The 60,948-nt window shown below is 44.6% G+C and overlaps 1 protein-coding gene across 1 annotated transcript; it reads left to right on the forward strand.

The window, feature by feature from the left end:
• Positions 1-28,840: 28,840 nt before the first annotated feature.
• LOC137362774 (probable G-protein coupled receptor 142) lies at positions 28,841-48,615 on the forward strand. Its single transcript, XM_068027019.1, has 5 exons — positions 28,841-29,041; positions 31,901-32,083; positions 32,417-32,595; positions 34,102-34,361; positions 47,717-48,615. The coding sequence occupies exons 1-5, from the start codon at positions 28,841-28,843 to the stop codon at positions 48,613-48,615; spliced, it is 1,722 nt and encodes a 573-aa protein (XP_067883120.1).
• Positions 48,616-60,948: the final 12,333 nt, after the last annotated feature.

A 60,948-nucleotide genomic window follows, 5' to 3' on the forward strand; every position in this document is an offset into this window, starting at 1 on the left:
GCAGGTGGCAGAAAGCGTCAAAAACAGGATTTGGAGGAAAGTATAGGTGGTCTGATTAGCAAGTTTGCAGCCGACACTAAGATTGGTGGAGTAGCTGATAGTGAAGGGGACTCTCAGAGAATACAGCAGAATATAGATAGATTGGAGAGTTAGAACATAGAACATAGAACATTACAGCGCAGTGCAGGCCCTTCGGCCCTCGATGTTGCGCCGACCTGTGAAACCATCTGACCTGCACTATTCCATTTTCATCCATATGTCTATCCAATGACCACTTAAATACCCTTAAATTTGGCGCGTCTACTACTGTTGCAAGCAGGGCGTTCCACGCCCCGACTACTCTCTGAGTAAAGAAACTACCTCTGACATCTGTCCTATATCTAAGACCCCTCAACTTAAAGCTATGTCCCCTCGTGTTTGTCATCACCATCCGGGGAAATAGACTCTCACTATCCACCCTATCTAACCCTCTGATTATCTTATATGTCTCTATTAAATCACCTCTCCTTCTCCTTCTCTCTCACGAAAACAACCTCAAGTCCCTCAGCCTTTCCTCGAAAGGCCTTCCCTCCATACCAGGCAACATCCTGAAAAATCTCCTCTGCACCCTTTCCAAAGCTTCCAAATCCTTCCTATAATGCGGTGACCAGAACTGCACGCAATACTCCAGGTGCGGCCACACCAGGGTTTTGTGCAGCTGCAGCATGACCTCGTGGCTCCGAAACTCGATCCCCCTACTAATAAAAGCTAACACACCATATGCCTTCTTAACAGCCCTATTTACCTGGGTAGCAACCTTCAGGGATTTATGTACCTGGACACCAAGATCTCTCTGCTCATCTACACTACCAAGAATCTTCCCATTAGCCCAGTACTCTGCATTCCTGTTACTCCTTCCAAAGTGAATCACCTCACACGCATTAAACTCCATCTGCCATCTTTCAGCCCAGCTCTGCAGCCTATCTATGTCCCTTTATAATCTGCAACATCCTTCGGCACTGTCCACAACTCCACCGACCTTAGTGTCATCTGCAAATTTACTAACCCACCCTTTTACACCCTCATCCAGGTCATTTATAAAAATGACAAACAGCAGTGGCCCCAAAACAGATCCTTGCGGTGCACCACAAGTAACTAAACTCCAGGATGAACATTTGCCATCAACCACCACCCTCTGTCTTCTTTCAGCTAGCCAATTTTTGATCTAAAGCACTAAGTTGGGCAGAGAAATGGCAGATGGAGTTCAATTAGGGTAAATGCTAGGTGTTGCAGTTTGGAAGATCCAATTCAAGAGTGAACTATACAGTAAATGGAAAAGTCCTGGGGAAAATTGAGGTCCAGAGAGATTTGGGTGTTCAGGTCCATTGTTCTCTGAAGGTGGCAACGCAGGTGAATAGAGTGGTCAAGAAGGCATACGGCATGCTTTCCTTCATCGGACGGGGCATTGAGTACAAGAGTTGGCAGGTCATGTTACAGTTGTATAAGACTTTGGTTCGGCCACATTTGGAATACTGCGTGCAGTTCTGGTCGCCACATTACCAAAAGGATGTGGATGCTTTGGAGAGGGTGCAGAGGAGGTTCACCAGGATGTTGCCTGGTATGGAGGGCGCTAGCTATGAAGAGAGGTTGAGTAGATCAGAAGTATTTTCATTGGAAATGCGGAGGTTGAGGGGGGACCTGATTGAGGTGTACAAAATCATGAGAGGTATAGACAGGGTGGATCGAAAGAAGCTTTTTCCCAGAGTGGGGAATTCAAATACTAGGGGTCACAAGTTCAAAGTGAGAGGGGAAAGGTTTAGGGGGGAAATGCGTGGAACGTTCTTTATGCAAAGGGTGGTGGGTGCCTGGACCGCGTTGCCAGCGGAGGTGGTAGATGCGAACACGATAGCGTTTTTTAAAATGTATCTGGACAGATACATGAATGGGCAGGAAGCAAAGAGATACAGACCCTTCGAAAATAGGCGACCGTTTTGGTAGAGGATCTGGATCGGCGCAGGCTTGGAGGGCCGAAGGGCCTGTTCCTGTGCTGTAATTTGGGATACTGTTGGGGTGGATGGTCCATCAGGCGAAAACACAGCATCCAGAGCTGTGGCACCACGGCTGGCACTGTTGTTTAGCAGGGAGGGGCAAAGCGCGGATCAGCAATAGTTATAGGGGACTCTATAGTCAGGGTCACAGATAGGCTCTTCTGTGGACGTGAAAGAGACTCCAGGATAGTTAAAAGACAGGACCTCTAAGGTTGTAATCTCGTGATTCCTCCCTGTGCCACGTGCCAGTGAGGCTCGAAATAGGATGATAGTGCAGCTAAACACGTGGCTAAACAGCTGGTGTAGAAGGGAGGATTTCTGATATCTGAACAATTGAGATCTCTTCAGGGACAGATGGGACCTGTACAAGAAGGACGGGTTGCATCTAAACTGGAGGGGGACAAATATCCTGGCTACGAGGTATGCTTGCGTCACTCGGGAGGGTTTACACTAGTGTGGCAGGGGGTTGGGAACCAGAGCAGTGGGACAGCAAGTGAAAGAAATGAGGGGGAACTAGTAAATAAGGCCAGTAAGACTAAGAGGAAGAGCAGGCAGAGAGATGTTGCGGAGCACAGCGGGACTGATGGTCTGAAGTGCATTTGTTTGAATGCCAGAATTAAACAGGTAAGGCAGATGAACTTAGAGCGTGGATTCGTACTTAGAACTATGGTGTTGTTGCTATTACAGAGATTGGTTGAGGGAAGGACAGGATTGGCAGCTAAATGTTCCACGATTTAGAAGCTTCAGGAAGGATAGAGGGGGAGGTAAAAGGGATCGGGGAGTTGCATTACTGGTTAAGAAGAATATCACAGCTGTACTGCGGGAGGACACCTCGGAGGGGTCGTGCAGCGAGGCAATATGGGTGGAGCTCAGTAACAGAAAGGGTGCTGTCACGATGTTGGGGGCTTTCCACAGGCCTCCCAACAGCCAGCGGGAGGTAGAGAAGCAGATATATAGACAGATTTTGGGAAGATGTAAAGGTAACAGTGTTGTAGTGTTGGGTGATTTTAACTTCCCCGACATTGACTGGGACTCACCGAGTGTTGGGGGCTTGGATGGGGCAGAATTTGTCAGGAGCATCCAGGAGGGCTGCTTGAAACAATATGTAGATAGTCCAACGAGGGATGGGGCCGTACTGTACTTGGTATTGGGGAATAAGCCCGGCCAGGTGATCGACGTTTCAGTCGGGGAGTATTTCGGGAACACTGACCATAATTCCATAAGTTTTAAGATACTTGTGGATAAGGATCAGAGTAATCCTCGGCTGAAGGTGGTAAATTAGGGGAAGGCTAATCATAACAATATTAGGCAGGAACTGAAGAATTTAGATTGGGGACGGCTGTTTGAGGCAAAATCAACATCTGCCATGTGGGAATCTTTCAAACGTTAGTTGATTAGAATCCAGGACCAGCATGTTCCTGTGAGGATGAAGGATACGTTTGGCAAGGTTCGGTAACCTTGGATAACGCGGGACATTGTGAGCCTGGTAAAAAAGAAGAAGGAAGCATTTGTAAGGGCTGGAAGGCTAGAAGCTGACGAATCCCTTGAGGAACATCAAGACAGTAGGAGGAACTTAAGCAAGGAGTCAGGAGGGTTAAAAGGGGTCATGCAGTCCTTGCCAAACAGGATTAAGGAAAATCCCAAGGCTTTTCATATGTATATAAAGAGCAAGAGGGTAACCAGGGAAAGGGTAGGCCCACACAAGGACAGAGAAGGGAATCTATGTGTGGAGCCAGAGGAAATAGGCGAGGTACTAAATGAGTGCTGTGCATCAGTATTAACCAAAGAGGAGGACTTGGTGGATGATGAGCCTAGGGAAGGGAGTGTAGATAGTCTCAGTCATCTCATTATCAAAAAGGAGGAAGTGCTGGGTGTCTTGCAAAGCATTAAGGTAGATACGTCTCCAGGGTCTGATGGGATCTACCCCAGAATACTGAGGGAGGCAAGAGAAGAAATTGCTGGGGCCTTGACAGAAATCTTTGCATCCTCATTGGCTACAGGTGTGGTCCCAGAGGACTGGATAATAGCCAATGTTGTTCCTTTGTTTAAGAAGTGTAGCAAGGATAATCCAGGAAATTATAGGCTGGTGAGCCTTGCGTCAGTGGTGGGGAAAATATTCGAGAGGATTCTTCGGGACAGGATTGACTCCCATTTGGAAACAAATGAACCTATTAGCGAGAGGCAGCATGGTTTTGTGAATGGGAGGTCGTGTCTTACTAATTTGATTGAGTTTTTTGAGGAAGTGACGAAGATGATTGATGAAGGAAGGGCAATGGATGTTATCCGTATGGACTTCAGTAAAGCCTTTGACAAGGTCCCTCATGGCAGACTGGTACAAAAGGTGAAGTCACACGGGATCAGAGGTGAACCGGCAAGATGGATACAGAACTGGCTTGGTCAAAGAAGACAGAGGGTAGCAGAGAAAGGGTGCTTTTCCGAATGGGGGGATGTGACTAGTGGTGTTCCGCATGGATCGGTGCTGGGACATTTGCTGTTTGTACTATATATGGATGATTTGGAGGACAATGTTTAGTCTGATTAGTCAGTTTGCGGATGACACAAAGGTTGGTGGAGTCGCGGATAGTGATGAGGATTGTCAGAGGATACAGCAGGATATAGATCGGTTGGAGACTTGGGCAGAGAAATGGCAGATGAAGCATAATCCGGACAAATGTGAGGCAATGCATTTTGGAAGCTCTAATGCAGGTGGGAAGTATACAGTAAATGGCAGAACCCTTCGGTGTATTGACAGGCAGAGAGATCTGGGCGTACACAGGTCACTGAAAGTGGCAACGCAGGTGGATAAGGTAGTTAAGAAGGCATGCAGCATGCTTGTCGTCATCGGTCGGGGCAGAGAGTATATAAATTGACAAGTCATGCTGCAGTTTTACAGAACTTTAGTTAGGCCACACTTAGAATATTGTGTGCAATCCTGGTCGCCACACTACCAGAAGGACGTGGAGGCTTTGGAGAGGGCACAGAAGAGGTTTACCAGGATGTTGCCTGATCTGGAGGGCATTAGTTATGAAGAGAGGTTGAATAAACTCGGATTGTTTTCACTGGAATGACGGAGGTGGAGGGGCGACATGATAGAGGTTTACAAAGTTATAAGCGGCATGGACAGAGTGGATAGTCAGAAGCTTTTTCCCAGGGTGGAAGCGTCAGTTACGAGGGGACATAGATTTAAGGTGAGAGGGACAAAGTTTACAGGGGATGTGCGAGGCAAGTTCTTTACACAGAGGGTGGTGAGTGAATGGAACATACTGCCGGGGGAGGTGGAAGCAGGTACGATAATGACGTTTGAGAGACATCTTGACAAATGCATGAATAGGATGGGAATAGAGGGTTACGGTCACTGGAAGTGCAGAAGGTTTTCGTTTAGGCAGGCATCTAGATCGGAACAGGCTTGGAGGGCAGAATGGCCTGTTCCTGTGCTGTTCTGTTCTTTGTTCTTTGGTCTGAAGACAGCATCCAAAGTATAGACGAACATCCCTGAGATGCTTCTCTGACGTTAGGAGTTTAATTTCCGAATAGTGATGCAGAGTGAAGGTCATCATTGAAACAACATGAAATCTGCAGATGGGACTCGTGATTTTTCTTGGACTTCCTTGATTTCAGTTTAATACAGCTTCTAGTTATGATTAGTTGCACATTGTGATCAGATTTGTCCAGTCTTGGGGGTGGTTTGGGTCCAATTCAATTTTAGTGGAAAATATATTCCATCAACAGGGAATTAAAACAGCTGTCGTAATCTGTTTGTTCAAAGATTAAGAAAAAAATGTTTGAACAATTTTGCAACCTCACTATCCCCAATGAGATTCGGGAGGGTATAAAGTTAATGCACTGGGAATGTGTCACCACAGAATTTACTTCAGAGATATTACCTGCAGCACGAACAGATCGATCACTCCAAGCAGAGAATGCACCAACAAATTCAATGGGTGAGGAAAATATTCTATGTGATCCTGGTTACAGTTGGTGTTCCTGGTAAGTATCTCTAACCAATGAGGTTTTGTAAATCTGTGTATGAACTGGTTTCTTCCATTACCATGGGAATAATAATATTACATGTGATCGAATGGTTACAGTTACATAGACACACATTCAATAATATAATTGCATTAATTTCCTGAATTATCTGTGCAGTTTTAATCTGTTGTCTCAATTGTTTCTAGTTCAAGACACTCTGCATTGTAAAGTTATTGAATTATGTGGAATGTTCTGTAGAATCATGGCTCAAAGCAGGGAAATCTCAGAGGGGAAGGATCACTGGAATTATCTTTTAATGTAGAATTATACTGTGTGTGCACTAACTGGAGTGGAGCACCTGACCCCAGCCATCATGTATAACTGGGATCATGGCTGACCCCAGCCATCATGTATAACTGGGATCATGGAATTCCTGGAATATCTGTCATTGTATTCAATGCGGGTCCCCATCTTACTCTTACTCTAAGTAGAGTTGTTGATGGCACCATCAGGTATTGATCAATTTCCTTCCTGAGCACGGTCTTGAGCATCGTTTGGTCATAAGTGCACTGAATATGAAAGGATCCTCTTCAATATTACGAAAAACACTGATGACTATGACTTGTTAATAGACAAGTTACTGATTCTACAGCACAGAAACTGGGCATTCGGTACAACTAGATCACGACTGTCTTCCTGCTCTGCACGAGCCTCTCTTCATTCCAGCTCATCTAATGCTATCCGTATATCCTTCCAATCCTGTCTACCTCATGTACTAACGTCGCTTCTTCTTATTTTTTCCCCATTGCAAGAGGTCTCAATTCCAAGTTCTCAGCTCTCCGAGTAAATAGGTCTCTCGTGAATACAATCGTGCATTTATTGATGACCATCTTATTTTCAGGAAATGCAGAACTGGTCACCAGCGAAGGTGGAAATCTCGTGTCCACGTTATCCCTCTCTAACCCTTATATAATTTTAAAGGCCTCTATTCGTTCAACACCTATCCTTCCCTTATCGACAGAATAGAGCCACAACATATCCCAATAATTATAATCTCCCAGTTATGGTATTATTTTTGTGAAGATTACGTTAACCTGCTGGTTACCCTGGATATTTTTATCATGTGTAGTCCAGAAGAGTACACATTATTTACGTGTTCAATAAACACCTTTCTAATAGGTTGAGGGGGGACCTGATTGAGGTGTACAAAATCATGAGAGGTATAGACACGTTGGAAAGCAAGAAGCTTTTTCCCAGAGTGGGGGATTCAATTACTATGGGTCACGAGTTCAAAGTGAAAGGGGAAAAGGTTTAGGGGGATATGCGTGGAAAGTTCTTTGCACAGAGGGTGGTGGGTGCCTGGAACGCGTTGCCAGCGGAGGTGGTAGACGTGGGCACGATAGCGTCTTTTAAGATGTATCTAGACAGATACATGAATGGGCAGGAAGTAAAGAGATACTGACCCTTAGAAAATAGGCATCATGTTGAGATAGAGGAGCTGGATCGGCGCAGGCTTGGAGGGCCGAAGGGCCTGTTCCTTTGTTCTTTGTTGTTATTATAACACTTTTATTTTAATGATATTCCTGTAGAAATCAAAGCCCGTGCTGTGATCACATTTGCATTGACTCAGTAAATTCCCTTTTCAATTGAACTCGTTTATACATCAGAGGAGTGGTCCAAGATGTACGAGTACAATCCGAGGGACTGGTTCGACCCCATGGAGAGATTCGAGTCCAGGATGGGTCCCTACAGTGGGAATGGTTATGGACCGGGTGCAGTTCTTCAATCTACCCGTTTTTTGGCTCCCCATTGCTATATTTAGCAGGCTGACTAGCGTCTGGTGAGCGGATTTCTGGACCTCGCCGTCCAGGATTTGTTAAATCTGGAAGTGCTGGGGTTGGAGGCAGCTTGGGCTCATGGACCCGATCTGACCCGATCCCAGACCACATGGTATTTGGTGCTAAAATCCTTCCTGCTTGGGTTGAGAAGCGGAGAATGTTTTTCAGTAATTTACAACCATTCTCCCTTTTGTACTTGGCAGTTAATTTAGTGTCAATTGTGATCCTGTCCAAGGGAAATTGCGGACTGTCCAGCTGCACCACCCGTTACCTGGTGGCCATGTCAACAGCGGATCTACTGGTCATTATCACTGAGATCGTACTCGGGAGAATCAATGATTATTATTTCCCATTTAATTTCCTGGACCTCACCTCTGTGTGTCGCTCTGTCTCTGTCCTGACCCGGGCAGCGATCGACTGTTCTGTCTGGTTCACCATCACATTCACACTTGATCGATTTGTCGCAATTTGTTGCCCGAAGCTGAAATCAAAATATTGTACAAGGAAAACTGTGGCTGTGGTTCTATCAACAACCAGCATTCTATTATTACTAAAAAATATTCCCATCTACTTGAGATTTCAACCTAGTTGGGTAATCGATAATGTAGAATGGAGCTGCTCTAATAAGCCAAGCTATTATACTGACCCTCGATGGATTGGATTTACAATGTTTGAAAAAGCTTTAACACCATTATTGCCATTCATTTTAATTCTGTTGCTGAATGCTCTGACGGTCAGACACATTTTAGTGACAGGACGAGTTCGTCAGAGACTGAGGGGTCAGAGCAAGAAAGATAATGACAGTGACTCTGAAATGGAGAGGAGGAGGAATTCTATGATTTTACTCTTCACCATATCTGGCAGTTTCATATTTCTGTGGCTGGTTTATATGTTGTACATTTTTGGTGTTGGTTACTTCTTAGATGATAATTCTTTTGATATCTTTGAAGCTGTCACATATATGCTGCGGAATTTAAGTTGCTGTACGAACACATTTATTTATGTGGCCACTCAGTGCGAGTTCAGAGAGCAGTTAAAGAGCGCACTGAAATATGCAGTTACATCAATTATTAAATCAATAAAGAAACAAAACTACTGAGACCAGCTGAAAGATCCAGTGGTTAATGGACAAGAGGTGACCGCTGCAGGTCCAGAAGAAAATGGCCTGTGGGAGTAAAGACAAACACTAGAGCTGTTAGCGACGGGGAGAGGGGGGTCGAGAGCAGGAGGATGGGAAACAAATTAGCAGCAGCTATCTGATACACCAAAGACCAGTGAATAAAGAACAGAGAGTGACATTCAGAGGACCTGAAGTAAATGAGCAGGAGTAGTCGGGCACGCCAAGCAGTATTAGGACAAGCACAAGAGTTTCCTTTCAAAGGACCATTAACAAATATGCAGGAGGAGTCAGACACAGAATGGATCAGCGGGACATTGGAGGGGGGCGGTGGGGAGGGGGGAAGTGGGGGTGGTGGGGGTCAGGGGGTTGGCACAGGAGACACTGGGAGGACCGGATGAACATTATCAAGAATCAAAAAAGATAATGGGCAGTGAGCAAAGGGAAACAGATGACTTTCATACAGGGGTCAGTAGGAGAGTTATTGCGCTCCCCAAAGGAACTGATGTGAAAGAAGCTTGAACTGGATATGTCACCTATCATTAAACAAGAACAATGCAGTTTAATAAGTATGCTAACTGACTTGATCAATTAAATATATCTGTAGAAGAAAACATTTATATTTAAAAAGAACATCAATTATTCTGAATTGCTTTGGCACCATGGGAATGTTGAGGTGAATTATTTAGGACAGTTGACATTGTGATAAGAACATGAAACATTGATTGTCCAACTGCTTTGTAACTACAAGGATGTAATATTTGTTCACACCATGAAATGTTAACTCTTAGAGCCTAGGAAATAAGCAATGGACATGCTTTCAGCGTACTCACTCCAATTACAGAAGTGCGGTGACAGCAGATGAACCTCACGTTAAACTGATGAAAAGAGGTAATTCAATGCATTTCATAATAAGGAATCGGAAGCCCAAAAGATGGAAACTCAGAGTCTTTGCTGGTACATTTTACAATGGTGTCTGTGATGTAATTATTCTGAAACACAGTTCAACGTAATGTCAATTCAGAGACAGGAGAACAAAGGCATCGCCTGTGCTGGCAACATTCAAAGAATACTCGGCTTGAAGGATATGAAACTTCCACATTGTCTTCAGTATTTTTTGTTAAGTATTTATTACATCTTGTTTAATAAATTATTCTGGATTCAGAAGTAGTCGTTGTTTGTACATTGTTAGGTCAGGCACAACTGAGGACCTCATTGTAAGAAATTGAAAATTCAGAACTGAGAATTTTTAAATAAAAGTGTTTTAAGCCTCAACATCTCAAATATGCAATGGTGCAACTTGGGGCCAGACGTTGAAAAAGGCTAAAACGAAATGACTGGTTGTGACATTGAGTGGAATCTTGCTCTGATTACTCTGACAAACTTTTTTCATTCAAGGAAGGGAATCCTTAAGGGGAACAACCAGACATTGATCCGCAAGACCTGTGAATAAGATGTCATTTGAATTACGAGGTAAAAGATTGGTAAAAGGCATAGAACAAAGATCAGCGGAAAAGAGGAATAATTTAGTATTTTAAGCATCCAAGAACCATAGAATCATCGAAACATAAAATATTTAAGGCACAGAAAGAGGGCACTTTGACACATCGTGTCTGTGCCAGCGGAAAACGGATCGACCTATTCCAATCCCACATGCCAGCATTTGATTCTTAGCCCTGCAGATTATGGTAGCTGAGGTGCATATCCAGACATCTTTTTAATGAGCTGGGAGTCTCTGCCTCAACCCTCCTTTCAGCCAGTGAGGTCCAGAGACGACCAACCTCTGGGTAAAATAAAAACGTTTTTCCTCATGTTGCCTTTATTTTTCTCGCAATCAGTTTAAAGCTATGCCCCCTCATCACTGACCTCTCTGCTAAAGCGAATAGATCCTTCACCTCCACTCTATCCAGGCCCTTCAAGATTTAGTACATTTCAATCAGATCTCCTTTCTGCCTTCTCTGTTCCAAGGAGAATAACCACAGCCTATTCAATCTTTCCTCCTACCTGCATTTTTACAGTCCTGGCAACATCCTTGTAAATCTCCGCTGTAACCTCTCGAGTGCAATTACATCCTTTCTGCAATGAGATGACCAGAACTGTACACAGTACTCAAGTTTAGGCCTAACCAATGAGTTATACAGTTCCAGCATAACCTCACCTGTTCTTATATACTGTACCACTGCTAATAAAGGAAAGGATTCCATATACCTTCTGAACCACCTTATCGACCTGTCCTGCTACCTTCAAGTATCTGTAGAAATTGATTCCAAGGTCCCTCACTTCCTTTACACTTCTAAGTATTTTTTTTCATTTATCATCTATTCCTTTGCCTTGTTTGAACTCCCAAAATGCATCACCTCGCACTTCCCTGGCTGGAATTCCATTTGGCAAATTTGTGCCCATCTGAACAGACCATCAATATCTTCCTGCAGCCTACAGCTATCATCTTTGCATCTTCCAAATAGCCAGTCTTCGTCTTGTCTGCAAGCTTCTTGATCATGCCTTCTGCATTTACGTCCAAATCGTTTAGATATAGCACAAAAAGCAGGGGACCCAGTACTGAGCCCCTGCAGAATACCACTGGAAACAACCCTCCAGTCATTAAAACACCTGCCAACAATTACCCTTTGTTTCCTGTCACTAAGCCAATTTTGTATCTACCTTGCTGCATTTCCCTGAATCCCATGGGGATTTTTTTTAACCAGTCTGCCATGTGGGACTTGTCAAAAGCCTTGCTGAATTCTATGTTGACCATGTCAGCTGCACTACCCTTATCTATCTTCCTTGTTTCTGCTTCAAAAATGTGGTCAAGTTGGTCAAACAAGATCTTCCCTTAACAAATCCATACTGACTATCCTTGATTAACCTGTGCCTTTCTAAGTGACAGTTTATCCTGTCTCTCTGAATAGATTCCAATAATGTGCCCAGTACTGATGTTAGGCTGACTGCCCTGAATTATTCAGTCTATCCTTCGCACCCTTTTAATCAGAGGTAAAACGTTAGCAATTCTCCAATCCTTAAGCACCGCAACTGTATCCAGTGAGGACCACAGTGCTGAGGACGCCGTGGATAGATTGTTTAGTGATGTTGTCACACTGCAGGTCATGGCTGGACAGGTAGAAAAGTAATGGCTGTCCACCAGGAGGAGTAGTAGGCGCAGCTAGGTCGTGCAGGAGTCCCCTGTGGCCATTGCCCTCTCTAACAGATATACCCCCTTGGATACTGTTGGGGGAAGGGTAGGGATGCCTCTCAGGGGAAAGCAGCAACAGCCAAGTTCGTGGTGCCACGGATGGCTCTGCTGTACAGCAGGTCAGGAAAAACACGTGGAGATCCATGGTGATAGGAGATTCAATTGTAAGGGGAGCAGACAGGCGTTTCTGTGCCCACAAACAAGACTGCAGGATTATGTGTTGCCTCCCTGTTGCGAGGATGAATAATGTCTGAGAGTGGCTTGTTCAAGGAAAAGCATGTTGTCCCTTATGTATTCTTTTTCGTTAAAAAGTGGTTCGAATTGGTTGAACATGGGTTTCTTTGTCCTTTGCCTTTAAAAAGAGAGGTGAGATGTCATTACATCCAGGGAACTTTTGCTTCACCACCTTAAAACTAGTAGAGTTAACCCTTTCAGCTAGCAGCTCATCTGGCTCCAAGCCGAATGGACCTTGTGTTCTTTGTTTCTCTAAATAGGTGGACGATCTGATCACAGAGATCAATCAACTCCAGCACCTTAAGATATTTGCAATATTTATGACAGCGTGGTAATATTTTGATCTGAAGGCTTCGCCTTCTTTATTAAAAAAGTCAGGAATTGTCATTAATTCATTCATGCATTTGTTTCGATTTGTTATCTTTCCACAGAAAGTCTTTGTAATTATTTGCAGTCAGCTTCCATAACAACTGTAGACATTACTGTCTCTGATAAATTCATCTGAAACCACGAAACATGGAAATAATTGTTTATGACTTTTAAATCAATAATAAATAAATTAACATGAGTTGCTATTCTAAGCAATCAAAAGGAAATCTACTTGAGTTTAAAGGGATATAAACATACATAATTTTCATAAAAGTTAATGGGAATGCCATTGAATACAGAATATTGAGGAAATTTTTTTTAAAGATATATAAATGAAAGATATTGTCAACTGACAGCACCATTAGTTGAACTTGGGAAACTTAGATTTTAAAAAAAATCAGTATAATTTGGTGCATTTCCTGTCGACAGGAACGGGGTATCTGAGGTAAATAATAAACCAGCGTGCGTAATCTCTTGTTTTTATTGTATGTACTTACATGTTAACAGTTTAGGAATTAACAGGGCAGCAGGGCAAGAGTTATAGCTTGGGGAAAGGAAATTATGATGCGATTAGGCAAGATTTAGGATGCGTTGGATGAGGAAGGAAACTGCAGGGGATCGGAACAATCGAAATGTGGAGCTTATTCAAGGAGCAGCTACTGCGTGTCCTTAATAAGTATGTACCTGTCAGACAGGGAGGAAGTTGTCGAGCGAGGGAGCCGTGGTTTACGAAAGAAGTTGAAGCGCTTGTCAAGAGGAAGAAGAAGGCTTATGTTAGGATGAGACGTGAAGGCTCAGTTAGGGCGCTTGAGAGTTACAAGCTAGCCAGGAAGGATCTAAAGGGAGAGCTAAGAAGAGCAAGGAGAGGACACGAGAAGTCATTGGCGGATAGGATCAAGGAAAACCCTAAGGCTTTCTATAGGTATATCAGGAATAAAAGAATGACTAGAGTTAGATTAGGGCCAATCAAGGATAGTAGTGGGAAGTTGTGTGTGGAATCAGAGGAGATAGGGGAAGCGTTAAATCAATACTTTGCATCAGTATTTACAGTAGAGAAAGAAAATGTTGTCGAGGAGAATACTGAGATTCAGACTACTAGGCTAGATGGGATTGAGGTTCACAAGGAGGAGGTGTTAGCAATTTTGCAAAGTGCGAAAATAGATAAGTCCCCTGGGCCAGATGGGATTTATCGTAGGATTCTCTGGGAAGCGAGGGAGGAGATTGCAGAGCCTTAGTCCTTGATTTTTATGTCGTCATTGTCGACAGGAATAGTGCCGGAAGACTGGAGGATAGCAAATGCTGTCCCCTTGTTCAAGAAGTGGAGTAGAGACAGCCCTGGTAATTATAGACCTGTGAGCCTTACTTCGGTTGTGGGTAAAATGTTGGAAAAGGTTATAAGAGACAGGATTTATAATCATCTTGAAAAGAATAAGTTCATTAAAGATAGTCAGCACGGTTTTGTGAAGGGAAGGTCGTGCCTCACAAACCTTGTTGAGTTTTTCGAGAATGTGACCAAACAGGTGGATGGAGGTAAAGCAGTGGATGTGGTGTATATGGATTTCAGTAAGGCGTTTGATAAGGTTCCCCACGGTAGGCTATTGCAGAAAATACTGAAGTATGTGGTTGTAGGTGATTTAGAGCTTTGGATCAGACATTGGCTCGCTGAAAGAAGACAGAGGGTGGTGGTTGATGGCAAATGTTCATCCTGGAGTTTAGTTGCTAGTGGTGTACCGCAAGGATCTGTTTTCAGGCCACTGCTGTTTGTCATTTTTATAAATGACCTGGAAGAGGGTGCAGAAGTGTGGGTCAGTAAATTTGTGGGTGACGCTAAGGTCGGTGGAGTTGTGGACAGTGCCGAAGGATGTTGTATGGTACAGAGGGACATAGATAGGCTGCAGAGCTGGGCTGAGAGATGGCAAATGGAGTTTAATGCGGAAATGTGTGAGGTGATTCACTTTGGAAGGAGTAACAGGAATGCAGAGTACTGGGCTAATGGGAAGATTCTTGGTAGTGTAGATGAGCAGAGAGATCTTGGTGTCCGGGTACATAAATCCCTGAAAGTTGCCACCCAGGTTAATAGGGCTGTTAAGAAGGCATATGGTGTGTTCGCTTTTATTAGTAGGGGGATCGAGTTTCGGAGCCACGAGGTCATGATGCAGCTGCACAATACTCTGGTGAGACCGCACTTGGAGTATTGCGTGCAGTTCTGGTCACCGCATTGTAAGAAGGATGTGGAAGCTTTGGAAAGGGTGCCGAAAACTGGCTATTTGGAAGATGCATGAACTGCCAACCCTTGTACTCAATACCACGTCCGATGAAGGAAAGCATGCCGTATGCCTTCTTGACCACTCTATTGACCTTGGTTGCCACCTTCAGGGAACAATGGAACTGAACACCCAAATCTCTCTGTACATCACTTTTCCCCAGGACTTTTCCATTTACTGTATACTTCACTCTTGAATTGGATCTTCCAAAATGCATCACCTCGCATTTGCCCTGATTGAACTCCATCTGCCATTTCTCTGCCCAACTCTCCAATCTATCTATATTCTGCTGTATTCTCTGACAGTCCCCTTCACTATCTGCTACTCCACCAATCTTAGTGTCGTCTGCAACCTTGCTAATCAGACCACCTATACTTTCCTCCAAATCATTTATGTATATCACAAACAACAGTGGTCCCAGCACGGATCCCTGTGGAACACCACTTGTCACACGTCTCCATTTTGAGAAACTCCCTTCCACTGCTACTCTCTGTCTCCTGTTGCCCAGCCAGTTCCTTATCCATCTAGCTAGTTCACACCGGACCCCATGCGACTTCACTTTCTCCATCAGCCTACCATGGGGAACCTTATCAAACGCCTTACTGAAGTCCATGTATATGACATCTACAACCCTTCCCTCATCAATCAACTTTGTCACTTCCTCAAAGAATTCTATTAAGTTGGTTAGACATGACCTTCCCTGCACAAAACCATGTTGCCTATCATTGATAAGTCCATTTTCTTCCAAATGGGAATAGATCCTATCCCTCAGTATCTTCTCCAGCAGCTTCCCTACCACTAACGTCAGGCTCACCGGTCTATAATTACCTGGATTATCCCTGCTACCCTTCCTAAACAAGGGGACAACATTAGCAATTCTCCAGTCCTCCGGGACCTCACCCGTGTTTAAGGATGCTGCAAAGATATCTGTTAAGGCCCCAGCTATTTCCTCTCTTGCTTCCCTCAGTAACCTGGGATAGATCCCATCCGGACCTGGGGACTTGTCCACCTTACTGCCTTTTAGAATACCCAACACTTCCTCCCTCCTTATGCCGACTTGACCTAGAGTAATCAAACATCTGTCCCTAACCTCAACATCCACCATGTCCCTCTCCTCTGTGAATACCGATGCCAAGTATTCATTTAGAATCTCACCCATTTTCTCTGACTCCACGCATAACTTTCCTCCTTTATCCTTGAGTGGGTCAATCCTTTCTCTTGCTCCTTATATATGAATAAAAGGCTTTGGGATTTTCCTTAACCCTGTTTGCTAAAGATATTTCATGATTCCTTTTAGCCCTCTTAATTCCTCGTTTCAGATTCGTCCTACATTCCCGATATTCTTTCAAAGCTTCTTCTTTTTTCAGTCTCCTAGACCTTATGTATGCTTCCTTTTTCCTCTTAGCTCGTCTCACAATTTCATCTGTCATCCATGGGTCCCTAATCTTGTCATTTCTATCCCTCATTTTTACAGGAACATGTCTCTCCTGCATGCTAATCAACCTCTCTTTAAAAGCCTGCCACATATCAAATGTGGATTTACCTTCAAACAGCTGCTCCCAGTCTACATTCCCCAGCTCCTGCCGAATTTTGGTCTCGTTGGCCTTATTAGTTGGTAATCGCTGGCAACTGATTCCCACGACTTGTGATCAATGTCACAGGACTTCATGTCACGTTTGCAGACGTCTTTAAAGCGGAAACATGGACGGCTGGTGGGTCTGATACCAGTGACGAGCTCGCTGTACAATGTGTCCTGGGGGGGGTCCTGCCATCTTCCATGTGGCTCACATGGCCAAGCCATCTCAAGCACCGCTGACTCATTAGTGTGTATAAGCTGGGGATGTTGGCCGCCTCGAGGACTTCAGTGTTGGAGATACGTTCTGCCACCTGATGCCATGGATTCTCTGGAGGCAGCAAAGATGGCATGAATTGAGACGTCACTCTCGGCTGACATACGTTGTCCAGGCCTCGGTGCCGTAGAACAAGGTACTGAGGACACAGGCTTGATACACTTGGGCTTCTGTGTTCCCTTTCAGTGCGCCATTTTCCCACACTCTCTTGGCCAGTCTGGACATGGCAGTGGAAGCCTTTCCCATGTGCTTGTTGATTTCTGCATCTGAAGACAGGTTACTGGTGATAGTTGAGCGTCGATAGCTGAACTTTTGAACCACTTCCAGAGCGTGGTCGCCGATATTCATGGATGGAGCACTTCTGACGTCCTTTCCCATGATGTTTGTTTTCTTGAGGCTGATAATTAGGCAAATTCATTGCAGGCAGCCGCAAACCTGTTGATGAGATTCTGCAGACACTCTTCAGTGTGAGACTTTGATGCAGCATCGTCAGCAAAGAGGAGTTCCCTGATGAGGACTTTCCGTACGTTGGTCTTCGCTTTTAGACGGGCAAGGTTGAACAACCTACCACCTGATCGTGTGTGGAGGAAAATTCCTTCTTCTGAAGAATTGAACGAATGTGAGAGCAGCAGGGCGAAGAAGACCCCAAACAGTGTAGGTGCGAGAACAGCCCTGTTTCAAGCCATTCAGGATAGGAAAGGGGTCTGATGAGGCGCCACTATGCTGAATTGTGCCTTTCATATTGTCATGGCATGAGGTGATGATACTTAGTAGCTTTGGTGGATATCCGATCTTTTCTAGCAGTCTGACGAGACCACGTCTGCTGACAAGGTCAAAGGCTTTGGTGAGATCAATGAAAGCAATGCAGAGGGGCATCTGTTCTTCATGGCATTTCTCCTGTAGCTGGCGAAGGGGGAGCAGCATGTCAATGGTGGATCTCTCTGCTCGAAAGCCACACTGTGCCTCAGGGTAGATTAGCTCAGCCAGCCTCTGGAGCCTGTTTAAAGCGACTCGAGAGAAGACTTTCCCCACTATGCTGAGCAGGGAGATTCCACGGTAGTTGTTGCAGTCACTGCGGTCACCCTGTTCTTATGCAGGGTGATGATATTGGCATGACACATGTCCTGTGGTGTTGCTCTCTCGACCCAGCACAGGCAAAGCAGTTCGTAGAGTGCTGAGAGTATAGCAGGCTTAACACTCTTAATTATTTCAGGGGTAATGCCGTCCTTCCCAGGGGCGTTTCCGCTGCCTAGGAAATCAATGGCATCACTGTGTAAGTCCAGCTCATCCATGGCTGGCAGAGACTGGGCTGCATTGAGGGCGGTCTCAATGACAACATTTTCCCTGAAGTACAGTTCCAGGTACTGTTCCACCCAGCGGTCCATTTGCTTGCGTTGGTCAGTGATTGTGTCCTCTGATTTAGATTTGAGGGGGGCAATCTTCTTGATGCTTGGCCCAAAAGCTCTCTTAACGCCATCATACATTCAACCGATGTTTCCGGTGTCAGAGGATTCTAGCTGCTTTCAGTGCTGCGGATGTTAACTCGCTGGGGTTTTTCTTGTAGTTCAACAGTGCAATGCGCTTAGCAGCTATGACAGGTTCCAGCTCTTCAAAGTGAGATTGAAGCCAGTCTGCATTCTGCTTCACACGTTTGCCATAGATGATCATAGCTGAGTCATAGATGGCGTCTCTGATGTGGGCCCACTTGGTCTCTGCAACCTCTATGGGAGTGTTTTGAAGGGCTATTTGAAGTGAATTTAGAAATTTGTGTAACAACTGGGGATAGGAAATTCTGCTAGTGTTGATGCGTGGGCGGTCCTTCTGCTTGGAGTGATGTCGCTTATTTGGTTTGAGTCCAACCTTGCTGCACACCAGGGAGTGGTCGGTGTCGCAGTCCGCACTGTGGAAGCTGCGTGTGATTTGAACACTGTTTAAAGAGGCTCGCCTTGTGACAATGAGGTTCAGCTGATGCCAACGACGTGATCTTGGGTGCCTCTAAGAAACCTGGTGACAGGGCTTAGTGTGAAAGAACGAGTTGGTGATGCAGAAGTTATGATAGATACACAACTCAAGCAGACTCTGTCCATTCTCATTCATCCTTCCAATGCCATAGCACCCAAGGCAGGAGGGTCATGAGTCATAGTCGGCCCCAACCCTGACATTAAAGACACCCAGTAGGAACAGGTGTTCGGTATTGGGGATGCTACTAATGATATTATGGAGTTCCTCGTAGAAGTGGACTTTAGCTTCAGGTGAGGAGCAGAGTGTTGGAGCATAGATGCTGAGTAGGTTGTACTGGACCAGAGGCGGTGAGCAGTCGGATGGACAGAATGCATTCTGCGCCATATGAAGGTGGCTCTATCATGCTGAGCAAAGAGTTTCTGATGGCAAAGACCACTCCATGCTGTCTTGGTTCCTCAGAATCCCACCCTGCCAGAAGAAGGTGTTGCCTTGCTCTCTTAGAGATCCGCACGCAGGGAGGCGAGTCTCCTGAAGTGCTGCAATGTCCACATTGAGTCTACTGAGCTCGTTGTTAATGATGGTGGTCTTCCGAGAATCGTTTATTTGTGTAAGGTCTTGTGTAAGGCCAGGGCACATTGTTCTGACGTTCCAGCTTTTACAACGAAGGCCTGTACCTACTTTCCTTTCTTTGTCGTACTGTTTGGTCTGGTGTTGCAGTCCACTTTCCGGCCAGGACCCTGAGTTCCAAGCACCCTTTGAAGCAGGTGGACTGTGGCGAGACAGAACCTTACTGACCGGGGGCTGCACGGTTTGAGGCGGGCGGTAGCTGTCCAGTGACACTGACAAAGGCAACCCGTGGAGCCCAATCTCTATGCCAATTCAGCTGGACTTATACCCCATAACTGCTGCCTTCTGTGTTGCTTTGGTCGCTGTGAGGCGACTAAGGAGTGACCTCTTCATGGCGCATGCCTGGGCAGATGTATGGAGGTTCTGAGTTGCCCAAGCATCAAACCCCACTCCCCCTCTCTCGGCCTTCCTGGTGGGGTGCAAAGGAGTGCAGAGCATGACGTTTGGCACCAGTATGTCTGCAGGAACTGCGGGAAACATGCCAAAAGTGACACATGACCGCCTTCAGGGTTCGCTCCGGATTTTCTGTTCGTGTTTACTCCCTTCACAATTCACTGTAGATTCACATTACTTCACAATTCACTGGAGATCTATCTCCTCTGTATTGGCTGTAGACATCAATTTAACAATTAACTGTAGATTTATTCCCTGTGTATTGGTATTTCATCTCTATTTAGCCATTAACGTCAGATTTATCCCCTGTGTATTGGATGTAGACAACAATTTAAATGTCCACTGTACATTTATTCCCCTGTGTATTGATTGTGGATCTCGGTTTAACAATTAACTGTCGATGCATCCCCTGTGTATTGGTTTTTGACATCTCTTCAACAATTAATTATAGATTTATCAACTGTGGATTGGTTGTGCACCGCTATTCAGCAATCACCTGGACATTTACTTTATTTATCTATTTTACAATTAACTCCAGATTTATCCCCCTGTTTATTGGTTGCAGATCGCTATTTAACCATTGACTTTCGGTTTATCTACTGTGTATTGGTTGCAGACCTATATAGAAACATTAACTGTAGATTTAGCACTCTGTGTATTGATTGTGGGCATCCATTTAACAGTTAACTGTAGATATATCCCCTTTGTATTCGTTTTGGAGCTCTGTTTAACAAGTAACCATCGATTTAATCTCTTTGTGGACCTCTATTTGTCAATCAACTGTACATATTCCCCCTGTCTGTTAGTTGTTGCCATCTATTTAACGATTAACTGTTAACCTATGCTCCTCTGTGTTGGTTGTGGATCTCAATTAGACAATTAGTTGTTGATGTTTGCCTCGTTTATTGGCTGTAGACCACTATTTAACAATTAAATGTTAATTTACCCCAGTATATTGGTTGAGGACCTCAATTGAAATATTAACTGCAGATTTATACCCCTGTGCATTGGTTGCGGTGCTCTATTTAGGCATTAACTGAAGATTTAACCCTTGTCAATTAGTTGCTGATCTCCATTTAACAATTAGCTGCAGATTTATCCCTGTGTTCTTGTAGTGGACCACTGTTTAAAAATCAACTGTAGATCTTTCCCCGATGTATTAGAAGTGGACATCTATATAACAATTTACTGTAGCATTATGCCCCTCTGTATTGGTTGTGGATCACTATTTGAGAAGGAATTGCAGAGGTGTTCTCATGTGTTTTGGTTGTGGACCACTATTGAACAATTAACTGTAGATTTGTCCCCATGTATATTGCTTGCGAACCTCGAATTTACAATTAGCTGTTGGTTTGTCATCTGTGTATTGGTTGTGGATTTCTATTTAACAATTAACTGTAGATTTATCACCCAGTGTGTTGGTTGGAGATCTCTGTTTAACAATAACAGTGGACTTATCCCCCTGTGCATTTGTTGTGGACATCTGTGTAATTTTAACTGTAGATTTATCCCCGTGTGTATTGTCTGTGGATTTCCACTTAACAACTAACAGTTTATTTATTTTTTCCTTGTGTATTGGTGGTTGAACTCTAATTTACAATTAAGTGTGGAATTATCCCTCTGTGTATTGGTTGTGGATCTCCATTTGACAACTAATTGTTGATTTATGCCACTATGTCTTGGTTGTGGATCACTCTGTTACAGTTAACTGCAGATATCCCCACTGCCTATTCATTGTCGACCTCTATTTAACAAGTTTCCATAAATTTATCAGCCCGTGTATTGGCTGCGGATCTTCATTTAACAATTGATGTAGCTTTATCCCATTGTGTAATGGTTGTGGACCTGCATTTAACAATTAACTGTTGATTTCTTCCCTGTTTAATGGTTGGGGACCTCTATTTAACAATTAACTGAAGATGCATCGCCTGTGTGTTTATTGAAGACATCTGTTTTACTGTCAACTGTAAACGTATCGCCTGTGTATTGATTGTGAATCTTTATTTAACATTTCACTGCAGATTTATCCCGATATGTATTGGTTGTGGACCTCTAATTTACAACTAGCTGTTGATTTATCCCCTGTGTATTGCTTGTGGGCCTCTATTTAAAATTTTACTGTTGATTTATCCCCCTACATATTGGTTGTGGACTGCTATTTCAAAATTAACTGCAGATTTATCCCCTGCCTATTCATTGTGGCCATCTATTTAACAATTAATAGTAGATTTATCACCTATGTATTGGTTGTGGATCCCTATTTAACAAGTAACTGTTGCTTGGTCACCCTGTGTATCAGTTGCAGACCTCTATTTAACAATTAGCTGCAGATAAAACACCTTTGTATTAGTTATGAACCACTATTTCACAATTAACTGTACATTTAATCACTGAGTATTGGTTGTGGATTTCTATTTTACAATTAACTATAGATTTATCACCCAGTGCATTGGTTGTGGATCTCTGTTTAATAATAACAGTAGACCTATCCCCCTGTGCATTGGTTGTAGACATCTGTGTCATTTTACCTGTAGATTTATCCCCGTGTGCATTGGTTATGGATCTCCATTTAACAACGAACAGTTTGTTTTTTCCCTTGTGTATTGGTTGTTGACCTCTAATTTACAATTAACTGTAGATTCATCCCGCTGTGTGTTGGCTGTGGATCTTTATTTAGCAATTAACTGTAGATTTATTCCCCTGTGCATTGTTTGTGGATCTCCAATTAGCTATTAAATGTAGATTTATCCCTCTGTGCATAGGTTGCAGACCTCTATTTGACAGTTAACAGTAGAATTATTCCCCTGTGTAGTGTTTGTGGATCTCTTTTAACAATTAACTGTAGATTTATTCCCCTGTGTAGTGGTTGCGGATCTCTATTTAGCAATTAATTGTAGCTTTATACCCCTGTGTATTGGTTGTGGATCTTTATCCAGCCATTAATTGCATATTTATCCCTCTGTGTATTGGTTGTCGACCTATATTCGACAATTAACTGCAGAATTGTTCCCCTGTGTATTGGTTGTGGATCCCTTTTTAACAATTAACGGTAGATTTATTCCACTGTGTATTAGTTGTGTATCTCTTTTTAGCTATTAACTGCAGCTTTAATCCACCGTGTATTGGTTGTGGATCTATTTTTAACAACTAACTGCAGATTTATTCCCCTGTGCATTGGTTATGGATCTCTATTTAGCTATTAATTGTAGATTTATCCCTCTTTGTATAGGTTGTAGACCTCTATTTAAAAAATAACTGTAGAATCATCACCCCGTGTATTGGTTGTGGATCACTACTTAACTATTAACTGTAGATTAACCTCACTGTATATAGGTTGTAGACCTCCATTTGACAATTAACTGTAGATTTTTACCCGTGTGTATTGGTTGTGCATCTCTTTTTAACAATTAACCGTAGATCTGTTCCCCTGTGTATTGGTTGTGGATCTCTATTTATCTATAAACTGTAGATTTAACACTCTGTGCATTGGTTGAAGACCTTTGTTCAACAATTAACCCTACATATATCCCTCTGTGTATTGGTTGCGGGATCTCTAAATATTAAATGTAGATTAAATATAGAGGAGCAGATATGCAGAAAGATTTTGGAAAGATGTAAAGGTAACAGGGTTGTAGTGGTGGGTGATTTTAACTTCCCCGGTATTGACTGGGACTCACTTAGTGCTAGGGGCTCAGATGGGGCAGAATTTGTAAGGAGTATCCAGGAGGGCTTCTTGAAACAATACGTAGATAGTCCAACTAGGAATGGGGCCGTACTGGACCTGGTACTGGGGAATGAACCAGGCCAGGTGGTCGAAGTTTCAGTAGGGGAGCATTTCGGGAACAGAGGTCATAATTCCATAAGTTGTAAGGTACTTGTGGATAAGGATAAGAGTAGTCCTTGGGTGAAGGTGATAAATTGGGGGAAGGCTAATTATAACAATATTAGGCAGGAACTGAAGTATTTAGATTGGGGGCGGCTGATAGAGGGTAAATCAACATTTGACATGTGGGAGTCTTTCAAACGTCAGTTGATTAGAATCCAGGACCAGCATGTTCCTGTGAGGAAGAAGGATACGTTTGGCAAGTTTCGGGAAGCTTGGACAATGCGGGATATTGTGAGCCTAGTCAGAAAGAAAAAGGAAGCATTCATAAGGGCTGGAAGGCTAGGAACAGATGAATCCCTTGAGAAATATAAAAACGGTAGAAAGGAACTTAAGCAAGTAGTCAGGAGGGCTAAAAGGGGTCATGAAAAGTCATTGGCAACCAGGATTAAGGAGAATTCCAAGGCTTTTTATACGTATATAAAGAGCAAAAGGGTAACCAGGGCAACGGTGGGCCCGCTCAAGGACAGAGAAGGGAATCTATGTGTGGAGCATGAGGAAATGGGCGAGGTACTGAATGAGTACTTTGCATCAGTATTCACCAAAGAGAAGGACTTGGTGGATGATGAGCCTAGGGAAGGGAATGTAGATCGTCTCAGTCATCTCATTATCAAAAAGGAGGAGGTGTTGGGTGACTTGCAAAGCATTAAGGTAGATAAGTCCCCAGGGCCTGATGGGATCTACCCCAGAATACTAAGGGAGGCAAGGGAAGAAATTGCTGGGGCTTTGACAGAAATCTTTGCATCCTCATTGGCTACAGGTGAGGTCCCAGAGGACTGGAGAATAGCCAATGTTATTCCTTATTTTAAGAAGGGTAGCAAGGAAAATCCAGGAAATTATAGGCCGGTGAGCCTTATATCAGTGGTAGGGAAATTATTAGAGAGGATTCTTCTGGACAGGACTTACTCCCATTTGGAAACAAACGAACTTATTAGAGAGAGGCAGCATGGTTTTGAGAAGGGGTGGTCGTGCCTCACTAATTTGATTGAGTTTTTTGAGGAAGTGACAAAAATGATTGATGAAGGTAGGGCAGTGGATGGTATCTATATGGACTTCAGTAAAGCCTTGACAAGGTCCATACTGGTACAAAAGGTGAAGTCAAAGGGATCAGAGGTGAGCTGGCAGGATGGATACAGAACTGGCTCTGTCATAGAAGACAGAGGATAGCAGTGGAAGGGTGCTTTTCAGAATGGAGGGATGTGACTAGTGGTGTTCTGCAGGGATCAGTGCTGGGACCTTTGCTCTTTGTCGTATAGATAAATGATTCAGAGGAAAATGTAGCCGTTCTGATTAGTAAGTTTGCGGACGACAGAAAGGTTGGTGAAGTTACGGATAGTGATGAGGATTGTCAGAGGATACAGCAGGATATAGATCGGTTGGAGACTTGAGCGGAGAAATGGCAGATGGAGTTTAATCCGGACAAATGTGAGGTAATGCATTTTGGAAGGTCTAATGCAGGTGGGAAGTATACAGTAAATGGCAGAACCCTTAGGAGTATTGACAGGCAGAGATATCTGGGTGTACAGGTCCACAGGTCACTGAAAGTGGCAACGTAGGTGGATAAGGTAGTCAGGAAGACAAACGGCATGCTTGCCTTCATCGGTCGGGGCATAGAGCATTAAAATTGGCAAGTCATGCTGCAGCTGTACAGAAATTTATTTAGGCCACACTTAGAATATTGCGTGCAATTCTGGTCGCCACACTACCAGAAGGACGTGGAGGCTTTGCAGAGGTTTACCAGGATGTTGCCTGGTCTGGAGGGCATTAGATATGAGGAGATGTTAGATAAACTCGGATTTTTTTCACTGGAACGACGGAGATGGATGGGTGACATGATTGAGGTTGACAAAGTTATGAGCGGCACGGACAGAGTGGATCGTCAGAAGCTTTTTCCCAGGGTGGAAGAGTCAGTTACTAGGGGACATAGGCTTAAGGTGAGAGGGGCAAAGTTTAGAGGGGATGTGCGAGGCAAATTCTTTACACAGAGGGTGGTGAGTGCCTGGAACTTGCGGCCGGGGGTAGTGGTGGAAGCAGGTACGATGATGATGTTTAAGAGGCATCTAAACAAATACATGAATCGGATGGGAATAGAGAGATACGGTCCCGGTGGTGCAGAAGGTTTTAGTTTAGGCAGGCATCAAGATCTGTGCAGGCTTGTAGGGCAGAATGGCCTGTTGTTGTGCTGTACTGTTCTTTGTTCTTTGTTCTCTACCCCTATAGGTTGTAGACCTATATTTGATAATTAAGTGTAGATTTAGCCCCCCGTGTATTGGTTGTCAATCTGTTTTTAACAATTAACTGTAGATTTATTCCCCTGTGTGTTGGTTGTGGATCTGTTTTTCACAGTTAACTGTAGATTTATTCCTCAGTGTATTGGCTGTGGGACTCTATTTAGCTATTAACTGTAGATTTATTCCTCTGTGTATAGGTTTTAGACCTCTATTTAACAATTAACTGTCGATTTATCCCCCTTTGTATTGATTGTGGATCTCTACTTAACAATTAACTGCAGGTGTATCCCCCGATGTAATAGTTGTGAATATCTTTTTACAATTAACTGTCGATTTTATTCCCCTGCGTATTGATTGTGGATCTCGTTTTAACAATGAGCCATAGATTTATTCCCCTGTGTAGTGGTTGCCAATTCTGGAGTGATTACAGTTTAGAATGCTGAAGATCACTGACTTGGAGTTTTTGACGGCGACTGACGACAATGGCTTCTGTCTTCTCAGTACTTAGGTGGAAAAAGTTTCTGCTTGTACTGTACAGGATGTCATACCAGCAGTTTTGAAATTTAGAGACAGTGGTGGGTTGAATAATGAGAAGCAGCTCAACTCAAAGGCAGAGAGAAGAAAGCAGCGAAGATAACTCAGTGTGAAACGTACTCTGGTACTTGGGTGAGCAGAAATAAATAAACAATAGGAGCAGGAGTACCCCTTATGGGCCTGGGTCATGCACCACGACTCAATCCGATCATGGCTGATTAGCAGACTCAACATCCTTCCTAAAATAAGTGCCCATAATTAGACACAATGTTGTAAATTTTACGTCCCCAAAGGAGCAGGCTCGATGCGAGGGGATTGGGGGGGCGAGGGGGGGAGGGCCGGCCGGCAACGTAAAATTGAGTATGGTGTGTGGAATGCCGTCCCATCGCCTTCCCGCCCCGCTCCGATTTCACAAGCACTGGTGGAGGTGACAAGCAGCCCACCTGCCCCATGCAAAGTAAGGCCCTTAAGCGACCAATTAATTGCGACATAACGGCCTCCTCCTTAATGGTGGACGGCAAGTGGTTCTGTAGCTCAGAAAGCCACCCAGTATAACCTGGCGGCCTCATTGCGGGCTGTGTGGGCCTTCCTTATCTCATAAAATAATCTGCATTCCAGGCCCTCGTCCATGTTGCTGCTCCTGGCTGGGTGCAGCCCTAGCACTGGCCAACGCTACTGGTGGTGTTGCTGGGACTGAAGACCTCCTGACCCAGTCTTTGAGGAGGGTCCCACCCACGGCTAATTAAGGCACTGGTCGACGTAAAACCCTGGCATGTCTCCCAGGTCAGGCAGAGGCGGGTGTGCCCATCTCACCAATTATTTTGTGTTCTACCAAATCCTGCTTCCATCCTCCTCACTGTTCACGACATTCCGAATAATATGTCAGCTGCATGCGTTGAAATAATGCCCTTTATATATAAGCCCGTGTCATAATATTACATTTATGTGATATATATACACACATATATATACACACGGCTTTTCTCCTGTAGCTGGCGAATGGAGAACAGCATGTCAATGGTGGATCTCGCTGCTTGAAAGCCACACTGTGTCTTCAGGGTAGACATGCTCAGCAAGCTTCTGGAATATGTTGAAAGCGACTCGAGCGAAGTCTTTCCCCACTATGCTGAGCAGGGTGATTCCACGGTAGATTTTGCAGTCACTACGGTCACCCTTGTTCTTATAGAGGGTGATGATATGGACCTCGCTCATGTCCTGTGTTACTGCTCCCTCATCCCAGCCGCGAACAGCAGATGCCCCTCTGCGTTGCTTTCACAGATCTCACCAAAATCTTTGGCCTCGTCAGCAGATGTGGTCTCTTCAGACTACTAGCTAAGATGGAATTCCACCACAGCTACTAAGTATCATCACCTCATTCCATAACAATATGAAAGGCACAATTCAGCATAGCTGAGCCTCACCAGACCCCTTTCCTGTTCTGAGTGGCGTGAAACGGGCCTGTGTTCCCGCAACTACACTGTTTGGGATGTTCTTCTCACTGCTGCTCTCACGTGCATTCACGTCTTCAGAAGAAGGAATGTTCCTCCACACAAGATCAGGTGGCAGGTTGATCAACCTTGCCCGTCGGAGAGTGAGGACCAAAGTACGGAAGGTCCTCATCAGGGAACTCTTCTTTGCTGACAATGCTGCATTAAGATTCCAAACAGAAGAGTGTCTGCAGAGAATCATCGACAGGATAGCGGCGACCTCCTACGAATTTGGCCTAATCATCAGTCTTAAGAAAATGAACATCATGGGACTGGACGTCAGAAATGCTCCATCCATCAATATCGGCGACCACGCTCTGGAAGTGGTTCAAGAGTTCACCGACCTAGGCTCAACTGTCACCAGTAATCTGTCTTTCGATGCAGAAATCAGCGTCCACTGCTATGCCCAGACTGGCCAAGAGGGTGTAGGAAAATGGCGCACTGACAAGGAACACAAAAGTCCGACAGTTTCAAGCCTGTGTCCTCAGTAACTCGATCTGTAGTGGTGATGTTGGGAATGGCATTAAACATGAAATTATAGATGCATGCGAGAAAGGAACATCCATAATTATGGGTGACTCTAATTTGTACATAGTTTGGGCAAATAAAATTAGTAACAATACGATAAAGTTGGAATTCTGGGAGTGTAGACGGGATGGTTTTCTGGAACAATACGCTGAGGTAGCAACAGGCAATCCTAGACTGGGTATTGTGTAATGAGAGAGGAATAATTGACAATCTAGTGGTGCAAGACCCCTTGGGGATGAGCGACCAGAATATGATAGAATTCTTCATCAAGATGGAGAGTGACGTAATTGATTCTGAGACCAGGGACCTGAATCTTAGTGAAGGAAACTACGAAGGTATGAGGCACGAGTTGGCCATGACGGATTGGGAAAAGTTACTTTCGGGGAAGACGGTGGATAGGCAATGGCAAACATTTAAAGAGCGCATGGATGAACTGCAACAATTGTTTATCCCGGCCTTGCGCAAAAGTGAAACGGGAAACGTGGCCAAACCATGGCTTACAAGGGAAATTAGATATACCATTAGATCCCAGGAAGAGGCATATACATTTGCCAGGAAGAACAACAGACCTGAGGATTGGGAGCTGTTTAGAATTCAGCAAAGGAAGACCAAGGGGTTGATTAAGAAGGGGAAAATAGAGAACGAGAGCAAGCCTGCGGGGAACATGAAAACTGACTGTAAAAGTTTCTCTAGGTGTGTGAAGAGAAAAAGAATGGTGAAGACGAATGTAGGTCCCTTACAGTCAGAAACAGGGGAGTTTATTATGGGCAATAAATAAATCACTGACCAACTAAATGCATACATTGGTTCTTTCTTCACAAATATCATACCAGAAATATTGGGGAAAACGGGGCTTAGTGAGAGAGAGGAACTGAAAGAAATAAGTATTGTAGAGAAATGGTGTTGGGTAAATTGATGGGATTGAAGGCCAATAAATCCCGAGGACCTGATGGTCTGCATCACTGAGTACTTAAGGAATTGGTTGTAGAAATAGTGGATGCATTGGTGAGCATCTTAAAAGATTGTATAGACTCTGGAACAGTTCCTACAGATTGGAGGGTACCTAATGTAAACCCACTATTTAAAAAGGGAGGTAGAGATAAAACAGGGAATTGTAGACCAGTCAGCCTGACGTGCGTAGTGGGGAAAATTCTAGAGTCCATTATCAAAGACTTTATAAGCAGAGCACTTAGGGAACAGTGGTAGAATCGGACAGAGTCAGCATGGATTTACGAAATGTACAAATCTACAAGAATTCTTCGAGATGTAACTGGTAGAGTTGATGAGGGGAAGCCAGTGGATGTGGTTGATCTGGACTTTCAGAAGGCTTTCGACAAAGTCCCACATAAGAGATTAGTATGTAAAACTAAAGCTCATGGGATTGGCGGTAATGTATTGCGATGGATGGAAAATTGGTTTGGCGGACAGGAAACAAAGAGTAGGGTCTTTTTGTAATGGCAGTGACTGGTGGGGTACGGCAGGGATCTGTGCTAGGACCCCAGATATTCACAATATACATTAACAATTTAGATCAGGGAACTAAATGCTCTATCTCCAAATTTGCAGATGACATAAAATTGGCTGAGAGGATGAGTTGTGAGGAGGATGCAGAGAGGCTTCAGGGTGATTTGGACAAGTTGAGTGAGTGGGCGAAAGCATGGCAGATGCAGTATAATGTGGATCAATTTGAGGTCATCCACTTTGTTAGCAAAAATAGGTAGGCAGATTATTATCTGAACAGCTATTAACCCCCACCACCTCGTCCCCATCCCATGGTACCTTCCCCTGCAATAGCAGGAGGTGTAATACCTGCCCATTTACTTCCTCTCTCCTCACTATCCCAGGCCCCAAACACTCCTTTCAGGTGAAGCAGCGATTTACTTGTACTTCTTTCAATGTAGTATACTGTATTCGGTGCTCACAATGTGGTCTCCTCGACATTGGGGTGACCAAGCGCAGACTGGGTGACCGTTTTGCGGAACACCTCCGCTCGTTCCGCAAGCAGGACCCTGAGCTTCTGGTTGCTTGCCATTTCAACACTCCCCCCTGCTCTCATGCTCACATCTCTGTCCTGGGATTGCTGCAGTGTTCCAGTGAACATCAACGCAAGCTCGAGGAACAGCAACTCATCTACCGATTAGGCACACTACAGCCTGCTGGACTGAACATTGAGTTCAATAATTTCAGAGCATGACAGCCCCCCATTTTACTTTCATTTTTAGTTGTTTTTTCATTTTTCTTCTTTTTTCTTTCTAACATTTTTTACAACCTTTTTTTGCATTTATTTCATTTCATCTTAGTTTATTCAGTTTGCTCACCCACTGTTTTTTTCATGTTTGCACTTGCTGCTGTTCAATATGCTGTCTGTTAACACCTATTCTGAACTAATGCTTGGTATTTCAACACACCATTAACATATTGTTTGCCTTTGCTCCATGACCTTTTGGTCAGCTATATGTCCTTGTACAATCTGCACTTTCTCCTTTGTTATCTCTTGACCCACCCACACCTCACTTGCTTATAACCTGTGACATTTTTAATATTTGCCAGTTCCAAATAAGGTTCACTGACCTGAAACGTTAACTCTGCTTCTCTTTCCACAGATGCTGCCAGACCTGCTGAGTGGTTCCAGCATTTCTTGTTTTTATAACTGATAGAGGGGAATGTGCAGCGACCTGGGTGTTCTCGTACAACAGTCACTGAAGGTAAGCATGCAGGTCCAACAGGCGGTTAAAGATGGCAAATGGTTTGCTGGCCTTCATAGCGAGAGGATTCGAGTGCAGAAGCAGGGATGTCTTGTTGCAATTATACAGGACCGTTGGTGAGGCCACACCTGGAATATTGTGTGCAGTTTTGGTCTCCTTATCTGAGGAAGGATGTTCTTGCTATAGAGGGAGTGCATCGAAGGTTTACAAGACTGATTCCTGGGATGCCGGGACTGACGTATGATGACAGATGGGGTCGGTTCGGATTACATTCTCTGGAGTTTAGAAGAGTGAGGGAGGGATCTCATAGAAACCTATACAATTCTAACAGGACTTGACAGGGCAGATGCAGGAAGGATGTCCCCGATGGTGGGGAAGTCCAGAACCAGGGGTCATAGACTAAGGATAAGGGGTAAACCATTCAGGACTGAGATGAGGAGAAATATCTTCACCCAGAGAGCGGTGAGCCTGTGGAATTCGCTACTACTGGAAGCAGTTAAGACCAAAACATTGTTAGTTTTCAAGAAAGAGTCAGATATAGCTCTTGGGTCTGAACGGATCAAAGGGTATGGGGCGAAAGTTGGAACAGGGCACTGAGTTGGATGATCAGCCATCATCATAATGAATAGCAGAGCAGGCTAGAATGTCATACTCCCGCTCCTATTTTCCATGTTTCTATGTTTGTACATCAGCGAGGCCCGGACAGCATATGTCTGCCAAGTGCAGGTCTCTACTCATTTCATCTTCACTGCTTCTGGAGAATCCTCGGCATCAGGTGGCAAGACCGTACCTCCATCACAGAAGTCCGCAGAGCGGCCAACATCCCCAGCATACACACCCTACTGAGCCAGCAGCACTTGAGATGGCTTGGCCATGTGAGCCGCATGGAAGGTTGCAGGATCCCGAAGGATGCATGGTACAGCGTGCTCGTCACAGGTATCAGATCCACTGGCCGTCCATGTCTCCGCTTTAAACACGTCTTCAAACGTGACATGAAGTCCTGTGACATTGACCACAAGTCATGGGAGTCAATTGCCAGTGATCGCCAGAGCTAAAGAGTGGCGAATCGAAGACACTTATCAGTTGGCAGGAAAAAAGAAAGATGTGCAGAAGTGCAAGGAGAGAGCCAACTGTGCAACAGCCCCAAATACCAATTTTATCTGCAGCACCTGCAGAAGAGTCTGTCACTTTTGAATTGGGCTTTATAGCCACTTCAGGCGCTGCTCCACAAATCACTCATCACCTCACGGCACTTACCCATTGTCTCTCCAGACAAAGAGGTAGAGGTGTGCATAGGAAACCCGACCCAAGTCGTAATGTGGGACGCAGAAGCCCGACCCGACCCAAACCGAACACGACACATGCTGTCGGATCCCGTCGCGGTCAGGTTGGGTAGCATGCCTTGACAGACGCAAAGGCCTGTCCCCCGACCCGACCCCGACGGGTCCCGACGACAAGGGGCGGCACAGTGGCGCAGTGGTTAGCACCGCAGCCTCACAGCTCCAGGGACCCGGGTTCGATTCTGGGGACTGCCTGTGCGGAGTTTGCAAGTTCTCCCTGTGTCTGCGTGGGTTTCCTCCAGGTGCTCCGGTTTCCTCCCACACGCCAAAGACTTGCAGGTTGATAGGTCAATTGGCCATTACAAATTGCCCCTAGTATAGGTAGGCGGTAGGGAAATATATAGGAACAGGTGGGGATGTGGTAGGAATATGGGATTAGTGTAGGATTAGTATAAATGGGTGGTTGATGGTCGGCACAGACTCAGTGGGCCGAAGGGCCTGTTTCAGTGCTGTATCTCTAAACTAAACTAAAACTAAACATGTGTCGTGTTCGGTTCGGGTGGGCTCGGACTTCCTGGTCCAGAATTCGGGGTCGCGTCGGGTTTCTTTTGCACACCTCGACAAGGAGGCCGAAGAAGAAGATATCTATCTATCTATCTATCTATCTATCTATCTATCTATCTATCTATCTATCTATCTATCTATCTATATATATATATATATATATATATATAAAGAGTGATTGTTTTTAGAGCCACCCGACGCTCCCCCTCCCACTGCCCACCCCCCAGCCACCAGGGGAGCACCACTGTATACTCCTTTCCAGCCTGGACAAAAAACGTTCACCACTTCGCTCTGATTTCTGGCCCTGAGGCAAGGTCACAGCCACACAATCACTGTCCCTTTAATCCATGGGTTTCAGTTGCTATAACAAGTCTATTAAATGACACTTGACCTCCATACCTATTTTAAAAAATCCATACACCTAACAGCAGCCACACTATTCTCATCAACCCTCTCTGTCACTTCTTCGAAGACTTCCAAAAACTTAGACATAATTATCCAGTAATATATCGGTGCTACAAGTCATTTATTAATCCAATTATTTTCCCAATATATTTGCCCAGGCTGCTACCTCTAGAAATGTTCCAGCCAACGATGATTGATTAACTAGCCTGTACCCCTTAAAACAAATCAGTGTGCAACATTTCCATCCCTACAGTCTTCTGGCATCAGTACTATATTCCAGGACGATTGATAGATTCTTGCGAATGCCTCGACTGTTTCCAACTTTCCTTCTTTCAACAATCCTCATACATCCCATCCGGACCAGATAGACGATCAGATTTATTTTGATACAACACTGTTGATTTGAAAGGGGTTAACTGAACCTGTTTGTTCAGTGACTGTTACTAATGTCAGTCTCTATGGATCCTAATTGTGTCACTGGAGGTTTACCTCTTCTATTAATAAGGCACATTTTTCAACCTGTTATCCAATGGTATCAGCGGGAGCATCAACCCTGATACTGACAGATTTCAGCGGCTCCAGAGAGAGGGATTGAGGATAAATTGAAAATTGACTATAATAGTTTGGCACGTTACAACAAGCAGTCAGAATCTGAGAACAGTAGATTGCAAAGCTACAACAATGGATCAGAATCTGAGAGGAATAGATTGGAATGTTACCACAATGGACCTGAATCTGAGAATGGTAGATTGGAAAGTTAGAACAATGGGCAGAAGCATCTCCTCATATGTTAACGATCTTTCTGCAAATTATGATTCATACTCATTAGAACATCGGATCATTTGGGCACTTCACATTTTTCAATACATTTACTATCCGATCCTCGCTATTGTTGGTGTCCCTGGTGAGTCTCTGATCCATCTCATAATTCTATGCGCCATGTTTAGCTGCATTAATGTTGTTTTGTTATTTATTCTGCCATCCTTGTTGCTGCTGTTGTCCCTTGTAAATATCTATCTCCAGTTATTAGATATCACTGGAATGCAGCTCCCATTTAAACATTCAGAGCACCAAATACAGGGTCATTGGGCTCCACCATAAGCCCTGTTCCCTTCCAATGACTCAATTCGTCTCCAAGGCCAACGTCTGAGGCTGAACCAACTTGTTTGCAATCCCTGAATTCTAATTGACCCTGAGTTGAGTTCTAAGCAAATGTCCTCTCGATTACCAAACCTGTCTACTAACAGCTCCATAATATCACAATCTCGCCCCTGCCTCAGCCCGTGTGCCACATAAATCCTTGCCTTTGCTAAATCTAGACTTTGCTCTCACAACGCTATCTTGGCCACCCTCCCATTTACAAAACTTCATAAACCACATAACTGCCCTACCTACTCCGGGTTTTCCAGGAGCACTATTCATACCCACACATTACCCAGAGACTGTCCGTGAAGTGACTCTGTTTAGACGAGGAGTTTGTCTCAGAGCTGCACCACTTCCTGAAACACGACCTGAAACCTTAGATCAGGGCGAAGACACAGCTTCCAGTGGCTGTTAATGTACAGAGCTTCTGCAGTGGCTACAACATGGCTGGTCGAAGGCTACTGCCTTTCACTCGGGAGACTGCAGGTAGACTTGCAGGAAGATCACGAGCAGCTCTGATTGAGGACCCGGTTTCACACTATCCCACCTTGAAAAGGGCAGCAACATCCTGGGATGGCTAATGATCAACACCAAGGACACTTGCTGAGTGGCAGTGAAGGTGGAATAAATGCTGTCATTCTGAGAGAGGGCGCCATAGAGCCACTGCAACACCCATGGAGCGACACCTCAGCAATCCTAGTAATCTGTGTAAGCAGATTACGAGAATTAGAATTAGAATTAGAATTAGAACATTACAGCGCAGTACAGGCCCTTCGGCCCTCGATGTTGCGCCGACCTGTGAAACCATCTGACCTACACTATTCCATTTTCATCCATATGTCTATCCAATGACCACTTAAATGCCCTTAAAGTTGGCGAGTCTACTACTGTTGCAGGCAGGGCGTTCCACGCCCCTACTACTCGCTGAGTAAAGAAACTACCTCTGACATCTGTCCTATATCTATCACCCCTCAACTTAATGCTATGTCCCCTCGTGTTTGCCATCACCATCCGAGGAAAAAGACTCTCACTATCCACCCTATCTAACCCTCTGATTATCTTATATGTCTCGATTAAGTCACTTCTCCTCCTCCTTCTCTCCAACGAAAACAACCTCAAGTCCCTCAGCCTTTCCTCGTAAGACCTTCCCTCCATACCAGCCAACATCCTAGTAAATCTCCTCTGCACCCTTTCCAAAGCTTCCACATCCTTCCTATAATGCGGTGACCTGAACTGCACGCAATACTCCAGGTGTGGTCTCACCAGAGTTTTGTACAGCTGCAGCATGACATCGTGGCTCCGAAACTCGATCCCCCTACTAATAAAAGCTAACACACCATATGCCTTCTTAACATCCCTATTAACCTGGGTAGCAACCTTCAGGGATTTATGCATCTGGACACCAAGATCTCTCTGTTCATCTAAACTACCAAGAATCTTCCCATTAGCCCAGTACTCTGCATTCCTGTTACTCCTTCCAAAGTGAATCACCTCGCACTTTTCCGCATTAAACTCCATTTGCCATCTCTTAGCCCAGCTCTGCAGCCTATCTATGTCCCTCTGTACCCGACAACATCGTTCGGCACTATCCACAACTCCACTGACCTTAGTGTCATCCGCAAATTTACTAACCCACCCTTCTACACCCTCTTCCTGGTCATTTACAAAAATGACAAACAGCAGTGGCCCCAAAACAGATCCTTGCGGTACACCACTAGTAACTAAACTCCAGGATGAACATTTGCCATCAACCACCACCCTCTGTCTTCTTTTAGCTAGCCAATTTCTGATCCAAAGCTCTAAATCACCTTCAACCCCATACTTCCGTATTTTCTGCAATAGCCTACCATGGGGAACCTTATCAAACGCCTTACTGAAATCCATATACACCACATCCACTGCTTTACCCTCATCCACCTGTTTGGTCACCTTCTCGAAAAACTCAATAAGGTTTGTGAGGCACGACCTACCCGTCACAAAACCGTGCTGACTATCGCTAATGAACTTATTCTTTTCAAGACGATTATACATCCTGTCTCTTATAACCTTTTCCAACATTTTACCCACAACCGAAGTAAGGCTCACAGGTCTATAATTACCAGGGCTGTCTCTACGCCCCTTCTTGAACAAGGGGACAACATTTGCTATCCTACAGTCTTCCGGCACTATTCCTGTCGACAATGACGACATAAATATCAAGGACAAAGGCTCTGCAATCTCCTCCCTCGCTTCCCAGAGAATCCGAGGATAAATCCCATCTGGCCCAGGGGACTTATCTATTTTCACACTTTCCAAAATTGATAACACCTCCTCCTTGTGAACCTCAATCCCATCTAGCTGAGTAGCCAGAATCTCAGTATTCCCCTCAACAACATTTTCTTTCTCTACTGTAAATACTGACGCAAAATATTCATTTAACACTTCCCGTATCTCCTCTGATTCCACACACAACTTCCCACTACTATCCTTGATTGTCCCTAATCTAACTCTCGTCATTCTTTTATTCCTGATATACCTATAGAAAGCCTTAGGGTTTTCCCTGATCCTATCCACCAATGACTTCTCGTGTCCTCTCCTTGCTCTTCTTAGCTCTCCCTTTAGATCCTTCCTGGCTAGCTTGTAACTCTCAAGCGCCCTAACTGAGCCTTCACGTCTCATCCTAACATAAGCCTTCTTCTTCCTCTTGACAAGCGCTTCAACTTCTTTAGTAAACCACGGCTCCCTCGCTCGACAACTTCCTCCCTGCCTGACAGGTACATACTTATCAAGGACACGCAGTAGCTGCTCTTTGAATAAGCTCCACATTTCGATTGTTCCCATCCCATGCAGCTTCCTTCCCCATCCTACGAATCCTAAATCTTGCCTAATCGCATCATAATTTCCTTTCCCCCAGCTATAATTCTTGCCCTGCGGAATATACCTGTCCCTGCCCATCGCTAAGGTAAACCGAACCGAATTGTGATCACTATCACCAAAGAGCTCACCTACATCTAAATCTAACACCTGGCCCGGTTAATTCCCCCTTACCAAATCCAATGTGGCATCGCCCCTGGTTGGCCTGTCTACATACTGTGTCAGAAAACCCTCCTGCACACACTGGACAAAAACTGACCCTTCTAAAGTACTCGAACTACAGTGTTTCCAGTCGATATTTGGAAAGTTAAAGTCCCCCACAACAACTACCCTGTTACTCTCGCGCATGTCGAGAATCATCTTCGCTATCCTTTCCTCTACATCTCTGGAGCTACTTGGAGGTCTATAAAAGACTCCCAACAGTGTGACCTCACCTCTCCTGTTTCTAACCTCGGCCCATACTACCTCAGTAGACGAGTCCTCAAAAGTCCTTTCTGTCGCTGTAATACTCTCCTTGATTAACAGTGCCACACCCCCCCCCCCCCTCTTTTACCATCTTCTCTGTTCTTACTGAAACATCTAAATACCGGAACCTGCAACATCCATTCCTGCCCCTTCTCTCCCCATGCCTCCGAAATGGGCACTACATCGAGATCCCAGGTACCAACCCATGCTGCAAGCTCACCCACCTTATTCCGGATGCTCCTGGCGTTGAAGCAGGCACACTTTAAACCAGGTTCTTGCTTGCCAGTGCCCTCTTGCGTCCTTGTAACCTTATCCCTGACCTCACTACTCTGAACATCCTGTACACTGGAACTACAATTTAGGTTCCCATCCCCCTGCTGAATTAGTTTAACCCCCCCCCCCCCGAAGAGCACTAGCAAATCTACCCCCCAGGATATTGGTACCCCTCTGTTTCAGGTGAAGACCATCCTGTTTATAGAGGTCCCACCTACCCCAGAAAGAGCCCCAGTTATCCAGGAAACCAAAACGCTCCCTCCTGCACCATCCCTGCAGCCACGTGTTCAACTCCTCTCTCTCCCTATTCCTCGCTTTGCTATCACGTGGCACGGGCAACAACCCAGAGATAACAACTCTGTTTGTTCTCGCTCTAAGCTTCCATCCTATCTCCCTGAATTTCAGTCTTAAATCCCCATCTCTCTTCCTACCTATGTCGTTGGTGCCTATGTGGACCACGACTTGGGGCTGCTCCCCCTCCCCCTTAAGGATCCCAAAAACACGATCCGAGACATCACGAACCCTGGCACCTGGGAGGCAACATACCAACCGTGAGTCTCTCTCGTTCCCACAGAACCTCCTACCTGTTCCCCTAACTATGGAGTCCCCAATGACTAATGCTCTGCTGCTCTTACCCCTTCCCTTCTGAGCAACAGGGACAGACTCTGTGCCAGATACCTATACCCCATTGCTTACCCCTGGTAAGTCGTCTCCCCCGCAACAGTATCCAAAACGGTATACCTATTGTTGAGGGAAACGGCCACAGGGGATCCCTGCACTGCCTGCTGGTTCCCTCTCCTTCCCCTGACGGTAACCCATCTACCTACTTCTTTTACCTGAGGTGTGACTACCTCCCCATAACTCCTCTCAATAACCCCCTCCACCTCTCGAATGCTGCGAAAGGTTGTAAAACATTTTGAGCACTGAAATCCACAGCCATCATGGCAGCAGTCCAAACATGCAAAGCAGAAAGCATGGATCTCTTTACCTCCACCTGAGGTTCCACTGCAATACACAAACTTTTGATGTCCATCGCCTGTGCTGCAGTGGAAGCTGAGTCAATGGCCGCCAGATGCTGCATCCGGTCTAGGTTCACTAGTGCTGTAATGGAGTTAGCGACCACTACCACTTGAGAAATAATGGGCTTCAAGGTTAGCACTTTTTCCTCTGACACTTTGAAGCCGTACGTCGCCATGTACTGTTACAGTGACAACTGGCTATCTGGCAGATCTGCCAATTCACAAAGCATCGTAGTATGCATGCCCTTCAGTGTTTTCGTGTATGCTTTCCCATCGAAGGTATCAGTTAAGTCCAGTGTAGCATAACTCGTTTATGACCTCACAATTTGGTAGCTGACATATGAATTATCCTTTGCCCTGTGCTAGCTGCCCACTTGTGCTCGCTGTTTCATAACATGATGATTGCAACTCTATACTAGCCACTAAGGTAAATGCAGTGCATGCATTGGAGCTGATGGCTGCGAGTGCCAGACTAAGTAAGGTGATATCATTTTCAGAGCTATGGTTTGCTCTCTCTCTCTGTGCCTCCTGGAGTTGCCGTAGCTAAAAACCTGGCAGTCCTAGGTATTATTGGAACACAACAACAAAAAAAGCAGAAGGGGAGCTTTGGGTGAACGATTTTGGGTGCGATGGAAAGAAAGAGCTCAATGGTCCCCCAATCTGCATCTTGCACATCATTCCAGACAGCAGGCTGAGAGTAAGGTGGGAGTTCAGAAGTAGCATAAAGCAGGAACATGACAATTTCCTCAATGCTCTCTGCGACGCCAGATGCTACGGGCTCTCTGCCAACTGGCCCCATGATGACGAGAACCATCCTTGGGTGAGGAGGTGAATACATGATATGACATGGTTAACTGCTGCTCCTTGTCGTTATGGGACAACCTGTCCTGTAAGGGAGAGGGCAGAATGTCAGTGACTGTATTTGACTGATGTGTCTGTCATAGCTCAATAGCGGGAGGTATGTTGAGGTAACAAGAGGTGGGTGGAAGCCAGTATCAGTGGACGTTGTGTGAGGGTCGGGTGTATTATGCCAACATTAGGCGTGAGTTCTGAATGCTTGGGACTGCTGGTGGGTGAGGATGGCAATGTGGTGCATTGAGAAACTTGAGAGGTTGGTCTTGTTGGAGCTAAGAGGTGCCATCTGAAGATGAATTCACTGATGTTCACCATCCGTTAACCTTCTTCTGGAAATGCTGCCAGGTCCTCAGCGCCAGACGTTTTGCACTGACCTCCTTGGCCAGCTGCTTCCATTCTGTCAGAAGGGTGTTCCTTGAGTGCCTCCACCCCTCACCCCGATGGAAACCAGGCCTCTCACATTCTACCAACCTCCATGACTAAGGCCCGCAGAGCCACATCCGTGAACCACAGAGCCCTCTCTCTGCCTTAGTATTGCATTTGCTTGTCTCTGATTACATCATTCATAATCAGCAGAATTAGCCTCCTGTGAGTCAATGCAGCTACCATTTAAGTGAGATAGATTCCCTTAAGAGCTGGGTGCAGGCTGAAACACGAGATAGCCTCGCTAGCATGCAGATCCCTCATTGAGCCTACGGTCAGGCAGCAGTGCGGGCCACGCTGGGCCATGGAAATGAGGAAGCAACACAAAGACTGCGTGTCAGCTGCATGAACAGGAACGGTCTGGAGCAGACTGTGAATCGTGACACCTACGCCCAAAAAGCAGCACAATCCTGTCTTCTCTTTCTGTCTCTATCTTATTTTCTATCTTTCCCTCTGTCTCTCACAATCTCTCGCTCATCACGCTCTGCTCATAGAAGCAGAGATTGATGCAGCACAGGAGGAGGCCATTCGGCCCATTGCGTCACCGCTGTCTCTTTTAAAGAGCTATCTAAATAGTTTCACACCCTTCCTCTTTTAACACACTTCAGCATTTCCCCCCTTTCAAGTGGTTGTTAAATTCCCTTCTGATTTTTTGTTTTATTATTTAATCTGCTTCCACCATATTTTCAGGCTGTGAATTTCAAATTACCGAAACTTGCAGTGGATGAAAATTCTCCTCATGTTGCCTTTGGTTCTTTGCAATCATTTTCAATCAGCGGCTTCTAAATATCGAAAGCTATGATTTTGCACTATTATCTTAAAACTGTCTTTATCCTTCACTGCTCTAATGATTAGAATCCCTGATTTTCCAATCACTCAATGAAACTGAAGGTTTAGAAGCCTGATACCATGCTGGTAAATATTCTGTGCAGCTTCACTAAGTCCTTGGCATCTTTGCCAAAGGTTGGTGCTCAGCATTTGATAAAATGTCAACTGGGCCGAACCAATGATACATAAAATCACAGCATTTATTCCTGCCTTTTGTTGCTCTATGTCTATATTTGGGAAGTCAAGGATACCAAATGCTTTTTAACAGACTACAGTCTTGCACCCTTCAATGATCTGTGTGCGTACACCCTAGGGATCTCTTATCCTGCACCTGCTTAAAATAGTACTGTTTAGTTTCTATTGTCTTTACTTATACTTCCTACCAAAAGGCATCACCTCACAATTCTCTTTGTTAAATTGCATTTACAAGATGACTTCCCATTTCACCATTCAGCTTCTGTCTTACCAAAATTGTATACAACTGTAGTTCAACCTCGCTGCTTTTATAGTCCATTTTCCTTGCAATAACCGACAACACTCCATTTACCTTCCTAATCACTTACTGTACCTGTAAGCTTTTGTGAATCATGGACCAGGTCACTCAGATCCCTCTGTACCGGGCAATTCTGCGATCTCCTTCCGTTTTTATTATCTATTGCTTTTCTATTGTTCCTGACAAAGTGGGAATGTTCACGTTTTCCCAAGTTATGCTCTGTCTGCCAAATTTTTGCCCACTCACTTAACCTATCTATATCCGTTTTCAGACTCTTTATGTCCTCTTCACAGCGTACTCTCCAAATGATCTTTGTGTCATCAACAAATTTAGCAACCATACATTCGGTCCCTTCATGCAAGTCATTGGTACAGATTGGAAATAGCTGAAGCCCAATCACTAATCCTTTTGACACTCCACTATTTACAGCCTGCCAACCCGAAAATGCACCATTTATCCATACTCCCTGCTTCCTGTTAGCTAACCAATCCTCTATCCATGCTAATATGTCACTCTATACACCATGAACTCTTATTTTCAGTAGTAAACTTTGATATGGCATCTTATCGGATGCCTTTTGGAAATCCAAGTACACCACTTCTGCAGGCGACCCGTTATCCACCTTGCTCATTAATTTCTCAAAGAACTCTAATAAATTAGTCATCCCCGTTTTACCTTCCACAAAACCATGTTGACTCTTCCTTGATTGCGTGAATAGTTTCTAAGTGCCCTTCTATAACCTGCTTAAACATAAATTTTAGCATTTTCTGTATCAGATGACAGGCAAACTGGCCTCCAGTTTCTTGCTCTCTGTCTCCCTCCTTCCTTGATTGTAGGAGTGACATTTGCTAGTTTCCAATCTCGTGGGATATTTCCAGAATCTAGGGAATTTTGGAAGATTACAACCAATGCAGCTACTGTCTCAACAGCTACTTCCTCGGATGCAGGCCATCGGATTTGTGTGACGTGTCAGCTTTCAGTTCCAATACGTTTTAGGGTACCCTTTTCCTGGTGATTATTTTAAGTTACTCTCTCCCTTTCAGCTCTTCGTTTACAAGTATTTCTAGGATGATACTTGTGTATTCTACAGTGAAGACAGATGTATATGTTCAACACTTCCACAATTTTCTCATGTCGAATTATCAATTCTCCAGGTTTACTTTCTAGAGGACCAACGCGCACCTTAGTTTCTCTTTTCCTTTTTTAAATACTTGTAGAAACTTTTACTAACGGTCTTGATACTTCAAATTATCTTTTGATTATACTCTAATTTCTCCCTCCTTATTTTTTTCTTCATCATTTGCTGGCTTTTAAATTCCATCCAGTCTTCTGAACTGCCACTAATCTTTGCAGATTTGCATGCTTTTCTTTCAATTTGATACTATCCTTAATCTTGCTCAGTGCACATAACTAGGTCCAGAATAACCTGTCTGATTGACTCGAGGATGAGCTGCTCTATGAAACTATCCCACATATACTCTACACGCTCATCTCCCGGGATACCTTTGCTAATCTTATTCGTCCAATCTATATGGAGATTAAAGTCTACCATGATTATTGCAGCACCTTTCATACATTATTTCTTTCTGGATGCTCTGTCCTACAGTGTGTCTACACTTAGAGGACCTATTAACTACTGCCACAACTGACTTCTCACCTTTGCTATTTTTTATCTTTGCCCAAACTGATTCACAGCTTGCCTTGTGGAACTAAGGTCATTTCTCACTATTGTACCAATGTCATCCTTAATTAACAGATCGATCCCACCACGTTTATGCAGCTTTCTGTCCCTTGGAAATTATACTACCCTTAAATATTCAGATTCCATGCTTTTATACATCCATCCAGTCCGGAAAATAGCCATTTAACTAGTCCTGATCCCATCTGAAACCTGTTTTTATTAACTGTATTTTTGAGTCCAATCACCATGACCTAGGGTAGGCGGTGTCATAGTGGTGTTATCACTAGGCTAATTACCCAGAGTCCCAGGGTATTTCTCTGGAGACATGGGTTTGAATCCCACAACAGCAGAAGGTGGAATTTGAATTTAATTAATAAATCTGGAAATAAAAAAGCTAGTCTCATGATGGCCATGAAACCATTGCCAATTGTTGTAAAAACCCATCTGTCTCGCTAATGACCGTTAGGAAAGGAAATCTGCTGTCCCTACCTGGTCTGAACTACATGTGACTCCAGACCCACAGCAATGTAGTTCGCTTTTACATGTCCTCTGAAATGGGCTAGCAAGCCACTCAATTGTACCTATCCACAACGAAGTCAATAAAAAGGAATGAAACCAGAAAGATCATCTGGCATCGGCCTAGGCACCGGAAATGACAACGACAAACCCAGTCCTTTCGACCCTGCAAGGTCCTCCTTACTAACATCTGGGGGCTTGTGCCAAAGTTGGGAGAGCTGTCCCACAGACTAGTCAAGCAATAGCCTGACATAGTCATACTCACGGAATCATACCTTCCAGCCAATGTCCCAGACACTGCCATCATCATCCCCGGGTCTGTCCTGTCCCACTGGCAGGACAGACCCACAAGAGATGGTGGCTCTGTGCTATACAGTAGGGAGGGAGTTGCCCTGGAAGTCCTCAACATCGGCTCTGGACCCCTTGAAGTCTCACGGCATCGGGACTAACATGGGCAAGGTAACATGCTACTGATCACCACCTACCGCCGTCCCTCAGCTGATGACTCAGTAATCCTCCATGTTGCACACCCCTTGGAGGAAGCACTGAGGGTGGCAAGGGAACAAAGTGTACTCTGGGTTGGGGACTTCAATGCCCATCACCAAGAGAGGCTCGGTAGCACCACGAGTGACCGAGCTGGCCGAGTCCTAAAGGACACAGCTGCTAGACTGAATCTGCGGCAGGTGGTAGGGGAACCAACATGAGGGAAAAACATACTTGACCTCGTCTTCACCAATCTGCCTGCTGCAGATGCTTCTGTCCATGACAGTATTGGTAGGAATGACCATACGCAGTCCTTGTGGAGACGAAGTCCCGTCTTCACATTGAGGATTCGGTCCATCATGCTGTGTGGCTCTATCACCTTGCTAAATGGGACAGAATTCGAACAGGTCTAGCAATACAAAACTGGACACCCATGTGGCGCTGTGGGCTATCAGCAGCAGCAGAATTGTACTCAACCACAATCTGTAACCTCATGGCCCGGCATATCCCCCACTCTACCACTACCATCAAGCCAGGAGACCAACCCTGGTTCAATGAAGAGTGCAGGAGGGCATGCCAGGAGCAGCACCAGGCCTACCTCAAAATGAGGTGTCAACCTGGTGAAGCTATAACCCAGGACTACTTGTATGTCAAACTGCGTAAGCAGCATGCGATAGACAGTGCTAAGTGATCCCATAACCAACGGATCAGATCTAAACTCGGCAGTCCTGCCACATCCAGCCGTGAATGGTGAGGACAATTAAACAACTAACTGCTGGCTACACAAATATCCACATTCTTAATGATGGAGGAGCCCAACACATCAGTGCGAAAGATAAGGCTGAAGCATTTGCAACAATTTTCAGCAAGAAGTGCCGAGTTGAGGATCCATCTCGGCCTCCTTCTGAAGTACCCAACATCACAGACGCCAGACTTCAGCCAATTCGATTCAGTCTGCGTGATATCAAGAAATGACTGACGGCACAGGATACTGCAAAATCCATGGGCCCTGACAATATTCCGGCAATAGTGCTGAAGACCTGTGCTCCAGAACTTACCGCGCCCCTAGCCAAGCTGTTCCAGTACAGCTACAACACTGGCATTTACCCTGTAATGTGAAAAATTGCCCAGGCATGTCCTGTACACAAAAAGCAGGACAGATCCAACCCGGCCAATTACCGCCCCATCGGCCTACTCTCAATCATCAGTAAAGTGATAGAAGGTGTCATCAACAGTGCCATCAAGCGGCACTTGCTTAGCAATAACCTGCTCGGTGACGTACACTTCAGGTTCCGCCAGGTGCACTCAGCTCCGGACCTCATTGCAGCCTTGGTTCAAACATGGACAAAAGAGCTGAACTCAAGAGGTGAGGTGAGAAATACTGCCCTTGACATCAAGGCAGCATTTTACCGAGTATGCCATCAAGGAGCCCTGGCAAATTGAGGTCAATGGGAATCAGGGGGAAAATCCTCCGCTGGCTGGAGTCATACCTAGCGCAAAGGAAGATAGTTGTGCTTGCTGGAGGTCAATAATCTGAATTCCAGGACATCACTGCAGGAGTTCCTCAGGGTAGTGCCCTGGGCCCAACCATCTTCAGCTGCTTCATCAATGACCTTCCTTCAATATTAAGGTCTTAAGTGGGGATGTTCGCTGATGATTGCGCAATGTTCAGCACCATTCGTTGCTCCTCAGGTACTGAAGCAGTCCGTGTAGAAATGCAGTAAGACCTGGACAATATCCAGGCTTGGGCTGATAACTGGCAAGTAACATTCGTGCCACGCAAGTGCCAGGCAATGACCATCACCAACAAGAGAGAATCTAACCATATTCCCTTGACATTCAACGGCATTACCAGCGTTGAATCCCCCACTGTCAACATTCTAGGGGCTACCATTGACCAGAAACTTAACTGGAGTAGCCATATAAATACCGTGGCTACAAGAACAGGCCAGAGGCTAGGAATCCTGCGGCAAGTAACTCACCTCCTGACTCCCCAAAGACTGTCCAAATCCAGAAAGCACAAATCAGGAGTGTGATGTAATACTCTCCACTTGCCTTGATGGGTGCAGCTCCAACAACACTCATGAAGCTCGACGCCATCCAGGACAAAGTAGTTCGCTTAATTGGCACCCCATCTACAAATATGCACTGCCTCCACCACCGACGCACAGTGGCAGCAGTGTGCACCATCTACAAGATTCACTGCAGCAATGCACCAAGGCTCCTTAGACAGCACCTTCCAAACCCGCGACCTCTACCAACTAGAAGGACAAGGGAAGCAAATACATGGGAACACCACCACCTGCAAGTTCCCCTCCAAGTCACACACCATCCTGACTTGGAACTGTGTAGCCGTTCCTTCACTGTCGCTGGGTCAAATTCCTGGAACTCCCTTCCTAACAGCACTGTGGGTATACCTACCCCAAATGGACTGCAGCGGTAGAAGAAGGCAGCTCACCACCACCTTCTCAAGGGCAATTAGGGATGGGCAATAAATGCTGGCCTGGCCCGTAACGCCCGCACCCCATTAATGAATAAATTTTAAAAAAACTAATTTAAACCTGGTATCTAGCAGAAGGCCCTGTGACAGGTAAAACAATTAGATCTGTCACTGAATGCGTGAACTAGTGTACACATTTTGCCCTAAACTCCTTGAAACCTTAGCTTTTACTCCCTACCTGACATATAAAATCTCTCATAATTTCCCTTGTTTCCTGTTAATTAAGTGGCGACTGTGATTATTTGTTTCATTCATTTTCTTGTGTTTTAAAGTAATTGAATCCCGTGCGACCTGGTGCAGCTGAAGGAATCTCTCAGTCGGTCCAACATTTAAATTCCTATGCAAGAGCGAAGTACTGGAAATACTGAGCAGGTTTTGCAGCATCATTGGCGGGTGAAACAGAGTTAATGTTTCAGGTCAATGACCCTTGCTCAGTACTAAGAGTAATTATACATGGAACAGCTTTTAAGCCAGCCAGGGAAAGGAGGGAAGGAAAGTTTAAGATCGACATTGAGTTCAACATTTCAGTGTTAATCTTTATGTCATATAATCTCTCCTGCTTCCCATCGTATCACGGATCTTTCTGTTTGTTCTTTCAGGTACAATCATTTCAATACATCAATGGAGAGAGTATCACATTCAAAATTCTCAATATGTACTCAATCAAACTGGTTACTTTGCACTAAGCCTGATGTCTAATTTCCCTGTTCACTTCTCTTCCTCACAGTTAACCTAGTGACAATTATGATCCTGTCTCGGGGCAAGTGTGGTCTCTCCGAATGTGTCACTCGCTACCTGGTGGCTATGGCAGTGGCGGATCTCCTGGTTGTTATCCTCGACCTGATATTGAGGCAGATTCCAATTCTTTATCGGGAACAGTTTTATTTCTTGCAATCTATCTACGTTTGTAATATCCACGCCGTCCTGCTATTTGCAGCCACAGACTGTTCTGTCTGGTTCACTGTTTCTTTTACTTTCGATCGATTTGTCGCCATTTGTTGCCAGAAGTTGAAAAGTAAATATTGTACGGAAAGAATGGCAGCGGTGGTCCTGGGAACAATAACTGTGCTGAGCTCTTTGAAAAACATCACCTGGTATTTTATGTTGACAGGCCGGTATGTGCTGTTCAACAATCCATGGTTTTGTTTTGTAACGATGAATGTTTGGTTATCTCCGGTCTGGATAGGAATTGAGTTCCTCCATTACATTGTAACCCCGTGTGTCCCATTTGTTCTGATTCTGCTGCTTAACGCTTTCACTGTCAGACACATTTTAGTGAGCAGCAGAGTGCGCAGGAGGCTCCGGGCTTGCAGCAATGGGGAGAATCCCAGGGACCCAGAGATGGAGAGCCGCAGGAAATCCATCATCTTATTGTTAGTTATCTCAGCGAATTTCATACTCTTATGGGCAGTATTGACGGTGAGTTTGCTGGCTCTCCGCTTGCTGTATTTGGGGTATTATTCTGCAGATCTACCTGATTATGTACTCGAAATGGGTTTCATGCTGCAGCTACTGAGTTGCTGCACAAACACCTGTATTTATGCTGTGACCCAGGCAAAGTTCAGAGAACAGTTGAAAAATGTACTGCAATATCCCTTTACTCTAATTATTACATCGATTCAGTGATGAGAAGAACTGAATCACTGACTATTTTCAGAATTTTCGCATCTTATTTCACATTTCCAGCTTCCGTGAGATGGGCCCTGCCAATATGGTGACAGAGTCTGGGGGAGGGAATCTGTCACTATAATGACAGAGTGGGGAAGGCTGCTGTCACCATGTTGATTGAGTGGTGGGAAGTCCCTGTTGCTATGATGAAATTACGGTGTCTGTTACCATGGTGACGGTGGGATGGAAGTATGGGGGCAGACAATGTTACCCATAGTCATGCAGAGATTGGGCCATGCCTGGTTATCATAAAGACGACACAATGGAGAGGGGGCGGGGCCTGGAGTCCACCCAATTGAGCAGAATGCGAGACAGGCTAGAGTTTTAACCCTCCACAGGGAGAGGGCTGGAGGTGGTGATATGGGGTAAAATTGGGTGCAAGGCAGGGGGTGCCATTTTTAAATTTTATTTATTAATTTTTTTATTCATTCATGGGATGTGGGCGTCGCTGGCCAGGCCAGCATTTTATTGCCCATCCCTAATTGCCCTTGAGAAGGTGGTGGTGTGCTGCCTTCTTGAACCGCTGCAGTCCATGTGGGGTAGGTACACCCGCAGTGCTGTTAGGAAGGGAGATCCAGGATTTTGACCTAGTGACAGTGAAGGAATGGTGATATCGTTCCAAGTCAGGGTGGTGTGTGACTTGGACGGGAACTTGCAGGTGGTGGTGTTCCCATGTATTTCCAGTCCTTGTCCTTCGAGTTGGTAGAGGTCGTGGGTTTGGAAGGTGCTGTCTAAGGAGCCTTGGTGCATTGCTGCAGTGCATCTTGTAGATTGTACACACTGCTGCCACTGTGCGTCTGTGGTGGAGGGAGTGAATGTTTGTAGATGGGGTGCCAATCAAGCGGGCCGCTTTGTCCTGGATGGTGTCGAGCTTCCTAAGTGTTGTTGGAGCTGCACCCATCCAGGCAATTGGAGAGTATTCCATCACACTCCTGACTTGTGCCTTGTAGATTGTGGACAGGCTCTGGGGAGTCAGGAGGTGAGTTACTCGCCTCAGGATTCCTAGCCTCTGACATTCTCTTGTAGCCACGGTATTTATATGGCTACTCCAGTTCAGTTTTCGCTCAATGGTGGCCCCTAGGATGTTGATAGTGGGGGATTCAGCGATGGTAATGCCGTTGAATGTCAAGGGGAGATGGTTAGATTCCCTTTTGTTGGAGATGGTCATTGCCTGGCACTTGTGTGGTGCGAATGTTACTTGCCACTTATCAGCCCAAGCCTGGATATTGTCCAGGTCTTGCTGCATTTCTACACAGACTGCTTCAGTATCTGAGGAGTTGCGAATGGTGCTGAACATTGTGCAATCATCAGCGAACATCCCCACTTCAGACCTTATGATTGAAGGAAGGTCATTGATGAAGCAGCTGAAGATGGTTGGGCCTAGGACACTACCCTGAGTTACTCCTGCAGTGATGTCCTGGAACTCAGATGATTGACCTCCAACAAACACAACCATCACCATCCCACTCACGCGATAATCTTATAAGCAGGGGTGGAAGTGACAAACCGCCAGCCCTTACCAGGCCAATTGAAGCCCTTAGATGACCAGCTATTTGCTATTTAAGGGCTCCCTTCCGCAGCTGCTGGCAAAATTCAGCGTCATCGGCACCTGTGGTTGCTGACCGGTAAAACCTGAAAGCCACCTTGTGGCCTGGTGCGGGGGATCGTCCTATTCATGTTACATGTGCCCCACAGAGGGCTCCCCAGCAGCGCAAGCTACTTGCCACTGGAGTACGTCACGCTGCCCTCCTGAACGATACACAGCCCGCTCATCATGGCCCAGATTATTGTACCCAGTGAGGCCCGAAATCCCACTTACCATGTATGGAGGAGAACATCCACATTTCTCAGCAGTATGCTCTGCTCCCGCTAGTGCTACTGGGATTGAGGATGTACAGTATTGCTGATTGGCTGACAGCACTTGGAACAAAGAACAAACAACAGTACAGCGCAGGAACAGGCCATTCGGCCCTCCAAGATCTTGATGCCTGTTTGAACTAAAACCTTCTGCACTTCCGGGGACCGTATCCCTCTATTCCCATCCTATTCATGTATTTGTCAAGATGCCTCGAAAACGTCGTTATCGTACCTGCTTCCACCATCTCCCCCGGCAGCAAGTTCCAGGCACTCTCCACCATCTGTGTAAAATGCTTTCCTTGCACATCTCCTCTAAACTTTGCCCCTCGCACCTTAAACTTATGTCCCCTAATAACTGACCCTTCTACCCTGGGAAAAAGCTTCTGACTATCCACTCTGTCCATGCCGCTCATAACTTTGTAAACCTCTATTATGTCGCCCCTCCACCACCGTCGTTCCAGTGAAAACAATCCGAGTTTATCCAACCTCTCCTCATAGCTAATGCCCTCCAGACCAGGCAACATCCTGGTAAATCTCTTTTGTACCCTCTCCAAAGCCTCCACGTCCTTCTGGTAGTGTGGCGACCAGAATTGCATGCAATATTCAAAGTGCGGCCAAACTAAGGTTCTGTGTAGCTGCAGCATGGCTTGCCAATTTTTACACTCTATGCCCCGAACGATGAAGGCAAGCATGCCGTATGCATTCTTGACTACCTTATATCCACCTGCGTTGCCACTTTTAGTGACCTGTGGACCTGTGCGCCCAGATCTCTCTGCCTGTCAATAGTCCTAAGGGTTCTGCCATTTCCTGTATACTTATCACCTGTATTAGACCTTCCAAAATGCATTACCTCACATGTGTCCGGATTAAACTCCATCTGCCATTTCTCTGCCCAAGTCTTCAACCAATCTATATCCTGCCGTATCCTCTGACAATCCTCATCGCTATCCGCAACTCCACCAACCTTTGTGTCATCCGCAAACTTACTAATCAGACCAGCTACATTTTCCTCCAAATCATTTATATATACTACAGACAGCAAAGGTCCCAGCACTGATCCCTGCGGAACACCACTAGTCTAGTACTAGTCTAACCTGAATTTTTGATAATGATTTTTAAGTCGGCAAATCCCTCCATTCAGCTTTATAGTGCTTTACAAGATTTCATGCGGCCCTAAATCCATTCCAATCTTTGCAATTTTCTATAACCTTTATTTGTTTAATAATCCTTTCTCACTCCTTATAATCCTTTGCCATCCTTTTTAATTCCTTATAATCATTTACAATCCTTTATAATACTCCATACTCCTTTTTAACCAGACATAATTCTTTATAATATTTTAATCCTTTTTTAACAATGTGCAATCCTTTCTAACACTTTGTGATCCGTTGTAACGCTTTAAGGTCATTTACAATACTATTAACACTTTATAACCCTTTATAACATGTTATTAACCTTTCGAATTCTTCATGAACCTTTATAATTCTAAACAGCTGTTTATAATTCATTGTAACACCTTTACATTTTTATAATCCTTCGGCATTCTTTAGAGTCCTCTCTAACCATTTGAAACTTTATAATTCTTTAAAATTCTTTACCACCCTTTCGAATTCCCATAATCATTCATAATCCTTTGTGATTCTCTATAGACAATTATAATCTTTTATAAAGCTTTGCAATCCGTTATTAATTCTTTCTAAGTGCTTCCAAATCTTTAGAATTCTTTATGCACTTTTATATCTTTTATAACTCTTTATCGTCTTTTATAATTCTTTGCAACGCTTTATAACTTTCCATAATTCTTTGCAATCTTTATAATACTTTATAAAGTAGGACCTCAGAGGTAGTCATCTCAGGATTACTACCAGTGCCACGTGATAGTCAGAGTAAAAATGAAAGAATCGTCAGGATGAATGCGTGGCTTGAGAGATGGTGCAGGAAGGAGGGGTTCAGATTGTTGGGACATTGGGACCAGTTCTGGGGGAGGTGGGACTATTACAAATTGGACGGTCTACACCTGGGCCGGTCTGGAACCAATGTCCTTGGGGGTGCTTTTGCTAACGCTGTTGGGGAGGGTTTAAACTAATGTGGCAGGGGGATGGGAACCAATTGAGGAGGTCAGTTGACAGTAAGGAGGTGGTAACAAAAGCCTGTAAGGAACTAGATAATGAAGTCAGTGTGACTAAGGGGAAGAGCAGGCAGGGAGCAGATGATGAATGTAAAGGGACTGGTGGTCTGAGGTGCATTTGTTTTAATGCAAGAAGTGTAGTAGGTAAGGCAGATGAACTTAGGGCTTAGATTAGTACCTGGGAGTATGATGTTATTGCTATTACTGAGACTTGGTTGAGGGATGGGCATGATTGGCAAATAAATATCCCAGGAATTCGATGCTTCAGGCGGGATAGAGAGGGAGGTAAAAGGGGTGGAGGAGTTGCATTACTGGTCAAAGAGGATATCACAGCTGTGCTGAAGGAGGGCACTATGGAGGACTCGAGCAGTGAGGCAATATGGACAGAACTCAGAAATAGGAAGGGTGCAGTAACAATGTTGGAGCTGTACTACAGGCCTCCCAACAGCGAGCGTGAGATAGAGGTACAAATATGTAAACAGATTATGGAAAGCTGTAGGCGCAACAGGGTGGCGGTGATAGGAGATTTTAATTTTCCCAACATTGACTGGGATTCACTTAGTGTTAGAGGTCTAGATGGAGCAGAATTTGTAAGGAGCATCCAGGAGGGTTTTCTAGAGCAGTATGTAAATAGTCCAACTCGGGAAGGGGCCATACTGGACCTGATGTTGGGGAATGAGCCCGGCCAGGTGTTTGAAGTTTCAGTAGGGGACTACTTTGGGAATAGTGATCACAATTCCGTAAGCTTTAAAATACTCATGGACAAAGACGTGAGTGGTCCTAAAGGAAGAGTGCTAAATTGGGGGAAGGCCAACTATACCAAAATTCGGCAGGAGCTGGGAAATGTAGATTGGGAGCAGCTGTTTGAAGGTAAATCCACATGTGATATGTGGGAGGCTTTTAAAGAAGGTTGATTAGCGTGCAGGAGAGACATGTTCCTGTGAAAATGAGGGATAGAAATGGCAAGATTAGGGAACCATGGATGACAGGTGAAATTGTGAGACTAGCTAAGAGGAAAAAGGAAGCATACATAAGGTCTAGGCGGCTGATGAAAGACGAAGCTTTGAAAGAATATCGGGAATGTCGGACCAATCTGAAACGAAGAATTAAGAGGGCTAAAAGGGGTCATGAAATATCTTTAGCAAACAGGGTTAAAGAAAATCCCAAAGCCTTTTATTCATATATAAGGAGCAAGAGGGTAACTAGAGAAAGGATTGGCCCACGAAAGGACAAAGGAGGAATGTTATGCTTGGAGTCAGAGAAAATGGGTGAGATTCTAAACGAGTACTTTGCATCGGTATTCACCGAGGAGAGGGACATGACGGATGTTGAGGTTAGGGACAGATGTTTGATTACTCTAGGTCAAGTCGGCATAAGGAGGGAGGAAGTGTTGGGTATTCTAAAGGGCATTCAGGTGGACAGGTCCCCAGGTCCGAATGGGATCTATCCCAGGTTACTGAGGGAAGCGAGAGAGGAAATAGCTGGGGCCTTAACAGATATCTTTGCAGCATCCTTAAACACGAGTGAGGTCCCGGAGGACTGGAGAATTGCTAATGTTGTCCCCTTGTTTAAGAAGGGTAGCAGGGATAATCCAGGTAATTATAGACCGGTGAGCCTGACGTCAGTGGTCGGGAAGCTGCTGGAGAAGATACTGAGGGATAGGATCTATTCCCATTTGGAAGAAAATGGACTTATCAGTGATAGGCAACATGGTTTTGTGCAGGGAAGGTCATGTCTTACCAACTTAATAGAATTATTTGAGGAAGTGACAAAGTTGATTGATGAGGGAAGGGCTGTCGATGTCATATACATGGACTTCAGTAAGGCGTTTGATAAGGTTCCCCATGGCAGGCTGATGGAGAAAGTGAAGACGCATGGGGTCCAAGGTGTACTAGCTAGATGGATAAAGAACTGGCTGGGCAACAGGAGACAGAGAGTAGCAGTGGAAGGCAGTTTCTCAAAATGGAGACGTGTGACCAGTGGTGTTCCACAGGGATCCGTGCTGGGACCACTGTTGTTTGTGATATCCATTAATGATTTGGAGGAAAGTATAGGTGGACTGATTAGCAAGTTTGCAGACGACACTAAGATTGGTTGAGTTGCAGATAGTGAAGGGGACTGTCAGAGAATACAGCAGAATAGAGATAGATTGGAGAGTTGGGCAGAGAAATGGCAGATGGAGTTCAATCGGGGCAAATGCAAGGTGATGCATTTTGGAAGATCCAATTCAAGAGTGAACTATACAGTAAATGGAAAAGTCCTGGGGAAAATTGATGTCCAGAGAGATTGGGGTGTTCAGGTCCACTGTTCCCTGAAGGTGGCAACGCAGGTCAATAAAGTGGTCAAGAAGGCATACGGCATGATTTCCTTCATCGGACGGGGTATTGAGTACAAGAGTTGGCAGGTCATGTTACAGTTGTATAGGACTTTGGTTCGGCCACATTTGGAATACTGCGTGCAGTTCTGGTCGCCACATTACCAAAAGGATATGGATGCTTTGGAGAGGGTGCAGAGGAGGTTCACCAGGATGTTGCCTGGTATGGAGGGCGCTAGCTATGAAGAGAGGTTGAGTGGATTAGGATTATTTTCATTAGAAAGACGGAGGTTGAGGGGGGACCTGATTGAGGTGTACAAAATCATGAGAGGTATAGGCAGGGTGGATAGCAAGAGGCTTTTTTCCCAGAGTGGGGGATTCAATTACTAGAGGACACGAGTTCAAATTGAAAGGGGAAAAGTTTAGGGGGGATATGCGTGGAAAGTTCTTTACGCAGAGGGTGGTGGGTGCCTGGAACGCGTTGCCAGCGGAGGTGGTAGGTGCGGGCACGATGGCGTCTTTTAAGATGTATCTAGACAGATACATGAATGGGCTGGAAGAAAATAGATACAGACCCTTAGAAAATAGGCGACATGTTTAGATAGAGGATCTGGATCGGCGCAGGCTTGGAGGGCCGAAGGGCCTGTTCCTGTGCTGTAATTTTCTTTGTTCTTTCTTTGTTCTCATTTCTAACTTGTTAAAGCGAATATAATCCTTTAGAAAGTTTTATAACTCTGAAGTAGCATTTCTAATCCTTTATATGTTTGATAATCCTTCATAATCTTCATAATACTTTTGACAATCCTTTATGATTCGTTATACCCGTTTATCAATACTTATAAATGTATCATACTTTTAAACGTCATATCCTTTACAACAATTAACAATCTTTATAACAATTTATAGTCAATATAACACTTTATAAACCTATACAATCCTTAGAACCTTTTAGAAATATTCAAAATCCATATTGTCCTTTCTAGTTAAAGAACTCCAGGCCTGTTTTAGTGCTGTATCGCTAAATAAATAAATAGATAATCCTTTGTAATCCTTTAAAACCCTTTATAATTCTGCATATATCTTTCGAAACCTTCATAATACTTTGTAACCATTTGCAACCTTTTATGATCCATTCGATACCTTATAAATCTTTATACACCTATATACTCTAGATTAATTTATAGCCCTTTAAATAATATGTTGCACTCTTTTGGAAACCTTATCATCCTTTAGAGACATTTATAATCCATTTATTATGTTTAGAATGATTTGTTATCTTGAAAGACCTTTGTCATCATTTATAATCCCTTTGGGTTCTTTATAGCTGTTTAGAAAGATTTTTATATCTTTAAAAGCAAATTCATTTTCATATAATCCCTATACTCATTCATAACCCTTTAGAAGCCTTTAAAAACTTTGTGACATTTTTTAGATCTTTATAACCTTTATAGCACTTTATAACACTTTATATTGTGTGGAATATATCATCACTCTTTATAATGCTTTACAATCTATATAATCCTTCGTAATTCTTTATAACATATAAAAATTGTAACCATTTCTAAAACTTTGTAACTTTTCTTTAACCCTTAATAACACTTTATAATCCTTTATAAACATATATACTCCATTGTAATATTTGGTAATGCTATACAACGCTCCATAATCTATTTTCATCATTAATCATCTGTTTAATGCTTTATACTATGTAATACCTTTTAACAGAAGAACCAGGAAGAGGAATAGTCAATTCAGCCCTTCGAGCCTGCTCCACCATTCAAGACAATCAAGGTTGATTTCATTTCGGCCTCAGCTCTTGCCCGTTATCCACAACCCTTCAACCCATCACTAATTAAAAATCTGTCTGCCTCCTCCTTAAACTTACTCAATGACCGGCATCCACTCTGGGGTGGTGAATTCCACAGGCTCAGGACCCTTTGAGAGAAGTAATTTTTCTTCGTCCCTGTTTTAAATCTGCTACTCCTTTTCCCAAAACTATGGCCTCTTGTTCTAGGTTGTCCAACCAGAGGAAGCATCCACTTTACGTCTACTTTGTCAATCCCCTTAATCATTTTATACAGCTCAATTAGAACTCTTCTCATTCTAAACTCTCAATAACTCTTCATAATAAAAACCCCTCATCTCTGGAATCATTCCAGTGAACATCCTCTGAACTGCTTCTAATGCAACTCCATCTCTCCTCAGGTAAGGGGAGCAAAACTGTACGCAATACTCCAGGTGCAGTCTCACTCATGCCTTGTCCAGTTGCAGCTAGACTTCCTTACTTTTATACTCTATTCCTTTAGCAATAAATGTCAAAATTCCATTCGCCTTCCTTATTTCCTGCTGCACCTGCAAACTAGTTTTCTGAGATTCATGCACGTTCATGTCATCCTTCATAATCGGTTATAATTTTTAAGTCCTTTATAATCATTTCTATTCCTTTATGAACTTTTAAGATAAGGGCATCTCTGAACATTTCCTTGAATGACTCTCCACCCACATTCCTCTTCCACACCACAACCGTACTTCATAATGTATCCGTCCCTGGGAATACAAACAATATCTCCCCCTATTCATATAAACTGCACTTTCAAATCACAACCTTCTCTTGGCCCGCCATTTGTGACAAGATTCTGCAGCTACAGATTTGCTCAACGGCTCCCTCACATCCAATTTGATGATCAGTCTCACTCACCCAGGGCGTTCCTCAGGTACAGTCCTCATCCCCACTCTTTTAATTCCAAGGGAAACAGATTTGAACGGATATGGCTATAACTGACCTAGCCATCTACGACCAGATCTGGCTGACCATTTATGACACTCTAAGGTCCTACACTTGTCTGCTAAAACTGCTCACTATTCCAGGATCATATAGGAATACAAACGTAGCCCCAGCTGTTCTTCTCCACAGCAAATAGACTTTGTAAACGTGATTGCTCTGTTCCCTCCATCCTCACCTCCAAAAGTAAGTTCGAGAAGCTCATGCACCTATTGTCATGAAGATCGAGAGCTTCTGATCAGCTTTCCCTGTCATGTCCCTCCCTTCCATGACTCCACCTGCCTAAACTTCCTATACTTCCGCCTTTTCCAGCCCTGCACTGGCATAATAGTTTCTCTTATATCTCCCCTCATGCCGTCTCTGAGCTCAGCTGGTCTATGAGATCCACTTCCTACTCTTTCGATCTTATTCCCACTAAAATAGTGATCACACAAACTCTTCTCCTAATCCCCAAATTAACCGATATTTTAAACTATTCTCTCTCTTCAGTTCTTGTCCTTCTCTTCTTTAAATCTACAGTCATCACGTGTCGCCTGAAGAAACCGACCCCTCGTGACATGAAAGGCCTGCTTGTGTCTGCAAAAGAACACGACCTGAGGCCGACAAAACCGCATCAGACCTGAGCCCGACCATGCCCGAGTCCTTCCATTTTTTTTCGAGGCCCGACCCAACCCGACCATGAGTTACCTTACCTTCCATGTTTCACTTTCTTGCTGATCTGCAGAAGCTTAAAACCCATGGGGAACAAAGAAGTGGCTGGCCAACTAAATGCATACTGAAGGTCTGTCATCACAAAGGAGGACACAAATATCATACTAGAAATATTGGGAAGTACAGGGTTTAGTGAGAGGGAGGAACTGAAGGAAATCAGTGTTAGTAGAGTAATGGTGTTGGGGTAATTGATGGGTTTGAAGGCTGATAAATCCCCAGGACCTCATAACCTACATCCAGGAAGTGGCCTTAAAAATAGTGGATGCATTGGTGGTCATCTTCCAAGATTTTATCGACTACAGACTGTATGGGTAGCTAATTTAACCCCACTGTTTAAAAAGGGAGGATGAGAGAAAACAGGAAATTATAGACCAGTCAGCCTGACGTCGGTAGTGGGGAAAATTCAGAGAGTCCATTATCAAAGGTTTCATAGCACAGCACTTGGAGAACAATGGTGGAATCGGATAGAGCCAGCATGGATTTACGGAAGGGAAATCATGCTTGATAAATCTACTAGAATTCATCGAGCATGTAACCAGTACAGTTGATGAGGGGGAGCCAGTGGATGTGGTTTATTTGGACTTTCAGAAGGCTTCTAACAAAGTCCCACGTAAGAGATTAGCCTGCATAAATAAAGCGCATGGAATTGGGGGTAGTGTATTGTTATAGAGAGAAAATTGGTTGGCTGACAGGAAACAAAGAGTAGGAATAAACGTGCTTTTTTCCGAATGGCAGGGAGTGACTAGTGGGGCACCATAGGTATCTGTGCTAGGACGCCAGCTATTCATAAAATGTATTAATGATTCAGATGAGGGAAGTAAATGTAATATCTCCAAATTTGCAGATGTCACAAATGTGGCTGGGAGGGAGAGTTGTGAGGATGATGCAGAAAGGCTTCAGCGATATTTGGACAAGTTGAGTGAGTGGGAAAATGCGTGGAAGATGCATTATAATGCGGATAAATGTGAGGTTATCCACTTTGGTAGCAAAAACAGGAAGGCAGATTATTATCTGAACGGCTATAAGCTGAGAGAGGGGAGAATGCAACGGAACCGTGGTGTTCTCGTACACAAGTCGCTGAAGGTAAGCATGCCGATGCAACAGCCGGTAAAAAAAGGCAAATGGTATGTTATCGAGTCTTAGCGTCATAGAGTCGTACAGCATAGAATGCCCACTGCGTCCATGCCAACCATAATGCCTAGATATATTCATCCCACCTGCCTGCCTTAATTCCATATCCCTCTATGCCTTGCTTATTCAAGTACTTGTCCAGGTGCCTCTTAAATGTCGCTAATGTTCCTGCCTCCACCACGTCCTCAGGCAGCTCATTCCAGATACCCACGATTCTTTGTGTGAAAAATATACCCCTTTGATCCCCTTTAAACCTCCTCCACATCACCTTAAATCTATGCCCTCTACTTCTGGTCATCCCTACGATTTGAAACAGACTCCGGCTATCTACCCTATCCATGCATCTCAAAATTTGATAGACCTCTATCATGTCCCCTCTCAGCCTCCTTCGCTCCAGGGAAAACAGACCCAGCCTATCCAATTTCTCTTTATAACTCAAGCCCTCTAAACCGGGCAACATCCTTGTGAATTTTTTCTGCATCCTCTCTAGCTTAATCACATATTTCTTGTAGTGTGGCTGCACACCGTGCTCCAAATGCGGCCTAACCAACGTTATTTACAACTGCAGCATGACGTCCCAACTCTTGTACTCAATACCTTGTCCGATGAAGGGAAGCATGACATCCGAGAATTTCACCACCCTGTCTACCTGTGTTGCCACTTTCAGGGAACTATGTACTTGCACCCCAAGGTATCTCTGCTCAAGAACATTCCCAGGGCCCTGCCATTCACTGTATATGTCCTGCCCTGGTTTCACTTTCCAAAATGCATCACTTCACACTTGTCTGCGTTAAATTCCAGTTGCCACTCCCTTTCCCAGTTGACCTACATCCTGTTGTAACCTTAGACAATCTTCCTCAATGTCCACCATTCCACCAATTTTGGAGTCATCTGCAAATTTACTAATCATGCCCCTTACATTCACATGCAACTCATTAATATATATGACAAACAACAGAGGGCCCGGCACCGATCCCTGCGGCACACCACTGATCTCCGACCTCCAATCTGAAAATCAACCCTCCACTACCAACCTCTGCCTCCTATCACCAAGCCAATTGTGTATCCAATTTTCTAGCTCACCCTGGATCCCATCAGTTCGGACCTTCTGGATCAGCCTATCATGCGGGACCTTGTCAAAAGCCTCGCTAAAGTCCATGTAGACAACGTCCATCGCCCTGCCCTCGTCAATCCTCTTGGTCACCTCCTGGAAAAACTCAATCAAATTCATGAGACATGATTCCCCACGCATAAAGCCATGCTGACTATCCCTAATCAGACCGTGCCTTTCCAGATGCATATAAATCCTGTCTCTCAGAATCCCTTTCAAAATCTTTCCCACCACTGGTGTAAGGCTCACCGGCCTGT

The sequence above is a fragment of the Heterodontus francisci genome, unplaced genomic scaffold (assembly GCF_036365525.1).
Source record: "Heterodontus francisci isolate sHetFra1 unplaced genomic scaffold, sHetFra1.hap1 HAP1_SCAFFOLD_237, whole genome shotgun sequence".
Lineage (NCBI taxonomy): Eukaryota > Metazoa > Chordata > Chondrichthyes > Heterodontiformes > Heterodontidae > Heterodontus > Heterodontus francisci.

Bases quoted from the DNA above. Each gene is read 5' to 3' on its own strand.
- LOC137362774 (XM_068027019.1), top strand. From the start codon at position 28,841: ATGAGGCACGAGTTGGCCATGACGGATTGGGAAAAGTTACTTTCGGGG. The intron at 32,084-32,416 runs GTGAGCCGCATG...TGGGCTTTATAG, and splicing joins ACTTGAGATGGCTTGGCCAT to CCACTTCAGGCGCTGCTCCA. The intron at 34,362-47,716 runs GTGAGTCTCTGA...TCTTCCTCACAG, and splicing joins CGCTATTGTTGGTGTCCCTG to TTAACCTAGTGACAATTATG.